General features: G+C 42.8%; 1 protein-coding gene and 1 gene segment (V, D, J or C); one reads left to right on the top strand and one right to left on the bottom strand.

Moving 5' to 3' along the window:
• The window catches only part of LOC125403929 (Ig kappa chain V-III region MOPC 321-like), a 456,525-nt gene extending 448,031 nt beyond the window's left edge, over nt 1–8,494 (top strand). The window contains 2 exon segments of the V gene segment in view: nt 4,369–4,406; nt 7,968–8,494. Of these exon segments, the coding sequence occupies nt 4,369–4,406; nt 7,968–8,287 (358 nt within the window).
• A 36,487-nt stretch (nt 8,495–44,981) lies between these two features.
• Rpia (ribose 5-phosphate isomerase A) lies at nt 44,982–66,357 on the bottom strand. The gene is made up of 9 exons (XM_048433295.3): nt 66,063–66,357; nt 60,406–60,466; nt 58,742–58,797; nt 55,441–55,500; nt 54,283–54,347; nt 53,440–53,508; nt 52,656–52,797; nt 50,250–50,349; nt 44,982–45,917 (listed from the first exon to the last, which is right to left on the bottom strand). The coding sequence occupies exons 1-9, from the start codon at nt 66,324–66,326 to the stop codon at nt 45,823–45,825; spliced, it is 912 nt and encodes a 303-aa protein (XP_048289252.1). The 5' UTR covers nt 66,327–66,357; the 3' UTR covers nt 44,982–45,822.
• Between the last annotated feature and the right edge of the window lie 5,732 nt (nt 66,358–72,089).

Raw genomic sequence — 72,089 nt, 5'->3', positions numbered from 1 at the left:
GCTCACCTTCCTAGACCTGGAGGGAGGGGGGAGTAACTTGAACTTCCCATAGGGCAGGAAACACTGACTGACTGCTCTTAGGGCTGGAGAAGGAGGAGGAGAGGGAGTGGGGGGAATGGGAGGGTATTGGGAGGAGGGGCGGAAGTGGAAACTTTTATAAATTAATAAAAAAAAAAACTAGAATGGCAAAAACAACCACACACAATATGCCAGTGGCAGACACATGGGGAAGGCAGAAAGCTCAGAGTTCAGCTTACCCCACCTATAAAATGAGCTGAAACCCGCAGCAGCCAATATGTAAATTTCAGTGGCCTAGCCCCTCTGAGGTTAGTAAACCCTGCCCCAGTTGCTGTTTTCTCTTTCATGAGAAGAAAAATGGCTGTAGCCATTCTATAGGACTTCTGAAAAGAAAAGACGCATCTGCATTGTCCAGACCGAGACCAGAGTTTTGGGTCATGTTGATGGCAAGCCTAGATGTGCATGGCAGGAAAAGACTTGACTTGTGCCCACATGCCTCTCTCCAGGGGCAGGCAGAGACGGGCTCCTCATTCTCAAGTGACCTCTTTTGTCTCCCTCTTTCCTGGCCAAGGGGACCAGTTCGCCTCTTATGCTGTGAATTTACTATCTAAAGTCAAGTCCACCTGGAGCATGAAGAATTGCCTATCTAGGACTCTATCATGACTGATAAACTTAAAAGGAAATAGTGAACCAGAGACTTCAGGATGGATATTCCGAGCCAGGTAGGGAAGCCAACACCCCCAAACCTGCAGAGAACAAAATTGTTTGTTTCTGACATGTTGAGCAATCTTCTGTGTTACTAATATGAAAAGAACCTCCCTTAAATGACTGATTAAGGGTGGGGAAACTATAACAGCAAAAACAAAACACGTTTCTGAATTGTTTTATCTAAGGAATGTCGCTGACATAGCTTATGAACTGTGTTTAGGATGATTTGTAGATGTGGTTTTGTGCTTGCTGGCTCCCTTTTCCTCTCCCCTTTCTCCCAGCTCCCTTTCTTTCCACAAATGGGTTCAAAATTATTCTGAGAGGTTTTTGAGGGTTTTTTTGGTATTTTGTTTGTTTGGTTGGTTTGGTTTTTTGGCTTTCCTGAAGGTGAAATGGGAAGCAGCTTTAAGGATGAGTTTATTGGAAGACTCCCCCAGAATTCAGTTCCCATACTCTCATGCATTAAATCCAGGAACCACCTAGGTTGTCTTATGAATGCTTAACCTTTCCTCAATAGATCAACTAACACCCAACATGGACACTTTATAGAATCACAGATCCCGGCAGAGCCTCGTAAATGCACCTGAGACATTCTCTGCCTGCAAATAATCCATATTAAACATTTCAGCCACTTCTCAGCGATCCATTTTTACTAGAACGGAGATCCCAGCCTCATACCCATCAGTTACCACTGTGTGGCCAAATACAGCCTCATAATGATTATCTGTTGCCGCAGCCGTGTACTGTTCAAACTAAATCTGGTCTCCTCAGAACTGTGTCTCTTCTACTGCCAGCTCGTCTAGTACTCTGTGTTACAGTCTCCAATCCTATATTTGGTAAAAATTATCTCCTACACAGAACTAGAAAGACTCTTACCATTTTTGAACTCTGTTTAAGGATATTTTTAAAAATTAATTGAGAAAAAGAACAAAGGCAATCTCAGAATTTACATTCCCCCACATGCTCTGGCACAGTCTTCGCTGTTTCTGATAACTATAAAATGAATGCGGGAAATGAACTACGATAAAATGAGAGACTGTCACAGTCAAATAGCATGCACTACAGATGCACCTATACAGCAGACAGGAGAATAGAATGTGTCGTTAGTTCTCCTAAGTGGACCCAGGAGAAACTGCTGACCGCAGCTTGTGTAGCCTTCTAGAAGCCTGTACTTCGGGGTCCATTTTGAAAGGGTCATGGTGTCATAGCATACAGAGTATCCACTGCCCCATATTTTCATGAAAATATCCAGAAAACTTATTTTTCCTTTTATCAGCTGATTTGTGTTCATTGTGCTCTACAAAATTAGCTTAACCAAATTCCTATTGATGGATATTTAGTATTTGCGATTTTTTTTCATATTTTAAATGACAATACAATCTGTATAGATATCTGGACACTTAGTCACTCATTTCCTGGCCCAGGATGGCCTGAGGAGTTTTCCTTCCTCCACTCTGACCTCTCACACACGAGCTGCTTCTCTCGGGTGATTGTGTTACTGGTGTCCACCCTGCAGTGAAAGCACTAAGAACATGAGCAGCAGACTTAGGTCCAAGCTCTGACCTGTAATGCCATAAGACTGACCATATCAACTTCTAGTTCAGAGAGTTGTATGGATATCCACATATAATGAGCCACATATGGCACCTGGCAATTTATAAGTTCTCAACAAAAGTCAGCCTTTAAGCGAATATCGCTTCTGTAACTGCAGAGAAAATCGCTCTCCGTTCTCTTTAGGCTGCATGTTGGTGGACATCATCAGCTGTTTTACACACTTGATTTCTAGTGACAATTTCTATTCTCTCTCTACTTCCAAAGTGACTCTTCTCTTTCTCCAGCTTCTGGTGAAACACATTGTAGAATCTGCCATTCCAGATTAGCAAAACTCTCAGTAACAGAACCAACCTGGCCTCTCTAATCTGGTTACAGTTACAATTTCTCTAGGAAAGTCGACTGTTGTGGTAGTCAGTACTAACCTTTCATCTATATTGTAGATTACTATCACTGATTGTATTATTAACTTTTCAATTGCTGTTATTTCATTTGTTCTGCAAATGTCTGATGAGTGCTTGTCAATTAAATATAGTAGACCATAGCTCCCAAATATCTGGCTAATACAACAGCAAACAGCTTACCATCTAGTAGGGAGGAGAGAATCCAACAGCAGTAAAGAGCACTTAGGTTCCATAAGCCTAACGACCTGTCTGTAGAGCCATCTCACTAATAGAAAGAGTCTCTTGAGCTGCCTCTTGAAGGACAGCTGTTCCTGGGCTAGGCTAGGGAGAGTGCTCAGAAGCAAAGAAGATGTTTTCACATTGCGGGAGGCCATGGGAGAACTATAAGGAGTTTAGAGTGATAGGAAGAGTATGGGAATGGATGGTTACCAGAGACACACGACTGTACTAAATGAAAGTGGTACTCAAAGCAAGTTCTTTAGTGTCCTTAACTAGTTGCTATGGAGACACTAACTTCAAAGGCAGTATAAACTTGGTTGATCTCAGTGACACCTGAGTTCTACCTGCCCTGTAACAACAGATCAATCCATGAGTAAAAGTTTTTCTCCTTTATTGATGGTTGCTGCTGCCTCATATGTCACCCATAACTCAATTCCAAAGTGCATTTCAAAATATGAACCTTGATCTATATGTGTGTGTGTGTGTGTGTAGTGAACCTTTTATGAAATAGCATTAAAGCAAAGAAGTTCACATAAAAAGTCAGTCTTAATTATTTTTAACTGAGGGATGCTACTGAGTTCTAACTTAATAACCAAGTTTATTATTCACAGAAATCCCCATACCCACTCGCCCCTGGAAACGTTATAAAGAAATGGTTATTCTTTAATTGGTTTTTTCTTTTTTAATTATTTTATTTGTGTGTGAGTGAGTGCCCTGTGTTTGTGGTACAGTGGCCAAAAGCTAGTATCAGATTCCTTGGAGCTGGAGTTACAGGCAGTTGTGAGTTGCTTCATATGGGTGCTGGGAACCAAGGTCCTACGGAAGAACAGCGAGTGCTGTTATCTGTGGGGCATCTCTCCAGCTCCTGTTTTTCTTTATTTTTAACTGAATGAATAATAAGCAGTCCTGTGTGGTAGGCTGCTAAAGAGAAATATTAAAGTATAATATTATATATATATAATAAAATAAATTATCTCCTACAAATTCAAGTCTATCCTATGAAAATAAGCATTTCTCTGAGAGAAGGGCGAGAGCTTCCACGCATGCTTGGAGAAGGGGTTAAGCTTTAGCAGCTGCCTTACAGCTCTGTTCCTCTTCGGTGCGGAGGGTTTTTGTACAGCCAGACAATGAAGCTCTAGCACTGTGGTGGACGTTCGGAGCCGGCACCAAGCTGGAAATCAAACGTAAGTAGAATCCAAACTCTCTTTCCTCCGTTGTCTGTGTCTCATGGTCTCTATGTCTAAAAGTAATGTCCAAAATCTGACCTAGAAACCGATTCTGGCATTCTCCAGGGCAAAGATAAATAATTCTGTAAGCAAAGCTGAGAATAGATTGTGCATGTTCTCTGAAGAGCAAGTGTCAGTGTAGTAATTAAGACAACAGATAGTTCCAGGCGAGGCCCTGCTCAGTAGTCAGAAGGCAATACTCAGTTTTTGTATGGGGGGAAAGGGAAGGGGAACCAGTGTGTATACACGTTCGGAGCTGGGACCAAGCTGGAAATCAAACGTAAGTATTTTTCTCAACTGCTTTTTCTCTGTCTAACCAGGTTACTCTGTTCTTCTTTGTGTGTTTTCCTTAATGGGATTTCGGGGATGTAACAAACTCCATTCTCAGATTAGGTGTTAAAGAGGGAAAATAGCTCCACAGGAGGCTGGCTAGTGACTAAATGCTGGCTTTCTAAACCAAAATAATTAAACCAGGGAAAGAGGGATACTTACTTGTCCATCAGGGAGGTTTTTGTAGAGGGAGAAGTTAAAGTCAGTCACTGTGAAACACGTTCGGTGGAGGGACCAAATTAGAAATCAAACGTAAGTACATTTTTGCTCAACTGTTTGTGAACTTTGGGTCTCATTGTGTCTTTTGTGTAAGTTGTGATGTTTTTGGTTAAATGAACTGTTCCTGGTAACCCAAAAGTTAAATAGAATAGCGCCAGAATTCAGTCAGTGTAGAAGCTAGACAGACAGACTGACTTCATGTCAGATTTGTGAAGAAAAAGTAGGATTTGTGAAAGAGATGGGAAAGAAATAGTGTTTCTCTGAATCTGGCAATCCTAACTGGACTGACTTCAGAGGCAGATTTTGGCAGAGGGGGGCATTGACGTGAATCACTGTGATTCACGTTCGGCGGAGGGACCAAGCTGGAAATCAAACGTAAGTAGATTTTTGCTCAATTAGTTGTGGCATTTTAGTTCTGTTGCATCATTTCTGTTAGTTTGTGATACTTTGGCTAAATGAATCCTTCCTGGTGACCCATGTACATCCATAGAAGAGTCCCAGAAAATAGCCAGTGTGACAGCTGAGCAAAGAAATCATGTTAGATGTGTGAGAGTAGCTATGTGAGGGGAATGGAGAAGAGTGAGCCGGGATTTTCCTCTGAATTGGCCAGTCTAGCTGGACTGGCTTCAGAGGCAGGTTTTTGTTGAGGGGAACATGTCAGAGTCCTCACTGTGGCTCACGTTCGGTGGCGGCACCAAGCTGGAAATCAAACGTAAGTGCATTTTTCTCTTCTTTCTTCTATGTGTAAAATCTTCGTGTTAGGAGTTAAAGTCTGTTCTAGAAATTAGTTGAGCGGCAGAAAATCTGTTGATCTTAAGAAAGTGGAAAGTAGTTGGCATGGCATACAATGTCAGATTTTCTGTTTATCAGCTATTGAGATTAGGGGCAAAGAGAAAAGAGGCTTTAGTTGGGGAGAAATTAGTTAATACTGTGGTCACTGTCCGGAGACTAGATGGAGTTTAAGTAAGTATTGTCTATTGCCGTCTGAGATCGGGATCTAACTAAGTGTTGACTTCTAGAAGCTTAAGTGGGAGATTTGGGGAGAGGGGAATGAGGGCACCTCAGGATGGACAAGGGCTAAAGTAGTTCAGCTCTAACGATGAACATGGAAGCCAAGCTTCTCACTGAGATAAGCTGAATGACTCAAGGGACAAAACTGCAGGAGAAAAGGGGACTTGGAGCTCTGAGAACAGACATAACTTCGTTTGTGTTGAGTTCTCTCAAAATTGTGTTGAGTTTTACATTAAATGTGGTATAGCGCAGTTGAGTGAGGGGCCTTAGGCTGCTTTCCCTCTTTTGTCTCATATTTTTTTGTAACTACAAAAATCAGTACCATGCCCTGAAGTAAAAATCAGTAAAATGTTTAAAAGTATGCCTGATTGGCAGGTGGAAAAGATGGCTTGCTGAATAATCAGAGGAAATGTGATTCTTAGAGTCTAAAATGTGTCACAAACTGTCAAAATGAGAGACTATAGGAACAAGGTCTTGGCAGATAGCTCTTTTTTTGTCTCATTTCTACATGAATGTAAATTATAATAGTAGAAATAAAATTTTGTCCAAATGTTTAAAAAGTAAATTAGGCTTTTTTTAAATGGCCAAGATTTTGCAAGATATATGGCCCTTTGTTTTCCCCCATTATTACTTGATCGTATTATTCTACCGCCAACAATGGCCTCTTTGCCACTGAATGACTTCGCGGCCATGCCAACCATTCAGAGTGGCCGCTAAGAGCCACACAAACCCCGCGGTAGCGACCTTCGCTCCATGCGGTTCGTTTTCCTGAGGCACAGTGATAAGAGCAGTGCCATTAATGGAAAGAGAATACAGATGTGATAGACAGTTCACTAACGAGGGGAAAAGGTAACTAATTGGAGATATCAGAAATAAAATACATTTATCATTACATTCCCTTATTTTCCCACTAGGGGATTGTAAAAGGCCGAAAAATTTCCCATGTTATATTAAGATCTTAATGCATATAATTCTTTACAGGTAAAATCAATACCAGGGAAATTAAATTAACACTCATATGTCATGATAAATCTACTTTGACTGAACTCTCATTAAATTTCATTAAAACTATATGGCATATTCCTAGTTAAAATAAGTTAAGTTTGTGACACAAATTTTAACTGGTTAGGTAGGCTAATTTTCTTTGTACAAAAATATGACTAATAAAAATTTAGAATAAACATATTTTCCAGTACTTTCATTCAGTGATAGAAAAATGTTCAACCTGGTTATTTTAATTCCATAACCTCTAGAATTGTTTACTAATTTGTTTTTGTGGTTGACCCTTCTGCAGTGAACCACAACTATTTAAGGATCTTTGGAAACTCTTAAAACTGTTTTAGAGTCATTTAAGTTACTTAGCCAATTTTAATTACTTTAAAATGATGTCAACTCCTTTTAAAACTACAGTTTATTTGAAGGGGAAGCAAAGCTGCTCATAATTCTGTTGTTTTTCTTGGCAAAAGGGCTCTCGGTTTGTGTTTTTACTATTACTCTGTCACCTAAGGGTTGGCATCCCCACAGAGGGGGATTTCCGAGAAGCCATCTGGCAGCTGCTGAAGGTCAAAAATGAAGCCAGTCAGTTTCTCCGAGGCAGGTGGCCAAGATTACAGTTGACCTCTTCTGGTGTGGCTAAAAATTCCCCCATGTGGTTTCAGGCCCTCAGACAAGGGCCCAGGTCTCACCTGGAGGCCTTGGTGAGGCCTGACAGAGAGTTGGTAGACATCCACCCAAACACAGACCCTGGCTCAAGGCCCCATTCTTAGGGTGGGTCTCTAGTTTGGCCACACCAAAAGAAGCCATAGGGTGGTTGTAATCTGAGTATTCTTGAAAGACGCAGGAGAAAATTAAAGCCAAACTTCTGCTCCTACCTTAGGCACTTGTGTGTTCAGACTCCCAAACACCAGGGATGTCCAATGAACTGGCCTGTTTTCTCTCTCTCTCTCTCTCTCTCTCTCTCTCTCTCTCTCTCTCTCTCTCTCTCTCTCTCTCTCTGAAACATGGAACCACTGCAGCTGATGGGGAACAGTCTCAGGAAAGACAGGTATAGAAGAAAGTCTGGGAATAGTATCAAGGGGTCAGACGCAATTAACTTTCCAAAAAAGTAGCCAGGAGCTAGGGAATAACTCAAATCCAACAAGATTTCTGGCCTCATTCTCCTACTCTGAAGAATAAATGTGCTTTTCTGTGTGTCTGTCTACAATGTGACTGTCCACATACAATGCACACAAAGAGAGACCTTCCCTGTTGCTTCATACATGCTGTGTGTTTCCTTCCTCAGGGGCTGATGCTAAGCCAACTGTCTCCATCTTCTCACCATCCACTGATCAGTTAAAGACTGGAAGCGCCTCACTCGTGTGCTTCGTGAACAACTTCTACCCCAAAGACATCAATGTCAAGTGGAAAGCAGATGGCAGTGAGAAGCAAGGCGCTGTGGACAGTTTGTCTGAGCAGGACAGCAAAGACAACACCTACAGCCTGAGCAGCACCCTGACGTTGAGCAAAACAGAGTATGAGAGCCATAGCGTGTATACCTGTGAGGTTGTTCATAAGACGTCATCTACACCCATCACCTCAAGTTTCAACAAGAACGACTGTTAGAGCCAGAGGTCCTGACGCACCACCACCTGCTCCCGAGGGCCATCCTCAATCTTCCCACCTAAGGTCTCAGAGCTGTCCCCACAGCTGACCTACCGATGTTGCAGTACTCCAAACCCTCTCCCCATCTCATCCCCCTCCCTTTCCCTGGCTTTTATCATGCTGATATTTGGGGAAGATATTGAATAAAGTGAATCTTTGCACTTGAAATCTCTGTCTCCTTTCTTACTAAGAGGTTGTTAAGCATTGTTTTTGCTGTTACCTGGTTTCTCTTCTAAAGAAGTTAAATATTTCGTTGCCCTGAAATCCATGACACTTAAAAAGAGAAAAATCCTCCTTCTGCCCTCTGTGGCTGTCCCCTACATGGGAGCCCTCTCTAGGGTTCACATCTCACCCCTTGCCACGGTGGGTTGGAGGAGGCTTGCTTCCTAGTTTTCCTTTCCTAAGTCCTCAAAGTTCAGAAGGGAACAATTCAGCCCACCCTGAAAACTGGGCAAAGCAGTGGAGAGTTTTTACCATGGGAAGCGGAGAGAACCTAAATGAATAAGCAATAGGGAGAGGTTTATGCCCATCATAGCACCTGAACTTCATCAGATCTTACGTCTTCATTGTCTTTTTTAACATGGATTGACTCCTATCTGCCATCAGCAATGCTGGACACTGTCCACAAGATTAAACGTATTCATCAAAATTATGGAAATGTTCCATAAAGCTGAGAGGCAATCTTTGTTATTTCTAACCATAATCCACTTTTACATGCCTGTCTCTGTACACCAGAAACCTTAAGCAGCAACCAATGCTTAAGGAGTAAATGAGTTCAGAGACTCATTTATGAAAGCCTAAAACTTGAACAACCAAAATGTCCACCAACAGTTAAATTTTGGTATGTTCACAATTGAGCTTCTACTCAATAAAGAAAATTAATGAAGTACAGCTAAAGCAACAACACAGATTAGTCTCATAAACATGTTAGTGAGTCAAAAAAGAAAGTGCATTTGGGTATTTTTCATCCCTATAAGTTTAAAACTAGGTAAAAACAAAATCTAAAATGGGAGTCACATTACTGGAGGTGGGATAAGTTATGACACAGCGAGAAGGGAACCCTTCAGATGAGGGGGATGCTCTGTTTCTCAGTGTGGGCTGTCACGTTGTGAAAATTTATATTATAGTACTGGATCTATTTCTTTCTGTATGTTCCATATTTCATAATAATTTCACATAAATAATCACCTAATACCCAGTGCATAGATAAGAGAGTATAGAAGGTATGGATCACAGGTCAAGGTCAGAAAGACAGTAATGGGGGATCCAGGATCAAATGACCACATTCCTAGCTCTGCTCTCTTGTGTCCTCTATTATTATACCTTTCAGAGCTCAGACTACAAAATATGAGTCAAACACATGATACCTGCTTGTTGTCTCCTCATCCATCCATCAAACTAGGAGCATCCGTGTATAAAAATGGGATGAAGGAGACCTTCAGCAGTGGGCCAAGGAATATCAATAACTTTGTCCAGGTGTGAAGAGGCCAGTATCAAAGGTTGTATTTGGGAAGGAAGAGGATATAACACTTACTTTCCCCCTCCCCCTCTTCCTGGAAACCCCTAGGTTTAGTCCCCTCGTGGGATAATCCCCTCAGTATGCATTTACTAAGCACCTTCTCAGCCTACACTCTGAAAGAGGTAGAGAAATAATTAAGATAGTATCTCTTCCCTCAGTTGATACACAATCCAGTTTTCCTACTCCTTCCCTTTCTCAATCAGCACTAGAATGGGGGGAAAGGACAGTCACCAAATTAGACAGGAAACACTTTGCCCTTCTACCTCTTGAAAATATTTATTACTATCCACTTTTTGAAACTTTAGAGGTTTTGTTTTTTGGGGGATTTGTTTTGTTTGTTTGTTTAATTTGTCTTTTCAAATAACACGGACTTATTCACTGGGAACCAAATTTAGCAATCAACAACACCTCTCATCTGGCCATGAATGCAAAGCAAACCTCTTCTGAGAGGCAAGATTCTGAAGCCAGACCCATCAAGACCCAAACAAGAGAAAAATAGATGTTGTGTGTTTAATCATGCTCCTCAATAACATATATGTTGAAGTCTTAAATACAACAGTACAGTGCCTTCAACAAAAAGGAAGGAAGGATATAGATATAGATATATATATGTTCTGAAATAATTCTGAGCATCCTGTGCTTAGTGAAAAAAAAACTAATCTAAAGTCATATGATGTATTCTTTTTGTTTAACAATCTTGAAATTACACCATTAGAGAGAAGGAGAACAGATCACAAATTCTTAGGAGCTAGGGATAGTAGAGACAAGCAAACAGGTGTAACTGTCAAGAGAATGTCACAAAGAGAGTCTTTGTGTTCGTGCAATCACTCTCTTGCTTGCAGTGGTGATTATAGACATCTAGATATGTGATAAAATGGTTTAAAGATATATACACACATTGCATCAATATCAAATGTTTCATTATGATATTATATTGTAATTATGCAATAAATATTTGGACAAAGCAGGTAGAGGTCACATCAAAGATGAGACCATACTTGTTAGGAACTTAACTTAAAAACCATTTGAAAAACCATTTGTGTAACTCAAAGCCATTTTCTGTGACTTGAAATAATATGATACCTGAGGTTGCCACTAAGTAGATCAAGTAAAACCTAAGCCTCAGAAGCAATCCCCTGGCAGGTCACTGGGTAGCTCAGATAAGAGCTAAGCCTAGAACAGGACTATTGAACTACCCCCAAGATGCTGTTGATCCTAGAGAACCAGCCTCAAACTGTAAGTCATGACAGCACAAAGCTACTGCCCAATAAAATGAAAGGAAAACTGGAACTTTGGGAAAGGTCTCTAGGATTGCTATGTAATGCTCCTGAGATGTGGCTTCTCTAGCCTTTGTGTTGAGACAGTGCAGCCATGGCTTTGGTGGCTGTTGAACTTTCCACACTGTCACTAGGCCCACATTGGTCCTTCTGTCAGTGTTAGCCATTGGCTTACATTCTCAAGGACCTCCTGGACCTCCATCAGTGCCACTCTCCCAGCCTGCCACAGCTGAAGACAGTCACAACAGACACAGTTGAGCCTGAAAGCTTCTGAAGCGTTCTCACCAAAGAAGACTCCCCTGCAGCAACAGTCTGCCCAAACAACTGTTCCCTGCTTGGTGAGATGTCTGCTTAACATTTATATTAGCATGATACTAAAAGGAAGGTTTGTGTGGATAAACCAAGCATATTAAAAAGACAAATCTTATGTGGACTTCCTAACTGAGGAAAGCCTTACAGTCCACAAACCCATGCTTTCCACAATATTGAATCCAAATGAGGCCTAAATCCAATGTTTGGCTTCTTTATTTAGAGAAGGAGCTTAATGATTGGAGACACTCAGAGGGTGCACCATATCACTGTGGAGACAGACTGGAGTGACACAGTGGTTGACAAGGAAGATTTAGATTGTCTGAAGCAACCAAAGGCTGGGAAAGAGGTATGAAATTGCTTCTCCCTCTAAGCATCCAGAGGAAACCAAGCCAACCAATGCTTTTTACCTAAGACTTCCAGGCTCAGAACTGTGAGAGGCTAACTTCCTACTGTTTTAAGCCCCAGGGTATGGCAACTTGTTAGGATATATCCAGGAAACCAAAACAATGCAGGGACCTTCCTTCTAAATTTATGAGTTGGCCCTCAGGTGTTCATGTGCCCAGAGTTGGCTGTGTCCACTCACATGCCTCTACAGCCCCTCAAATTTGGACAGTTCGACTCAACATGGGCTAAAGATCAAATGCACAAGAAATCCAGACTGCTTCTCTTGGTAAGCGGCATGCACACCTTCTGCTCTAAAACAGAAACTACAGAACCAGCCTTCAACTGTGTCAGGTACCGACTGTGTAAGTTCGTTACCTTGCATGAGACTCAATTTCTTCTGTGTGTGATACATGTAACGATGGCAGTCACTGGGCAGGCAAGAAATTAATTGTAAAGGTTAAAAGGAGCAGCAAATGTGTGGCATTAGACACACTGTAGGCCTCCTATTCAGAGTGCAGTGAGCCTGGCCAGTGAATGGCACACTGTGCTTTCAGCAATGTGCCAAGTCCCATGAGTCTCATGGTAGGAATTAGGTGGGGAAAGATGCAGCAGGGAAAGAAAACAATGGAAGGTGAATTAAAGATGGAAAACCAGAAAAAAAAAAAAAAGATGAGAGAAATGAAAACAAAAATCCCCGCTCTCAGGAGGTAGAGCCAGGCCGGTCTCTGTGAATTCCAGACCATCTTGGTCTACGTAATGAATTTCAGGCCAGCCAGAGCTACATAGTGAGTGGGAGGAGGGAGAGGAAAGAAGGAGGAGAAGGAGAACTGCTAAGGAAAGCTAGGAAGGGCCTACCATGGCATTCCCCACTCATAGCAAGCTAAGTGTCCCATCTCCAGGTCAGATAGATTCTTAGCACACTGCAGGGCTTGCTTGCCAACGAGAGAGAAGAAACAGGCCCACACTCATGGTGCAGAAGGGGATGTCAACCACTAGATAATAAAAAAAGCCTAGACATCTTAGGAGCAGTGTGTAGATTTTACTGAGACAGAAACACAGACGGAAAAATTAGAACTTCCTGATAGTGAGCAGTGGAGCTTAGTGTCACAGACTGGGACAAGAGCTAACGCACCACCTCCTCCTGTTATTCCTGTCGAGGCACCCATGCTCCTCTACCCCTATCCTGGTTCCTTAGGTGTGTGACTTCCCTCTCTGAAAACAAAGAGCTGCCTCAGGGATCTTGAAGCAGCTTTCCAGCTTTAATGTCTGCATCTCAGAGTCGGGTCCTCTGTGACTGTGAATGAGCAGTAATTTTCCATTTGTAACTTTTTTGTCTATAAATGAAAGAATTTCGAGGTGGGGAAGGGTGCATGAGCCCCCAGAACTAATGAGGAGCTATGGACAGTTAATAGCTTCTGGGGAAGGGAGAGTCAGTTTGCTTTAAAATCTGGCTTCTGATCGATCCAACACATTCTAGTGGATGGTCTCACAGCCAGGAGAGTGCAGATGGCAGAAATTAGAATCCATGGGTCATTTTAACAATAGAAAGGGGGCACGAAGTAGGGGTAGAAAGGGAGGGGTAGATTTGGGAGGAGTTAGTGAAGGAGAAGGGTGAGTACAATTAAATGCAGGAAATTCTCAAAGAATTAGTTAAAACATTTCCTTTTAAAGGCAAGAATTTCCAGAATCAGTTGGGCTTCCTAAAATTTGCTTCTGCAGAAGTTAACAAGTTAACTAAATTGTTTTGAAGAAAAGGTAAAGGGAGAGAGGAGAATAGTGGAAGAGGGAGATAAGGAAATTAAGAAAGGAGTGGAGGAAGCTAGGGGAAAAAAAAGAGGCGGAAAAGTGGATCGATGCAAGATAAGAAATGAAACAGGAAGGAGAAAAGGGAAGCCAAGATGGATACATTTGTCTATGAGTTGTACTCAGCCTTGGCAAAGTTATTGATGAGTCTAAGACATAACTCTTCTCTTGTGTCAACCCAGCAGCATCTGGTTCTTTCTTACAACCAGGCCCCCAGGAAGCTGGTGTCTGTACCAAGCCCTGTTATCTTCTCATAGAAGTGCTGTTTCTACTGGGCACCCTTGTGAAGGGAGAGGCATTCATACTGAGATGTGATACAACATTTTAACACCAAATTTGAAGAGTTTATACAATATATGTTTAACTAATAATTGCTATGATACAATTTGCATTTTTATTACATGTCAAGTTGGTAATACTATGGTTATGTTAGGTTAAACCAATATATTAATAAGTTTAATTTCACAAGCTTATTTTTATAATGGGACTATTAGAAATGTTTAAATTTTATATGTGTTTTATATTCTGTTTCCATTAGATAGTACTGTCTAGATTATGCTAAACTACTAAATGTGCCCTCGAAAGTGATCCCAAGTTGTTTGTTTGTTGGGGGTTTTTTGTTTTATTTTGGTTTTTTGTTTGTTTGTTTGTTTGTTTTTGGATACAGCTGTCATGGAACTCACTCCGTAGACCAGGCTGGACTTGTACTCACAGAGATCCACCTGCCTCTGCCTCCTGAGTGTCGGCATTAAGGGTGTGTGCCACTCTACCTGGGTAGTTATACCAAGGTTTTTTTGTTTTTATTTGTTTTGTACGTTTTTTTTGTTGGTTGGTTGGTTGGTTTTTCAAGACAGAGTTTTTCTGTGGCTTTGGAGCCTGTCCTGGAGATATTAAGCATGAAGAACTAAGGTGAAGTTTTCCTGAACCACACTCTATACCTTACCAGATATTAAATAAACATTAACAGAAGGATCCAGCCCCAGGCTAGAGACACCGCCCAATGGTAGTGTTTGCCAAGCATGCATTAGCTCCATTTTCAGTCTGCAGTGCTGATTGGGGTTGGGGACAATAGATGAGAAACTGGCAAAGATTTGCCTCCAATTCTCCAATTACTGAAAGGCTCAGTTTGACTTCCAGCCATTCACTCTTTTTTTAGCATTCTATCTCACGGTTGTCAGTTGCTCTGCAGAAAATATCATCAATGTTTTTGCTTGCAATTGTGATCAGAGTAGTTATGAAAGTATAAGTCATAATTGCATCACTGTCCCAGAGCATACGTTCACTAAGACTCAAATGTAAGTGAACCTCAAACACTCATATGTTGACATGATATGACACAAGGCAGGAGACTCGAAAAAGCTAAGTCACTTCCATGTGTCCTTCTGATGCTGCAATAGTGCCAATAGAGGAGAATATAAAGTCATGTGAGAAATGATCCATAGTTCCTGACATTAATGCTCTTATAATCCATCAAACAGTCTAGCCATATACAGGGAATTTGAACAAATCCTATCAAATACGATAAGACAATGTTTGGGGGACTTGTAAATGTAATGGCCTGAACTCAGTTTATGCTTTTATTCAACAAACATCTATTAATATACCAGGCTCTATCTCAGATGCTGATGAACAGCAATGGAAAGTCCTAAGGTATATCTGTGCCTGAGGTGTGCACAGCTCAGAATTATAGGGATGAAAAGAAGGTGAAGTAGACCCTGCAGAATCACAGGAAGAATCAATTTACTTTGAATGAATGAAAATTGGTAGTTTCAAACTTAAAAATGGGGAAAAGGGTGCTAGGAATAAAGGTTAGTGACAGAGAGAGTACTGGAAAAAAAGAATAAATTTCAACTGACATATATTATCTCTCTGGGTAACATGCTGATAAATTCTCTAGAATGGATGTGGGGCAAGAGTCCAAGCAAGACATGGTTCTACTTAGAAACTCAAACTGCCAGGACGCACTGACAGGGCATCTGTTGAGCTTCAAAAGTGAACTGAGAGTCTTCGGTTTGTACTTAGAAGGACCCAGTTGTTTTAACTAGAAATGCTATGCCCATAGAAGGCACAGGTTTGGGAGAAAAGCCAGGACTCACTGGAATTTATTTTGTGCATACTGTGAAGTAAGACTCAAAGTTCCTTCTTTCCCATATAGGTATGCGCTATTTGCTTAGAAAGATGTCTCTCCGCCATTGGATTCATTTGGAATACTTTATGAAACTCTGCTGGTCATGTAAGTTGAGTCTATAGCTAAGCTTCCTATTTCATCTAATTGTCCATCCTTATGCCAAAAGACAGTGAGTTGATTGCTGAAGCCTTAGGAGATCTTTCTCAAACATGTTGATTCTGAGACAATTGTTTGATAACCAGAGATGTCAGGTGGACAACTGGATACTATGTCCAAAATCCAGACTAAGCGGCAAAGGCTGGAGACAGAGATGCCATGATGATCAGCTAGAGAGCATGGCTAAAGAAACCCAAGTCCTGAACTGGGATGTACGCCAGCATTAACAAGCTGACAAAATGAGGAGAATGACCACAAAAGAGGACAAAAAGGATTTGCCAGAAGATAAGGGATACAAGGAGGAGAGAGCTATACTAGAGTTCAAGATAATCCAGGAAAAATGCTACAAAGAGGATAAACATTTCAACTGTGTTGATGGATGATGACAGGTGGCCTAAGATGAGGAGTAGAAGTGGGCTGACAGACTCTGTGATGGGGGATCGTTGGTGAACTAAAGGAGAGAAGTTCTATAAAAGCAAAGGCAAGAATTGGATCAGAAAGGATTCAAGAGAAAATGGGAGGGGAAAAACGTTGGATACAGAATGCGTGGGAAACTATTTGAAGGAAAGAAGTAGAAAATGGAGAGAAAGAATGAGACGGTAACTAGAGAGAGAATAGAAAAGTTATCTACAGAGGATATATGTGAAATTCAGAGAAATGGCATCCTTGCTAATGCTGATGAGAAGGATCAAGTAGAGGCAAAAAAAATGCAGTGCAGCACAAAAGGAGAAATCTCTGAAACCATGTCCCTGTATAGGTGAGGCAGTAGTCAGGCACAGGTGGGAGTATGACCCTTGAATAGGCACAGACCATTCACCACAACAGCAAGGAAAGAGGGAGTGTGCCTGACATAGCTGCAGAGAGGCCCAGACATCAGTAAATATGTATTCCTTAGATGTTGTAGCTTCAGACATTTGAGAAGACCCTGTAGATTGATGTAAGTCACTCAAGGTTGTAGGCAGGATGTAGCTAAGAGAGAATAGTATGGGGAAGGAGAGAGATCATACTAGATTGTGTCCTTGCTACCTGTCATGAGCCTTCCCTTGGCTTATCTTGATGTCTTCTCCCCTGAAACATTCCTTACAGACACTCCAACATATAGTCTCTGCATCCCTAAGAAACCTCGTTTCATCTGTCTCCTTTTTTCTCCTTGCTCTGTCCTTCCATCTGCCTACACTCCTATCTCAGGATTGAGTATTCTGCTGGGTGGTGGTGGCGCACGCCTTTAATCCCAGCACTTGGGAGGCAGAGGCAAGCGGGTCTCTGTGAGTGTGAAGCCAACCTGGTCTACAGAGCAAACTCTAGGACAGGCTCCAAAGCTACACAGAGAAACCCTGTCTTGAAAAATCAAAAGAAAAAGAAAAAAATGATTGAGTAGTCCTTATCATATCTCCTGTGCAGCTGAGTATCTTATGAAAGGTTCCATCTCCCAAATCTGGAGGGCCCCTTTTGTATTCCTGGAGCTATAAGACTCTGTGCATAGACTCAAAAAAGAAAAACACAGAGAGGCGAGATAGCAAAGTAGGGAAGGCTAAACTGGCACTGTCTGCTGTGTGGCACTTTAATTTCTGGTACCCCACACCGAGGTGTTATTAGCTGTGACTCAGATGAAGAAACCAGTGCTAAAGTTCTCATATCTGAGTGTTACAGAGCTAAGAAAGAATAAGGCTTAAGGCAGGGCTATAAAGCTCAACGGCCCATGCCTTTTCCAAATTTTCCACATGGTAAACTCCATATAGATTCTTTTTACGAACATTGGTGTATAAGCTCGAATGGATAATGAATAAAGGTTGCTACTCTCTACCAGCCATCAACATAAATACACAAGTTTTGAGTCCACCATGGGTTCAAGGGCAAATGAGAAATAGACCCCAACCTAAGATAAAGCTGTAAAACATTGATGACCACATAGCCTATGGTGGCTCCACAGATACCAACTTGCGACAGAGTTTTTCTCTGTAAACAGTAACAGACAGTGTCTCAGCTCATGTCATTGAGTCTTCAAGAAGTCCCTAAAGCAACTTACATTACCCCCTTTCTTAAAGATAGGGAAGTAAGATTTAGAGGGAATAAATTCCATGCCTAAGATCACACAATCAGTTAAGTCCAATGTGGCCTGATCAAGAGACCCAATTCAAACCCAATGCTGTTCCTTCACTAATTCTTGTGTACAGGTGCTGGTTCCAGAAGCAAAGGATCAGTGAATTTCCCAGTGAGGGGAAAAACTTAGAAATCAAATGACTCATTTAACAAGCAAGGAAATGAAAAGGTGGAGATGGAATGGTAGACTTGGGTAGCTGTACACTCTTGTAACCCTAACACTGGGAAGACTGAGGCAGGAACTCCTCGATCTCAAACCATCTTAGGCTGCATGGAGAAACTCTCTCAAAAATAATTACTGATTACTTAATTAATAGGAGATTGAATGATAAAATCTAGTCACTAAGAGACAGAATTGAGATTAGAGGCCAGTGTTTTCTACCTGCTATGTTTTTAAATGGCAATAATGATCTAAGTGTAGATGAATAGTGAGAAGATTCTACTGATCTCTACAACAACCGAGAATGTTAGATTCGTTTAGAAAAATACTACCAGTCCACATCTTCCACCATTTTGGTGCAGTACTGAGGACCCACACATTACCTCCCCACCCATCCCCCGACCCCAGGTTGGTTATTGAGTTTCATGGTGACTGGTCTGAAAAGATTAAAAAAAGTAATGCTACCTTATGAGGGAGTGTCCCATGGACCAAGATAGCAACTGTCATAGCAACCGTCACACTGCTTTGATCAAGAAGACCTTTTGCAGAACTGAAAACAGAACCTTAGGCACATCTGTTGCTTTCACTCCCATCCTCCTTCAATAGGCTGGGTGGTGCACTCCACACCCTTTCAAGTTTCCAAAGCCTCACACACCTGCCCCCACCCCAGCACCTGGTCAAGGCTGTGTCCAGCACTGGGATGAAAATGATACCAACCCCCATCTTGTTTGATATTACTCTATCTCAAGCCCCAGGCTGGTCTTCATTCCTAATGTTCTTCCACTATCAAAGCTCAGCTTGGGGTAACCAGTGTCCTTGAAGGGTTCTGATGTAGTCACTGGGCCCATATACAATGTAAAACCTGTGAAAAGGATGTTTATGAGACCCAGACAGTTTCTCAAAGTACCCGAGAGCAGCAAGAAATAGTTGTGCTAAAGAGTTTGGTCATCTCGAGGCTGAGAGACTTGGGAGGATAGGGATGGACTGTATCAGCATTTCAGGATAGATGTCAGTAAATGCCAAACAGCACACAACAGAAGTATCTTCTTCTTGCTGTATCCCTTTTCCATCCACGCATATGGCCATCCTCATATCCATTCACCCAGATGTTGGCCCTTCACCAAGAAAACCTAGCATCCAGGAGAGAAAATTGTGTGTTTGTATATGTGAGTAGTCACTTACATTCATTTTGTGGATTTTGCTTTTTCTTTTGATTTTGTTTTTGTTGTTGTTGTTTGTTTTGTTTTGTTTGAGACAGGGCTTCTCTCTGTAGCCCTTTCTGTCCTAGAACTAGCTCTGTAGATCAGACTGACCTTGAACTCAAAGAGATCTTCCTGCCTCTGCTTCCCAAATTCTGGGATTAAAGGCATGCACCACCACCGCCTGGTTTGAGGAAGGTTTTTGAGGCAGAATCTCACTATGAATCCTAAATTGGTCTCAAACCCATAATTCTCTTATCTAACATGGTTACAGATACATACAACCATGCTGGTCCAATCACTGGCATCTCCATGCACCTCCCTCTGGATTTTGTTCTACAAATAACATAAACAAAAGAAGTCCCAGTGCCAAGGAGTTCCCAGCCTATAGCCGAAACAGTCAACCAGAAGTTGCATCATGAAGTAGGTGGGTATGGGTGAATTATCGAGCCAGTTCTGCAGAACCAAACTACAAGATGTCCATGTAACACATGTTGAAGGTCAGAGAAGGTATATACCCTCATCCACCTGCCAAATGCTATCCAACCTGGGAATTCCCACATACCAAGGGCATTTTTACGAATCATTCTAATGCTTCAGCCCTCTGATTGGAAATGGGTCATATGCGAGTCCATCAGTCACACACTTATTTGCTCTTGCTTAGTTATCTTACTATATTAAAGCAATTTCTATAAAATCTCTATCTCTAGGTCATTGTGAGCAACCAATGAAGCACTATATACAATCTGCTTAGCGTAGACATAGTGTGGCATATATGCTCAAACCTTTCATCGTCCCTTTCTTATTGATCTGTTTGATGATTTTATTTTGCTGCTGCTGCTGTGTTTATTTGGTTTTTGAGATAAAGTCTCCTTCTGTATAGCTCTGGTTGACCTAAAACTCTCTAAAGAACAAGGTAGCCTCAAATTTACAATGGTCCTCCTGCCTTCACCTCCCAGTGCTTTGAGATGGGGTTTCTCTGTGTAGTCCTAGCTGTTCTGGAGCTCACTCTGTAAAACAGGCTGGTCTCAAACTCACTGAGATCCACCTGTTTCTGCCTCCCAAGTGCTGGGATTAGAGGTGTGTGCCACTACCACCCAGTTCATATTCTTAATTATTAATAGTTCTTGGGTTCCATAGTTAATGTCAGTAGACATTCTCCCTGCAGTAATCCCACAAGAAATGCTCCAATTTAGACTGAAATATCTGTTTCTTCCAATATGCAATAACACATTTACCAATTTAATAGAAAAGGGTGATAAAAATCTGACAATTGAGAAGATAGAGAAAATGAGACAGAAGGTGAAGATATTGTTTTCAAATCCTGTGTCTCATCCCCAGACTCAGGGAGCTTGGTCAGATCCACATATTTCCCCCATCCACACCAAGCAGTGCCATAATAGGAGCTTAGGAAATGTTGCAGGGTTAAGGTACAGCATGCATTTCCCAAAAGACTAATGCTGAAGGAAAAAAAAATAGAGTTTCAAGAAATCTAAACATCCAGCTGTCTTCCCCACCAGACCATGAGTTGAGGATGTGTTCTTCATCCTTGTGGGAAAAGAGACCCTGGACATTAAAATATCACAAACACTTGTTGGCCTACAAATCAAGAGCTGACTTCCTACCCACTCAGTTCACAGTAACAGAGTGACGGTATGTTTACTGAAAATCTTTCATCCCTAAGAATTTTAAATTTGGGGGGGGCCTTTCATTTTATTTTTTTAAGGGAACAAACATTGTAAATAGAGGAGAATGAAAAAAAGAAGAAGAAGAAAGAAAAAAGAAAAGAAACCACCTTGGGGAATTTTGACATATTTGACTCAGAAGTTATGGGAAATTATAACTTTTTACCCTGAATTGTTTCGTCTATAGATGTAACTTGCACATGAGAATCAGCAGAAGATTGGGAAAGCCACCCAAGGGCCAGGAGGAAGTGGCAAGTCCTGCCCTTCCAGCGCTGGAGCAGGACCCACACTCAGCACTCACTCCCTTCCACTCGGAGCCTGTCTCCCGACAAAAGCCCAGATGTGTTGCCTAGGGAGGAGGAAGAGAAGGAGAGGGAGAAGGACCTCTGACCTACTTCTATTCGGTTCACAATCTTCTCTCACAGACTTAAGGATCCACGTATGGCTTCTCCTTACATAATTTCTTTGTCATATGCCAAAAACAACAATCTAGACATCAGGAAATTCTGAACTGAGGTTCACCACCCAAACACTAAATCTGACACCCTCGACAGCTGTCCAGTCTCTTCCCTCTCCCTCTTCCTCTCCCTGTCCTTCCCACTGCCCCCTATGTGGGGGGTGTGGGTGGGGTGAGAATGGTCTGGTTTAGTTTTTGTTTATTTGGCTTTACTGATTTATTGATCTATAGAATTTCACAATGTACCCAAGCTGGCCTCAATTTCATAATCCTCCTGCCTCAGCCTCCTAATTGCTAAGATTACAAGTATGTGTGTGCCACAATCTCCTTTCTTTCTTTCTTTCTTTCTTTCTTTCTTTCTTTCTTTCTTTCTTTATGAGGAGATTGAGAACGCTCCTAGGGTGAGGTAAGAGTATCCATGAAATATTTTATTTAACACATTAATGTTTATGCTTTAGTTCTATACATGCACAATTTAAAAAAATTTTAAATGACTACATGGAAAATGTTTTTAAAAGAACAGGGGAAACGATAAAAGAGATGAAAATAATGAAGGAAAACAGTGGAAGGTTGTAATGACTGAAGATCTTGGCTGTGTGCATCTGTCTGTGTATTGCAATGCTTGCCACCTGGTCTGCCACTCCGTATACCGGAATCCATCTTTAAATGGCATGCTTTTGGAGGCTCCAATGGTGATGTTAACCAAAGCAGCTCACACCAATATAGAAAGATTCCTTTGGAGTATTGCAATAAGGATATGACCCACTGCAGCCAAAAGACTGGAAAAGCTCATGTTTAACAGCCCTGCCATGGTTTGCCTTTGACTTTTTTGCGCCTGCCCTCCATTCCACGCATTCTTTTAGGGTTGTAAATAGACACAGACAGGATATTCTAAGGGTAACTATTTAAAAAATATCAAAGTCCTAGAGCTGTAGAAACAAAATAGGCATATGTGAAAAATAGCAGTGTCCAAGCCTCTCAGCACAAGTACATACAAGCATGAATACATGCCTTTGTGCAGACTGCTTGTCGGTCTGCTGCTGGCTCTGTGCACTCTCAGCCTCACTGTGGTTTTCTGGCACACTGTTGTTCAGAAACACAGTAAGTCCTAATTATCACATAAGAAAAAGGAACTCCTTCTTCTTTCCAGTCCTATACTCTGTTACGATAGATGTTAAGTGGCATTAAACAAATTCCTAACATTTGTCACTGGCCTACTTGATATGACCATGGCAAATAACATTGTCACCAATATTGTTATATGTAATGGGGCTAGAGAAATGACTCAGCATTTAAGGCATGCACTCCTCATTCAGAAGACTTGAGTTTGCTTCAGATTCATGTAATGCCCCAAAATAATAAGACATAAATGACTTCACTATAACACCACCAAATCTGTTAACTTCGAAACTCCTATGAGCTGTTTATCTTCAGGGATGTCTGAACAATGAAAACTTGGTTCTCTTTCCATCTGACCTGAAGAAGTTCCATATTACCTAGAGCATTGGTCATGAAAACCTCATACTGTCCACCCCATTCTCACTCTCTCCTTGATTTTCCGTGTCACACCATTTATTAAATAAATCATTTATGTGTTTGACTTGTGAAAGTTCCAAGTATTTCCTGTTAAAATGAAAATCTGCTGGGCCTGGTAGCACAAAATTGAAATCCCAGGTACTTGGGAAATTGAGGCAGAAGAATCTAACATTTAAGACTTGCCAGGCGGCTGGGCAAGTTTGAAGCTAGCCTGGTCAAGTTAGTGAAACCCTGTCTCAAAGTCATATGTGTGTGTGTGTGTGTATACGTGTGTGTGTGTGTGTGTGTGTGTGTGTGTGTGTGTGTGTGTGTGGCTGGGAATATGGTTTCATGGCAGAATACTTGCCTAGCATGTATAAGGTACTAGATATGATCCCAATTACCACAAAATAGCAACGTACATAATAATAATAAATTTTACATAGCAAACTTTTACAAATACATTTCATAATCTCCTAAGGGACAGAATCTATAGTCTCTAAAGCAGAAACTGATACTGTTCCCCAGAAAACTGTGCACCAAAGCATTTACTGTAATTATAATTGTAATCACAGAGGACTTATAAAAATCATTCTTGATTTCCACACTTCAGCTTATAATTTATCTACCACTTTTTGGAAACCTGAACTAGAATCCTTTCACACCTTGAAGCTTATGTGATTTTATGGCTGTTCAACACTTTGTATAGAGCAGAGCACCTGGGTCAGACAAGCGCTTGCTGAATAAGTGAACAGATGAGCAAAGAACTGTTGATGACTGTAGGGTCATGTTTTTCAGGGTTTATAGAGTTGTTTTTCTGTACGCATGGGTGTATTTATTTATTTTCTGGGTACATTGACTGACAGAGTGTGACATTATTACCCTCTGTTTACAGGTGAAGGAGCAGAACCGTCTAGAGACTCACTCAAGTGGAAGTCACCTCTCGCACCTGCCCTGTGTAAGTAGACCTTCTGTACACAGAATCAATGTCGCCAGCTTCTGAAGAGTCCTGCGGCACAAACAATCCACTCTTTGCTTATTTTTCTATTGTCCTTGTGTCACATCTGTGCATTGTTGCCTAAAGCTCCAGAGACACTTCCTGTAAGGACAGCAGACTGTACCTACTGCAGCCAGACAGCCAGAAATGATTTTTCGCCTCTCCTGACTCTGGGTAATCCAAACCTATTCCACAACCCAACTCTCTATCCAGTACCATGGCCACAATCACCACCTCTGAGGACACATGGAAATTTGCTGTTAGAGTCAAGAGGGCAAGACAACACTGGGGTTGAGTGATTTGGTCCCATATAAGAGTTCATTAAGTTGGTAAACAGGTTTGTGTGTGTGGGGTGTGTGTGTGTGTGTGTGTGTGTGTGTGTGTGTGTGTGTGTCCGGACAAATTTCTCAAACAACCTCATTTAATTATAAAAATAAATCTTTTTAAACTTTTCAACCTTTATTACAACATATACATATATAAATATGACCTGCAAACAAGCCAGACTTATGGGAAAGTGACTACTGCTCACTTGAGTTACAATTGTGACCATTTTCCACTTGAGTTACAGCTGTTTTACAGACACAGAAAGAGTGTAGGATAGAGGCCAAGCATGGTCGTGCATGCCCTACAGCCTGGCCTGGCTTATTTGGCCTTGCAAGAAGCTAACTTTAAAACAATATTTAAAAACTAGGGCTCAGAACTTTCCATCTTGTTCTTTCTCTCCACTCTTAATCTAACTTAGGCCAGGAGACAGGAGACCTTGAGGAGCTGTCAATGATATTTGAAATGTCCTTGAGCATCTCCATGGTGACAAGAAGGCAGAGTATGTCAGCCATTCAGTTGGGATTTGATCAGTGCACTTACTTGCACAAATGCTCATGGATTTAGGGGATGATTGCATTGAACAACTTCCCCGGGTTTGGCTTGGGTTAGATTGGTGTGACTTCAATCAAACCAACAGTTAGAAGACTGGCAAATGTCACAGTTGTGTTGTGTGATCTCAGGTTCCTGTCCTTGGCAAGAACCCAAGCTGTTCAAGTCCCAGAAGCTGAAGCCCTAAGAAAGCACTGCTAGCTGCAGTGTAAAGTGCTGCCTGGAATCAGCACATTGCTGAAAAACCAAACTTAAGCTTGTAAGTCCTTTTGTAAATGAAACTTCCACGAGCCAAAACAGATGTGCAGATAGGGAGATGTCCCAGCAGTTAAAACACTTGCCACGTATGCAAGCATGAAGACCTGAGTTCAGGTCCGCAGGACTCACAAAAGACACAGAAGCACACATCTGTAATGGCAGCACTCCTACAGCGGTCAAAGAAGGTGGAAACAAAACCAGACCTGGAAGTACACAGGCCAACCAGCCTGCTGTATCTAATGGCAAACAAGAGACCCTTTCTCAAAGTGAAAGTGAGGACCAGCGCCCAAGATTGTCCTCTGACTTCCACATAAAGTAGCATGTGTCTGAACTCACATCCAAAAACACAAATTATATACATAGAACACACATGCTTCAAAAAGAAGACATAAATCTTCTCCCTTCTGTCTACTTGGTAAATTGAGAGTTACCATACTGCTTTTTCTCTTTCTTTCTTTCTTTCTTTCTTTCTTTCTTTCTTTCTTTCTTTCTTTCTTTCTTCTAAGGAATTTATACCTCCATAGAAACTGACTGGTTCTTAGAAGAACTGGACATTTTTCCAAAGGAGTAGTAGGACAAGTTCCTGAAGCCTGACATCAGAACTATCAGAGCCTCCCCTTCCTTTGGACTCAATGCTGAATTTATAACCAATATTATAGAAAATCTGGGAAAGCAGATCCACCGCAAGACAAGCAGGACAGAGTCCCATCACCCACTGTATGTGTTGCATCCCACACTCTTTAAGAAAACCATCCATCTGAGGCTAAAACACAATGAAAACCAGAAAGGAAGTTCTGTCCCAGAGGTGGATGGAGCCCTCAGGCAGGGTCTGCTTGATAATTCAACCTAGTCATTATTCAATATTTTTTAAAAATTATTAAAATAATTGCCAATTATTAAAGAGAAAGCCTTTTAAATTAACCTATAAATTTCTGAACCTGGCATCTATTACTTTCAGTTCTCACATGGTGTTCTTTTCCAATATTTATCTGCACATCCCACCATAGCCCCTGGATCAGTCATGACATCACAATTTCATGCCCAACTCTGTGCACAGAGCACTTGTTCCTATCAAGGCGCCGCATTGACCACTGTGAATGCTGCGTTATTCTAACAGTCCATAGCTGACATGGCTTTCTCTCTGTTGTTACAGCTCACAACTTCGGTCTCGACTTTTCCTAGAATGATCAGCTATGCTGGCTCTCCACAGTCTCCATCAGTGTGAGAATTCACCTGCTCTGCCTGGGTATGTTTTATCTAATCTATCAATTGCTCATTTCCTAACAATCTATGTTGTGATAGTTTAATCTGTACTCATTTGATCTCACAAAAACATTGATAACTTATTTGATAATGGACTGGAAGTGTGGCCCAGTGGTAGAGAGATGGCTGGCATATCCAAAGCCCTGAACTTGATCACCACCACAACAATAAGCAAACACATAAGTAAGATTGAAAGCAGAAGACTCGTCCTAAACATTGTCTAACTTTTAGTTAATCACTAGCTGGTGCTCATAGCAGAGGAAATGGAGCTAACCATTTGACCCAGAGTGACATTTTCTTGATGCTTAGCCAGACATTTGTTAAAGAGTACTGTGCCTTTCTTCTCATTAAATTCCCATCTGGTATTGTTAGTAGATCCGGAGCCTCACTGTCTTTTCTGTAAATTAGTAACAATACCCTTTTCTTGGAGTTGTTGTAGAAATTAGTAAATGTTAATAAATGTCAACTTTGTAATACTATAATCTCTCAAGATATTGAGCTTCTGAGAAGGATCTTAAATGTTTAAGCTAAAAAGTGAGAACAGTTATCATGGAAATGTCCATCCCAAACTTTAAATTAAACCACCTCTCATTTTCTGTGATTCTAAGCATACAGATGAGCACTTAATTAAACTTTTTAGTTTATCTAACCATGTTAGGGTGACTACAATTACACATGAGCACTTAATTAAACTTTTGAGTATATCTAACCATGTTAGGTGACTACAACAGGGTAAACGTGATGTCAAAATGGTGAGACAAGGAATTTTAAACATTAAGAACCACTGTTAGCCCCAGCTAGCCAGAACAGCATGGCTGGGAGAATCAAATGAGAAAAAGAGAATTTCCAAATCAGAGTCCTAATCAGAAGCACAAGCCCAGGAAATCAAAGGTAGGAAGGACCATACCACCACCCAGAGCAGGTGCTGCTTTACAAATGGAGAAACTAGAGAAGTCGACTGAGAAATGAAAGACCTCACAGAAGCCATGAAAATGCCACAAAGAAGGGACAGATCATCATTTCATTAATCTGAACATGAGGTCAGGAAGCCAGGGGTTTTCCACCAAGCCACATCACACAGAAAGCTTCTATTTTAAGAGCCCAGCCCTGCAGCTGTGCAGTGCAGATGGACTGTGCAAAAGAAGAAATGAAAATAGACTTTTCTCACTGCCAGGCTGGCATGAACGTGCTGGACGCAGGCTGGACGTGTGACGCGGAAGGAGCCAAGTGTTGCTGGCATGCAGGCCTTCCAGATGGGAAGTCCTTTGCCTTAAGATTCCCAGGGTTTTTTTTTTCTCCACTAATTTTTCCCCCAACACCAAGGGGGAAAACAAGACAAAGTCAGAGGGAAGAACTCTTAGTAACGTGGCTCTTGTGTAGTCCCAATGTTTGTTGATTGAGCAGAAATGATGAGAAATCAAATTCAAGAGGGTACAGCACTTCCATTGGCCAGAAGCGAGGGCCTAGGACTCTGTGCTCCCTGCTCAGCAGCCCAGGGAAAGGAAACTGTTAGGCCTTAGAATGATTTGTCAATAAAGGCAGGAAAACACCTTAGCCATCATGTCTTCAGTATAATAGCAAAGCTGTAGTGGGAAAATGGCCAATTATAAAGCCAGCAAACCTTATTATGACCTTAGCTTTTCTGAAACCCAGTTGACTGGTCTTGACCTAATTGCTAACATTACCTATACCTCCGTTTCTCCACATGTAATGTTTTAAGATAATAACAAAGCACACCTCTGAATGTGATTATATGTATAGTGACAATAGCACAGCACTAGGGCAGGACTAAGGGGAAGGTAAATGTTTTTTGCTATTTTTTATATGATTTGTTTATGCACACACATACACACACACACACATAAGAATTCATACACATGTGGTATGATAAACACAGACACACACACATTTATCCATAATTGTTTTTTATCTCAGTGCAGAGCTTGGAATATAGCTCAATAAGTAGAGTGCTTGCCTTGTAAGTTGATTCCCAAATCCCTTGTAAAAATATCCAGGAACAGTGAGTGGCACAAACTTGCAATCCCACAACTGGAAAGGCTAGATTCTTAGGACTTACTGGCTAGCCAGGCTGGCCTTCTTGGTGAGCTCCAAGCCCATGAAAGTACTTGTCTCAAAAACATAAAGGTGAATGGCACCTGAGGCTGTTCTCTGGTGTCCACACACATACATACACATATGCACATGCACACACACACACATACACACACACACACACACACACACGTATATACATCACAAAAAAACCTCAGAAATAAGGAAATGTCCAGAGTTTGCTAAGTAACCTCAGAAATTTCCGCATATGTTGTCTTACTTAAGGAATGAGTGCTTAGAGTTAAAATTAATAATTTTTAAGGATCATAACTAAAGTAAAATAAAAACAGTATATATAGCTTCCTTTCATTAATGACTTTTTTCCTTTGATAATTCATAAATCACAAGAAAGTACTATTTAAAAGCTAATGGATTAAGACTATTTCACGAAATGTTAAGTAAGCCTTCTTCTACACGTCAATGCCTCTGTGTGCTTAAGAGTTTATTGACTACTTCACAGCATCTCCCAGTGCCACGAAGGCAAGTGAAGAGGTGATAGAGAAGTGGGAAGATGGAGAAGTGAAGTGTTTGTTTGCTTTTGGGTGGTGGCGGTAGAAGTTTGTATATCTTGGGATTTTTTGTTTTCTTTCTTTTTGTTGTTTGTTTTTAATTAATATTCTTATTTGTAATTTTTATTTCTTCTTTTTATTATTTCTTTTTAAGTTTTCGTTTGCAAAGGGATACTACAAGGGTAAAGGGCAGATAAGGAAGGACTGGGAAATGGGTGGTTTAGGGTGTGTGTGATGTGAAATTCCCAAATAACCAATTTAAAAAATGTTTTTAAAAAAGAATTTATTAGCCAGGCGATGGTGGTGCACACCTTTAATCCCAGCACTCAGGAGGCAGAGGCAGGTGGATCTCTGTGAGTTCGAGGTCAGCATGGTATCCAAGAGCTAGTTCCAGGACAGGACAGGCTCCAAAGCCATAGAGAAACCCTGGTTTGGGCTGGAGAGGTGGCTCAGAGGTTAAGAGCACTGCCTGCTCTTCCAAAGGTCCTCAGTTCAATTCCCAGCAACCACATGGTGGCTCACAACTATCTGTAAAGAGATCTGTGCCTGCAGGCACATATGCAGACAGAATACTGAAAATACTGTATACATAATAAATAAATAAATAAATAAATCTTTAAAAAAAAAGAAACCCTGGCTTGAAAAACCAAAAGAAAAAAAAGAATTTATTAACTATAAAGGTTTCCATAATTATAAAAAGCTCCCAGGCTCACCAAGGCCAGCTGGACTGGGAGTTATGGAGCATGTGATCAAAATGGACTCTCTGAATGAGGCTGTCAATGAAGGCTGACTGAGAAGCCAAAGACAATGGCACTGGATTTTGATTCTCCTGCATGGACTGACTTTGTGGGAGCCTAGATGTGAGTTTGGATGCTCACCTTCTAATACCTGGATGGAGTGGGGAGAACCTTGGACTTCCCACAGGGCAGGGAACCCTGACTGCTCTTAGGACTGGAGAGGGAAAGGGAGGAGGAGAGAGGGAGGGAAAAGGGAGGTGAGGAGGAGGTGGAAATTTTTAACAAATAAATAAATTTTTAAAAAAATAATAATAACTCAAGAAAAAGCTCCCAGTCATGATTGACACTTGTTGGGTCTGTTTGCAGTCATAAACTAAGCTTTATAAACAAGCATCAAATGGTCACAGTGCGGTTCTAGAGAACAGACTGGAGCCCATGGCTGACTCCACTTTGTTCACAATCTTGAACAACTACTAGGCCCTTGTTTTCCTGTCTGTAACATGAGGCAATGAGTTGGATGTGACTTGTCCCTTCATATCTAATGAGTGGTTGTCTCTGCAAGGCAGGGGGAAGAACTTGCACGATTCTTTCTTTGAGCATAATGTGGAAACAATCACCTCAACATGAAAAGGGATCATGCTTAGCCAGACACTTGCTATTCTCTTTTAAACTGATTTTTAATATGAAAGAAGGCCATGCAATATTCCCTTTGGATCTGATTGTTTAAGTTTTACCAAATGGCATTTAGGGAAATACATCTCTAAGAAGGAAAACTGACAAAGAGAAACTAAAGCAGCAAACAGACAGAATCTGTGATACAGCTTGATCCATGACCCCTCAGTACTCCTGGCCTCCACAGACCGTGAGGAATATCTGAACCAAATCACGCCTAGATTTCCAGACATCTCTAGAACAATAATAGGAGATAGTCCTGATTGTTTAAATAATGTAGTTGTTAGGAAACACACAGTAAGTCTAGAAATGTCGGAATATTCTGGTTTGAGTCTCAACAATTGGATAAAATTGCTAAAGCAATCAGTCTATTTTTCTTTCTCTGTGCTGTGGATGCTGGCATGGACATTTTAAACATTTAGATGTTTTAAAATAGTTAAGTGATAGAAATAAAGCTTTTTTTAAAAAAAAATGACTGGATTTGAGGACCCTTGTACCTGATTCTGATCCTCCCCAATGTAACACTGGGCCATGTTCTTCATCTAAAAGCACCTGCCTACATTTTGTACAACATTGAGTAATGATCAAAAAAATAGCTATTTGCAATTGTATACAGTCTTCTGAAAATTTTTCAGAGGGATGGTGAGGATTCATTCCAAGAAAGGCAGCATGGTGGGCCATTCCATGTGTGATGGGCCAGGGTCTGCTCGCCGTGTTGGAACTCCATATTGATTTGTATGTGCTTATCCCATACATATTAGGACAACAGGCCCATCTTGCCTCAGCTCCCTTTCTGTACAGACACCTGCAATCACAGAAACAGAAAGTCAGAGTTTCTACTTCACAGATGGAAAAAAAAGCCTTACGGAATCACGATTTCAAGAACTCAGTCCATATGTGAGGCCTGGAGCTAAATTGGTCATTTTTGCAATTCTCGGTAAGAGAACATCTGTAGAATTCAGTACCTGGAACTCAACGTTCACAGTAAACATCAAAACACATGCAAATTCACTGTATTCACCTCCAGGCTCTTTTCTTTCTTTCTTTCTTTCTTTCTTTCTTTCTTTCTTTTTTTTTTGAGAAGAGATACAGATATGTAAAACTAAACCGCAAAATAATCTTCACATGGTTGGAAGATAACATTTACAAAATACTTAATTGGTTCTATGAATCAGTATAATGTTTTGGAAGAGAATTAGGTTAACATATATCAAAATCCATGAAAATTTCATCCCCCTTTAAAGTTCAAGAAGTCTAAACACTGAACATTAAAAAGTAGGGGATGTAGATTCATGACTAAACTCTTGTCTGGCAAGCTCCAGACTCCAGGTCCAAACTCTAGCATCACGAAAGTATTAACAATAAAATAAAAAAGCAAACATCAGTAGAAGGCTAAATGACCAACAATAGGAGGAATGGTCAAGGAAATAAGGGAAATTATCTCATTGAACTTACTATGACTTGAAAGGAAGTTTCAAAGGCCTGTGTAACAATATGGACAGCTACTTGTTAGTGAGATAATTGTAGCATTGAATTCTATTACATTCAGCCCTATGTAAAAATGCATGTATTTAGAAATAAGGGTTAGAAACAAACCTCAGACAAAATGTTGCACATATGTTCCATTTTAATATAAAGTTGTAAAGTTCAAAATGTTTGTTTATTGCAACAATGTTCACAGAGGCCAAGCTATGGATTAGCTTAGATGTCCATCAATGGATGAATGGACAAAGAAAATATAGCATATATACCCAAGGAGATTTTTTTCTCATTACAGTATGCATGTGTGTGTGCGTGCGTGCATGTGTGTGATCTCTGTGGAGGCCAGGAGATAACTTGCAGGAGTTAATTCTCTCCGATCATGTAGATCCTAGGATCCAACGCAGGTCATCAGATCTGATGACAAGTACCTTAACCCACTCCAGTGGAATTTTATTCAGCTATTTGTAGGAAAATATGTGGAACTGGAAATCATTGTGTCAAGCAAATAAACCATATTAGGACAAATATGTGTTCTCTCTCATATATGGGGAATCTAGATATTTACTTAAAGGAGGACCATTTGGAAAGAGAAAGGGGGCGGGGGAGGATAAAGAAGACAAGAGCAAGAAGTGGGTGGCTATGACCCAATCATGTTACACACATGTATAAAATATCATAATGAAAGTCAGTATTTTATACAATTAATATACACTAACATCCTTGATGTTGGATACTGTTTTATAATAGGGAGTATCCAGGAACTAGAAAAAGCAAAAAAAACTTGTCACTGTTCACAGTGGAAGCACAACTTCAACCTCTCTGTCTTGTTTTCAGAGATGGAGCCAATGCCTCAGGTGCCAGGCCCCCTGTGGATCATCTCACATCTTGGAGAGTGTGCTCCAGGCCCTGAAGTGGAAAGCAGCTACTTAACCAAACATGCAGGTTAGCAGCTTCACAATGGCTAGAATTAAATGATCAGAAAGGTAAAATCTCACTGTCTACAGCAGACAGAACCACCAATTACACTTTGTTGTCAAGCGATGTAAAAGCTATTAAAATAGGTTAAGCCACTCTGAGAATACGCTATGCTTACATGACTGTCTAGGCTGAATAAATTAATGAGGGCATTCTGGGGAAAGGTGCATGTTTTAATTAAGTCATTTCTCTCTAACTCGCACATATATGTGTCTACTTGTATTCTTGAGTATTTCAAAACATGTTAAAGAAAAAGGAACTAAAGATAAATCCATGTTCTTACTGACTTGCCTGCTGGAGATGTCTTCATTTAATCTATGGAGAGTAGTGCATTGGCAAAGCATCCTGACAATACAAAGGAGCAGCCATGGAGAAAACCCTCCCTACCACTCATCCCCCAGGATAAAACACTTTTAATGAAGCATTTTAGCTCTCACAGTAACTTCTTAAAGTCAGGTTAAGATCAAAAGCCAGTGAGTCAGAAAAGCAACTGGATTTTTAAAAATGGGGCCTGTGTGAGCTGTCCTCAAACGGCAAAAGTCTCTCTTAAATTATCAGCATCAGAGCTGCAGAACCAGGTGACTCATGCCTCCAACATGGTCACAGAGTAAGACCCTGTCTCAAAAACACACAACAAAAAAAGACTTTTAAAATTAGAATTAGAATTCCTTTAGAATTATTCTTACTTATAAAATTACAGTTATAAAAGATATGATTATTGTAAGTACAAAAAAAATTCAGAAAAAAAATGTGTTCTAGAAAACAACCCTGTATTTAAGTAACTATTTTGGGTCATTTCTCCATTGTCATTAATTATACTTATGTACAAACTGAGGACTAGAAGTGATCTTGTGGGGTGCCTCCTAAAGGGTGCCCATGAATGGAATTTACAGTCATTGAATGTTGCATACATTCAATCAGAAACACAGTCGAGATTACTCAGAGAAAAGATTCCTCTCTTCTCGAAACTTTTAAACATATAGAACTTATTTATTTTATTGATTTTTATTGTGCTCTACATTTTCTGTGCACTGTCTTTCCCCTCCCCTTCAACCCTCTCCCAAGGTCCCCAGGATCCCAATTTACTCAGGAGATCTTGTCTTTTTCTACTTCCCATGTAGATTAGATCTATGTATGTCTCTCTTAGGGTCCTCATTGTTGTCTAGGGTCTCTGGGAAAACGTATAGAACTTTACATTCAGACACAGTATATGCAGCAGCCTATTTTAGAAATCAGAATGTGCCCTGTGGGTTTTATTGCATGCAAACTATATCTCAATAAAAAATAAGAATGCATTTTAAAAGAAAACAAGAATTTGTTCTTGGGACCTGATGTTTGGGCACTAGCCTAGAAATGCAAACCCCAGCTCCGCAAAATCCCAAGAATTGCCCATGACAGCCTCTGCCAACAGTGGCAGCCAGGATAGCACCTGTTCGGTGGCAATCTTCACACCTAATGAATCCAGGCTTGTTTTTAACAATTTGAACTACAGGCATACCTTTATTTTGTTTTTGTTTTTTCTTTTGATTGGGGTTTTTTGTTATTTATTGAGGTTTTTTGTTGGGTTTTGTTTATTTATTTATTTTTGCTGTGGCTCAAACTCAGAGCCTTGGGCATAAAAAGAAAACACATTTTACTACTCAGTTGGTACCAACTGAATGTTATTTAAAATTCTATTTTGCTTACAAAAACTTTTTGTGCTTCAGCAAAACAATCTTTTTCTGTACATGGTTTTAATTCATTTTCCAAAACACACGTTTAACAATACAACAAACTGCAGGAACAAAGTTGGTAGGGAAGCCAGAGAAGCTAAGGCAGACTCTCTCCGCTGGGAAAAATGTGCCGGGGAGAATGTTGGGAAAAGCAAAGCTATGAAAAGCTACAAAAGATTATCCTTCAGTCTCCTTAGCCTCCCTTGAATTTTCCAACAGTTCCTCCTGCACCAAACCCACACACAAAGAGGGCAACCTGTGAGGGGTACATAGCCTCAGCCCTTGCCCAGTTTCTGCACAAGCAGCCGGTTGGCAGCCCTCACTGTGTGGGCCCTAAGGGCAGCCCATGATGGCTCCCCTAGGACTGCAGCTGTGCTCAGATTAGAGCCCTGGTATAGCTTTAGAATATCCAGTATTTGAAGTTTGATCCATTTTCCTACAGAAAAATCATGTTCCCTAAAACAACCTCCTCTGACCCCTGATGTCCTATCGGTAGATGTCCGTGGGAAAACCATTTGCCTGAATGGCTTGTGGGGGTGATTGCACCCCAATCCAGCCAACACGTTCAGCTATGGGTAGCTTCGTGCTCTTCGGAGAACAAAACTAAGGGCTTGGCAGTGAGCTGATGTAGCAAACACTCAAAATAGCACATCTTCACAGAGAGAAATTGTCCTCTGACCATTTCATAACAAGACTCTATCTAACTACACTTTTGCAGCTTTGCTGGTTAACTGACCCCAGCTCTTCTCCCAGAATCAAATGGTAAAGAAACACTAGAAATGCAAACATCGAGAGATCGAAGGGATTTACTAGGGGAACACCACAATGGGTTTTATGGGAGGTGTATATCCCCCGCTAGGAACTCTAAGCACCTTAGTCTCTTTAGGCCAAGCATAACCAGTACGGTGAGGCTCTCCTGTCAATTTGCACATCAATGAGCATGAGCCAGACACCCCAAAGGGACTAGGAAGAATCCGTGAGTTCCGGTGATATTCAATTTAGCTTTCTGAGGAACCACGGCAATAACTTTCCCAAGGAGGAAGGGTTGCTTTGAAATGAAGACAGAGATAATGAGTCTTTAGGGACAGGGACCCACAAGGCCACACACATTTCCCCAAGATCCCACTCTACGGTGGCCACAGAAAGCCCAGCCCAGCTTGGCCAGGAGGCCTTGACAGCTGGGCTGGAGCGCCCCCTTCTGGCCACTGCCTTGGGGTACACCAAGCTCTGAGGCCACTGAATCCCTTGAAAGAGACTAAAATGTCACCACTTAACTCTATCATAGTCATCATTACATTGGCATTAACCTCTTTACAATGTTACTTGGCATTTCACACTTACACAACCTTCCATTTCTAATGTTAATAATATTGTTTAGGTTCTTCAAAGAAAACAGGGGAAAAAAAAGAGGCAGCTATCAACCCACCAGCAAAGACATCACTTAATATGTCTCGTTTTTACATAGTTGAGATCATGCTCTGCACTTGTCATTTTCCATCTACTTCCGGTTTCATTCCCCTCCCCTTATCCCCATTCCCACTAGATTGGGCCAAGGAAGGCACTGGCAAGTTGAAAGAGTGGAAGGGAGACTTGCTCACTCCCTCTGCCTGAAGGAGGAATTTTCCAGTAGCCTGACTCTTGCTCCCATCAAGTGAGACAGCTTCTTGCATCCCTGATGGTGCTTAGCTCTGGGTCTCTTCAGCTTAATGATGGGTTCTCAATGATGGGTGGCCTTGTCACCTAGGAAGCAGGTCCCACAGTGACATTGTTTGAAATGCTCCAAGTGGTTTATTTACCTGATCACATCAAGACCAAACTATATGTTCTCCCAAATTTATCCCATATGGGTCATCAAATATAGCTCTTTACAGATTCTTTTGTTGTTGTTTTGATTGAGACAAAGTCTTACATCGCCCAGATTGATCAAGGATGACCTTCAACTTCTGATCCTCCTGCCCCCACCTTCTGAGTGCTGGAATTACAGGCATACAGTGCTGGAGGTCAAATCTAGGGGCACTTTAGGTAGAAACCCTACCAACTGAGCTACATCCCCAGTGAACAAATTCCATCTTTAAAACTGACTAATATAACATCATGTCTTGATTCATATCATCTAGATCCCCATATTTGCTAAAACATAACACTGGTATGAATGTCTTCATACCTTAGTTTCTATCCACCTTCAATGCAATGTATTAGCACAGGCTGTTACAAGTAACTAAAAGGAGTGGGATATTTTCTGTTCTTTGACACTTATTGCCAAAAATCTCCAGCAAGAAAGGCTAGAAGAGCTTGTAACCCCAGCGAGCTGGGGAAGGTCCTCTTGACATGCCCTCCACAGCTCAGATTAGATTATTGATGTTGAGATAGTTAGGGCACCCTATGTTGCTGCTGCTGCTGCTGCTGCTGCTGCTACTGCTATTTAATTTAGGTGTTTTGTCTTCATTGTTAGTGAGGCAGAACATTTTTCAGGTGTTTCCTCTTTGATAAACTATCCTGCTTCTTACTATTGAGTTCTCACTAGCTCTCTTAGAGATTAAGGTATCAAATTCTTAGGTACCTAGACACTGGCTGTGGTGGCATTAAGTAAAGAGGAGTTGTTAAAAGGATAGCACAGAATTCTAAGTGCCAGAAAAGTGGGTTAAAAAATTAGGAAGAATAAATAGAGCCTGGAAAATGACAACAGCCGGGCTCCCGCCCTAAAACAGTCTTTAAAAGATGGTACAGTTGACTGTGCTGTCCTGGATGGGGTAATTCTCATCCCTGCCCCTTCCAGCAGTCAAATGCACAGTAAAGCATCCTTATGCCTTTGTCATTTCCTGTGACAACATGGAAATTGCATTAATGCCTTCTCTCGTGGGCAAATTGAGTCTATTTCTTCAGCTCCTTTACTGTGAGATGTACAATAAGTAGGTGTACACTGTATACTTTCTGAGAAAGGCCGTGACTTCCATAAGAGCTTTCCTGCTATGGATTGGATGAGTGTCCCTCAAAGGTCAATGTGTTAGATTTGGTCATTAGCCTGTAGTACTGTTGAAGGGTGGGAAGCACTTTGGGAACTGAAGCCTAGTGGGGCATGCTCTTGGAAGGATACTGGGACATGAGCCCTCTCCTCTCTCTACTTTCGGTCTTGTGTTCCTTCCAGGACATACTCTTTTGGCACAGGCCCCAAAACAACCAGGCCCAAATGACCAAGAACTGAATCCTCTGAACCCTCCCAACAGAACAAAGCTTTTCTTCTCTGTTGACTATCTGAGGGGATTTGTCACCATGGTAGAAAGCTGACATAAATCCTTGGAGTCCATCCACTCCATGTTGTGAGGAGGCCCAACAAGGCCCTTGGAGAGCAGGGAGTCCAGATGACCCCCAGAGTTCAGTATTAGTTCAAGTTGCTCCAGGGTTGAAACCACACATGCCACCGTTCCGTTTGCAGGACTGTGAGCAAACCACAGTTGGCAATGCTCTCAGCTACTGCATTTGCGGTGCTCTTCAGCATTGAGGTAGAGCTGAGATATCCCTTAGGATTCAAGCCCTGAGCAGGAGCCGCTAAGCAGCCAAGCCTCGGCCTAAGACTGATACTACCAGCAAGCAGGGAGGATGGGTATATCAGTTGCAGCAGAGAGAGGAGACCTTATCCTTCCAAGAGGGAGCTCCCACAGCATGGAAACCCCTAAATAGAAGGTGGGGTTCCAACACTAAAATGACAAAACAATCCAAAGTTTCTGTCCTAGTGACGCTGTGTGACATCTCTAGAGGAAAGACCCATACATAAAAAGGGTCCCTAGAAGTAGGGCACCTTTCTCAGTCCAGAATTTTGTGTAATGTACATTTCCTTATCTATTCTTCGGTCGAGAAGCATTAAGGTTGTTTCCAGGTTCTGATTATGACAAACAATGCTGCTATGAACATAGTTGAGCACATGTACTTGTGATATGATTGAGCATCCTTTGGGTATATAAACAAAAGTGGTATTGCTGGGTCTTGAGGAAGGTTGTTTCTTAATTTTCTGAGAAATCACCACACTGACATCCAAAGGAGCTATACCAGCTTGCACTCCCACCAGCAATACAGGTGTGTTCCCTTTACCCCACAACCTCTCCAGCATAAGTTGTCATCAGTGTTTTTTATCTTGGCCATTCTTATAGGTGTAAGATTTGGAATCTCAGAGTTGTTTTTGATTTGCATTTCTCTGATAACTAAGAATGTTGAACATTTCCTTAAGTATCTTTCAGCCATTTTAGATTCCTCTGTGGAGAGTTCTCTGTTTAAGTCTATACTCCATTTTTATTGCATTATTTGTTCTTTTGATGACAAATTTCTTGAGTTCTTTGTATATTTTGGTGATCAGTCCTCTGTCTGATGTGGGGTTGGTGAAGATCTTTGCCCATTCTGTAGGCTGCCATTTTGTCTAGTTGTCCGTGTCCTTTGCTTTACAGCAGCTTTTCCATTTCAGGAGATCCCACTTATTGTTTCTCTCAGTGTCTGTGCTACTGGGGTTATATTTAGGAAGTGGTCTCCTGTACCAATGCATTCAAGTCTACTTCACACTTTCTGTTCTATAAGGTTCAGTATGGCTGGCTTTACACTGAGGTCTTTGATCCATTGTGCTTGAGTTTTGTGCATGACGATAGATATGGATCTATTTTCATTCTTCTACATGTTGATACCCAGTTATGCCAGCACCATATGTTAAATATGCTTTCTTCTTTCTATATTATATATTTTTGCTTCTTTGTGAAAAATAAGGTATTCGTAGGTGTTTAGACTGGGTCTTTGATGTGGTTTAATTGGTCCTCCTGTCTGTTCTTATGCCAATACCAGGCTGTTTTCAGTACTGCTGCTCTGTAGTAGAGCTTGAAGTCAGGGATTGGGATGCCTCCAGAAGTGATGAAGTCTTTCCTAACCTAGACACTATAGCAATGCAACGTTTTCATTTGGATTTGGCAGATCTTTGGGACTAATTCTGTGGGCATACCTTAGCCCTGGATGATGACATCAGCATCCTTTTTGTTAGTTTCCATGCCAGATGCAAAGCTGCTGTTAAAGTGTAAACCTGCCCGCAAGTTTTCTGTACATGTTAAAGAACTCGATTGTTCAGTTTTCATGACGATTGTTTAAAGACATCGGATAGAGATGGCTGTCTCTCCCAGACCAAGTCAATGACCTTTCAATGTACTTGGGTTCCACATCACAGGTAATTTGTTCCCACAACCCTTTGACCCTTTTCAGGTACTTTGTGTGTGTATGTGTGTGTTTGCAGTTTTTCCCCTTTACATTCCATTGCTTTGGCAGCTGTAATTTCAATTAGGCCTGAAAGGTGTCCAGAATAAAATATATTTTGATATTAAGAAAGCAAAAAATATGCTAACAGAAATATGCAAGAGGTTATTACATCTCTAGAAAATGTCCAAAGGAGGCAAGTCTGCAGATAGGTGAATTCAAGCTTTCTAGGGCTTGGATGCTGGGCAAATAACTGAGGGAAATAGGGAGAAACCGCTAATAGACACAGGGTCTCTTTGGAGTAATAAAAATACTCCATTACTAGCTAAGGTGATAGTTAACAAACTTTGTGACTATATTTTTAACTTATTAAATTGTATAGCTTAAATAGGTGAATTATACTGTATTTAATTTTTATCACTAAAGATATAGTTCTGTTTTTTCCAAAAACAGAGATTCAGGGCTCAGTGATAAACTGCTTACCCAGTATGCACAAGTCTCTGGATGTAATCCCCAGTACTTGCCCCCAAAAGATTATATAAAGACTCAGCTAGTAGGCTTTCCTTGACTTCTCCAAGCAGCATACACACACACACACACACACACACACACACACACACACACACACACACACACACAGCTGAAGAGCAGGCTCAGTAGTTAAGAGCACATTCTACTCTTTCAGAGGACCTGAGTTTGGTTCGCAGCACGTACATCCCAGTAGCTCACAGCTTCTGCAAAGCCAGACCAGGGGATCTAACACCCTCTTTTGGTTCCTCGGGTATCAGAATACACATGCACATACCCACTAACAAACACACACACACACATCAATAAATAATATTTTCAGGTAGTGATAGCACATGCCTCTAATCCCAACACTTAAGAGGCAGAAGCAGGTGGATCTCTGAGTTCAAGGCCAGCCTGGTCTTTAGAGCTAGTTCCAGAACAGCCAAGACTATACAGGAAAACCCTGTCTGAATTAATTAATTAAATAATTTGGGCAGAGAGCAGAGGACTACCATGTACAACTCAGCTCCAAGTTTCCCCTGCCACTGTCCAACCTTGTACATTGCCATGCTCTTAATCCCCAGCCCCAGCCATTCAGGATTAAATGGTTTAATAACTGACACTCACTCAGAACTCTGTGTGTCATTAGCTGTCATAACAAAAGGGGTTTCAACCTGAACTTATTTAATTCATCCACCTGTATAACACACCATCCAGGAAACAATGGAGTCACCTCTGAAAGGAAGACCTGTCCTTCCTTCCCTGGGCTGTGCCTCCACCCACGTCCAGCTAATCATTGTTTTGTCTCTCAAAGCATGACTGCATGTCTACCTGCTGAGACCCACTTGTGACCAATTCATTGCTAAGCTATACTGGAGTGTTTTGCAATTCTGTGATTCAACCCAGTTACTAAAAGACACAGTGACAGTGGACCTGTCCAAACATCATCTGATTGCTGGGTGAGTGAAGGCTGATGCAATCCTAAACCTCGCTACATCAGCTGCTACGTGGACAGGAAGCAAGCAGCCAGGCATCTCAGGGCACAAGAAATTGTTGTGGTCCCATTGAAGTCTGGAGGCTGAAGTCATAAGATAGGGTTTCTGAGACCCAAGTCATCCACACCAGTGCTCAGTTCATGACAAGCACATGATGCCAGTTAATCACAGGCATGAATTGCTAACCCAAGGTTCAGGCCCTCTGGATCTCAAGGAAGAGGAAAGCTGTCTGAACTAGCACAACTGGTCAGACCCTGGGGTGGCTACCAGGGAGCAGGACACTCACTCCTAAGCCCTGGAGCCCCTTCGGTGAGCATAAACAATTCCAGTGGTCATTAGGTAAGGTCACCCACTCTTCAATCGTAACAAGAAAAGCAAGAGCCCTCCACAATCATATCTGAACACAGGTAAAACGGGACCACAACCAAAGTCACAGAAAGAACCAGACAGCCCTGATCCTGGTTAATTGTGGCTGCTTTCCTACAAGGCCCACAACTCTAACCTCTCTCTATTCTTTTTCCCATGTAGGAAAGAATGTTGAGATCCCTGCCCAAAGCATCACTCCTGCTTTCTACCAGCACGTGATCTGGGGCAAAGCGTCTATCTTCACTAACTGTGACCAAGCACAAGCATAGACCCTCTGAGACTTAAGACCAAGACATCCCAAAAGCTACCCACAGCAAGCTACCCTTCATGCAATGAGTCAATTGATGTGGGATTCCCCTCTGTATTCTGTGACTACCACTGGTTAATAAAGAAACTGCTTTGGCCTATAACAAGGCAGAACAGAACAAGAATAAAACTAAACTGAATTCTGGGAGAAAGAAGGCAGAGTCTGGGAGACGCCATGGAGCCGCCAAAAGAGAAAGACGCAAGCCACTGGCCAGAACCTTGCCAGTAGGCCACAAGTCCTATGGTAAAATATAAATGAACAGAAATGGGTTAAGAGGTAAGAGTGAGCTAGAAATATGCATAAGCTAATAGGCCAAGCAGTGTTGTAATTAATACAGCTTCTATGTGATTATTTTGGTTCTGGGCAGCCAGGAATGAACAAGCAGCCTTCTCACAACAATGACCTGACTATGGCTAAAAGAAACTCACAATCCTGGGGCTGGAGAGATGGCTCAGTGGTTAAGAGCATTGTCTCCTCTTCCAAAGGTCCTGAGTTCAACTCCTGTCAACCACACGGTGGCTCACAACCACCTGTAATGAGGTCTGGTGCCCTCTTCTGGCCTGCAGACATACACACTGACAGAATATTGTATGCATAATAAATAAATATATACATAATAAATAAAAAAAGAAACTCACAATCCCCTTTCCCGAGTTGTGCCTACAGAGGCCAATGCCCCATTTCACACAGAGAACTCAGAAGAGAGGAACACAGAGAAGATGGGGAGAAAACAGTAGTTGTTAAGTGTTACTTCTGTGACAGACTAGACAAGTGGTACTCTCCAACGAGGTTACACACAATGTTCTATTCCCTGTCTTCCAAAGAAAGTTCAGCAATACAGAAATAAACAGTATTAGTCATGTGCCACACAAGCACACACATGTGCACACACCATTCACTAACTTCAGGCCCGAACAACTCATTACAACTGATAGGTACAACCAACGGTCGTAACTTAGGCAAAAACCTACAACTACCCAGAAGTACAATCCAGCCAGCAGCCAGAGAAGTCTGCTCAGCTTTCCAGGCTGTGACCTGAACCAGGTACTTACACTGAGCTTTCTCACCCTGAAAATTTAGAAACACTAAAGGATGGCAGGTCAAAGTTCCAGAACAGTGCCTGGCACACAGGACAAGTTCCAGGAGAAAATCCCCACTTTCCTTCGAGTTCTAGTTGAAGCCAAAACTGTGTCAATTCTACCCAAGTCACCATGATTTTCCTTTCATACCTCCCTGCCTTGATTACAAACCTTTCCCAGAAGCCAAACTCAAGGTCTGATGACTCCAGGATTCGAGTATGCACTACTCTTCAATTGGAGAGGACCAAAGTTCTGTTCCCAACACCACGTCAGGCAGCTCACAGCTACCTATAACTCCAGGTCAGTTTCCAAAACCTTCTCACCTCTGTGGGAACCTACATTCATGTGTACATACTCACACATCAAAACACTCACACAAACACCAATATAACCTTTATTTTGTTTTTTTGACAGGGTCTATGTAGCTCGAGCTGTCCTAGAACTCACTATATAGACCAGAGTGGTCTCAAACTCAAAAAATTTTTTTGTTTGTTTGTTTTACTGTAGCTTTGGAGCCTATCCTGGAACTAGCTCTTGTAGACCAGGCTGGTCTCGAACTCACAAGAGATCCACCCGCCTCTGCCTCCCTCCCGAGTGCTGGAATTAAAGGCATGCACCACCACCACCTGACAAAACATATGTATTTCTTATTCCAAACTTCAACTTGCCCTACATGTCCAAGACAGAGCACACAGTATCAACAGATGCTGGCTTAGCTTCTTTAGTAAACCACTTGCAAAATCATATTTAATAATTTAGTGGAAATGTTTTCATTTTAATTGGATCTTTTATCAAAATTTACCTCTAAATTGCCCTATTATGCATACCAGCTGTTCTGCTTTTCTCTAAGAGAAAACCTCACATTAACATTCAAAAGCCCATATCTGGTCACATGTGCCAAAGCCTGTGAAGCCAACAGGAAATTTACATGTGATACGGGGCACACAGGTGTTTCTGAAACCCGATTAATCTTGTTTATCTTTATCCATGAGTTAAGTCCACACTACACAAACTGGTTTGTTTTGAAAACTTACTCTATCAACTTCTCAGCTCTTCCTGCACAAAGGTTACTGACAAACCAATGAAAACAAATGCACTCCTAGAGCCGACAGCACGTCGGCAACTATCTTCAGACAGTACGTTCAGAGTGAAAAATGAACTTCAGCAAGAAGGAAATGCCTTTGTTTATGGAGACATGGTCTCCCTGTGTAGCCCTGGCTATCCTGGAACTCACTCTGTAGACAAGGCTAGATCCACCTGCTCTGCCGGGATTAAAGGTTTGTGCACACTGGGATGGAAAATGTCCATTTAAGGGTCAGTCCTGATTAACTTTTATTCTGAGACTTGATTCAGCAGGAATTTGGATGTCAACACATATATCAGAGTTCAAACTTCAAAACAGAGGAAGACTGAGGCAATGACTGCTAAATATCATGGAGAGTTAGCCTGAGGGGAACCAGGGCTCACTGCACAGCGATGTTTAACAGAATGGACCTAGGCCACTGGGCTGATCACGGCCTACCTTTCTCTAAAGTTTTTTCTAAGCGGTCTGCTACTTACTAGGCAGTTTATCTGAACACTAGACTAAGGGAAACAAAAAATTCCAGTCTCCTTTATTCTTTGACTAAAGGTTGAATACAGCAGCTGAGAATGAGCAGACGTGTGCTCAACTATGCTGCCCTCACTCGGACAGAGAAAATTAACACTGTGCAGCAAAGGTCTCCACCCCTTACAGGTCCTTGTCAAGGAGAGGATAATCTGTCAGAAACAATGGAAGCATTTACCTGGCCTGTCTCAGATCCCTGAGTGGCTCCCACTCTTATCTGACATAAACTAGGTGAGCAGAATTGATTCCCATTTCAGGGAAAAATCTGTAGTAAAGACAAAGGGTCAAAATGGCACAACAATGTTTATTTCAGTCTTCCAACAGCACAAAGAAGTGATGGCTTCTGATGCCAAATCATACACGTGTTATTAGAGAACAAAACATTAACATAAAGAAAATCATTCAACAACAAAAAGTTAAGTGCTTCACATGTCACGCCGTGCTGTGCACTGCCAGCAGGCGAAAGCTTCCCACCACATGCTTCCAACAGCAGGACCCAGGCAGAGCCAGCGTCCCAGAAGGTGCGTTCTCACCTGGGAGTGTACCCCAAGTCACTACAAAGCCCACTGTTTCACTCAGATTTCTGTAACCTGATCTTAAAATGTAGGTAGGATTTGGGAGTGGTACAATAAAAACAATCTCAAAACAGAACAAGGTATGGCAAGAAAGTAAACAAGGTTTCCATAAGGCATCAGGAGATGCTGCTGGCTGGCTTAAGGAAATGCCAGGTTGTTTTTTCTCAGCAAAGCCAAAACCTCAGAAGCTTAACCAACAGGTCAAGTCAAAGCATTCAGAGACAGTCCTGATCTCCTGTTTTTATTTACACATTTTTTTTGTTTTGGTAAATGTTTCATATAAAACATAAAATCAAGTTCTATTTTTATAAAAAAAAAACTGAATATTTTAATAGTAAAAATATATATTTAAATTTCTTTTTAAAAAGACATATAGCAATACTTCATAAGACTGGATTTGATCACTGCCCCCTACCCACCCACGGGCCAGCTGTCCACTCTGGCACTGGGGACAGCTACATTAAGGTACATTAAGGCAAAGGCTCCTGGAGAGGCAGGTCCACAGTGCCTGGGCTGGAGATTCAAGGTGAGCACTCTGCTCCTCACAGGGTCAGAAGGGCTTCTCCCTCACATTCACTGAGCCATCCTGCATCCCAAAGTAGACTCTCTCTGCCATGTTGATGAACAGGCCGGTGTCCACCACACCTGCAGAATGAAGAATAGGGGCATTAAGGTCCAGGTTCTCAAGATAAGACGAGCATACAGGGTCCCTAGGAGTAAACATCATAAACAGCACTAGACAAAAAAAAACTAAAACCTGCTCTCTCACACACAGCAACTGAAAGAAACTAGGGTTATCTTTGTTCCTTCCCGGCACCTCTTCCTTCTATTACACCATGGCTTGCTCTGTGCACCCAAATGTGCCGGCTTCATCCCACCTTGGAGCCTCTGCTCATGCTGCTCCCTTGCCTGACTGGTCATCCTTAACAGAGTCAAGGTTGGCTGCTCCTCTTCAATCTCCCATGTGGCTTCTACAGAGACCCTCCAAGACGATGCTATGTAGACCCCACTCCTCCCAGGCATTCAACCACACTACCAGTCCTGAAGTCTTCCTCAGTGTAGGAGATAGTCACAAAGCACACACCTGACAAATGAGTCATATCAGAATACAATCCCTCAAGTTACTAAGTAAAAGACAACCCAAAAGAAAAGACTTAAGCAAGTACTTCTTAAAAGAGAGAGGGGGGAGGAAGCAGTCCCCAATAGCCAGTGTTTATTTAAAAAGGCATTCAAGCTCACTAGTGACAGGGCATGAAAGACTACTCAATCACATGACAGGGGGCCAGAATGTGAAAACACAGACAGCACTGCTGAGAATTGCTGGCCATCGTCCAGCTCTAGGTTTAGTGAGAAACCTGACTCAAAGGAAGACAGGACACACAACATCATCCTCTGGCTTCTGCACACAAGCATATATGTGGGTGTACATGCATGTGCTTGTGGGTGTACATGCATGTGCTCGTGCATGCACGCACACACATACACACACAACACACACACACATGCACAGAGTGGCATGAATATATCAACATGTGCATTTGCACATGCACACTGACAGAGGAATAGTACTCAGCAATGAGAATTAACTAACTATATATGGCCTTCATCAAAAATGTTTATAAACACACATATCCTATAGTGAGATAACACTGGCCAACTATCAAAGGAAAGAGTAATGAACCTAGTGTAGGGAAACAGGGACCTGCACTGGTTCCCTGTACAGTAAACTGGTACTCTTAATGCCATTTTGTAAAATGAGACTAATCCTTTGCTCTGGATTCCATGCTAGCACAAGGCTGGAAATGCAAATGACCGCTAGCAGGGATCTAGTTAAGTAAACCATGCTACATGGCCACAAAATTGGAATATCACCTGTTTTGTGAGTTAATATGTAAGAAGCTGAGATGAGAGAGGGCAGAACACAATTGAGCGGGGTAGGTCATTTCTTGGGTTAAAGGGGGATGCAGGGAAGTCTCTACTTGTTCTGTGGACAATCATCGCGGAATGGACCATACAGTTCTTTCAGTAACGCTGGCTGTCTCCAGACAGGGTAACTAGCTGCCTGAAGAAGGGGGTGGGGCACTTGCCACTGTCTACTCATAAATTTGTTTGGGGGCTATTTTTTTTTGCTTTGTTTTTGTTTTTTGTTTGTTTGTTTCAAGACAGGGTCTCTCTATGTAGTTGTGGAGCCTGTCCTGGAACTTGCTCTGTAGTCCTAGCTGGCCTCGAACTCACAAAGACCCGCCTCCCACATGCTGGGATTAAAGGTGTGAGCCACCATCACCCGGCTACTCATAATTTTGAACCAGGTAATTCCCAAAGGATAAGTAAAATGAAAACATCCGTGGATAGCCTCAATACACAAGCACAGTGAGGTTGAGTTACTGAGGCGTGACAGTTCTGGCACAAACTGCCTGCACAACTAGAGCCTTCTGAAAAGGAACACAGCAGTGTCCCACACTCATTCTGATCAAAACCACTGTAGCACAGCAGAGCAGCTCCAAACCCACTTCACAGGCTACAGAGAAAGGTCACGGCAGCAGTCTATGGCATGACTCTGGAGCTGTGACCCCCCAATAAAGTGCTGGAACTGACTTATTCCCTTACCCCAAACAAAATCAAGGAAAGGGAAAGCACACTGAATGGGGGCAGAGGACAGACCCAATGAAACACAGAGAGGGACTGCGTTCTGAGTGTCTCACTTGCGCAAATGCACCTGAAAATAAGCAGAAAGCTTGCCCTGTTCCTCTTCCCTGAATATTTCCAACAACAAATCTAATGGGCCAAAAGGAAGAGAAAAGGAGAACCAGCGACAAACCATGGAAGGACTTGTGGTGACATGCCATCATCCTCACTTAAGTTGTAACTCTGAAGTCTAAAGACATAGATTCTTCATGCTAAGTAAAGGGCAACATGGACAAAACTTCCTGACATACAACACTTTAAAGTTGCAGAAGCCAAGAAAGGCCTGAGGAAGAGCAAGAGCGCCCCCAAGTGGGCATAGGAGGACCCCAACTTCCCAGTCCACCCTGGGTCAGTCTGCATTACCAGGAAGAAGTGCACTCTGCCTACCTGCCTGCATTGCACATCACCTTCCTCCTGCCTTCTGGGTCTTTAAGAGAGGTAACACTAAGTAACACAATAATTCATCTGTTTTACTTAGTAAAGGAGGGAAAGACTGTCAGAAGACTAAAGACTGACAGAGGCTGGACTTAGAAGAAGTAGTTGCCTTATTACACAGTATATAGTCACAGGTTTCATTCCCAACTAGCACAAATAACTTACAATATAGGGAAAAAAATAAAGAAAAGAAACAACGGGTGAGTGGCAATGGTGGCACAGTGCACACCTTTAATCCCAGCACTCGGGGGCAGAGGCAGGTGGATCTCTGAGTTTGAGGTCAGTCTGATCTACAGTGACTTTCAGGACAGCCAGGGCTACAGAGAGAAACCCTGTTTTGGGGGGGGAGGGGTGTCAGTGGGAATTGTGACAAGGCCTCATGTAGCCCAGGCTGGCCATATCCCTACATGGGCACTAATGTAGCAGTTAATTAATGACAATAGTGCATCCTTTCTCCCTAGGAACTTAGTCATTCAACATTATTTTAGGTGGTGATCTAACTCATTTAATCTTCACAATAACCCTATGGGATAGGTACTAATATTGACCCTTTTGTAGAGGAGAAACTGAGGCACACAGGTGTTACCTAGAGGCTCCAAGCTCACTGGTAAACTATGTGTGGGTTAGAATCTCTATCCAGGAGCCACTCGGTCACTACACTGACAAACTGATGCTATCTACCTCACTACCCAGATAGGATTTAGCTGCTCCTCAGCACTGCGAGAATGACACCTTTCAAATCACCTCCTCCCTAAATCCCCTCCTACAAGCTCTGACTCTCCAGATTTCTTAAGCCTGGACTCCAATTTATCTCTATCCAGCTCACCCAATCTTCACTCAGGTAGGTCCTCGACTCCTATTTGACTATCCCTTGGCATGAAGTCTGTGCTTACATCAAACGGCTTCACTTTAGCAGGGCACTTGACTAAGTGAGCATTCAAGTTCAGAATGTAAGGGCTGGAGAGATGGCTCAGTGCTTAAGAGAGCATACTGCTCTTGTAGAGGACCCAAGTTTAATTCCCAGCACCCACATCATGCCAGAAGGCTCACAACTACCTCTAACTCCAGCTCTAGGACAGCAAATGCCCTCTTCTGGCTTCTATGGGCACCTGCACCAGAATATACACACTCACATACAGACACACAATTAAAAATAACATAAATCTTAAAAGTTTAAGGTCAAGAGGCAGACAGCCTAGGACTCCCACCTTGATGCAACAGTTATTAAGCAAACCACTTAGCTTTGGACACTAAGCGGTGTCTAGATAATGTGACACTAACACCCAGATCAACACCACTTCTGTGAAACAGCCCCACACCTTTTAAAGAAATCTTGAAGAACTAAACTTTAGCTGTTTCTCCAGCAGAATCTGCACTGTCAGTATTTGAGGCACGGCTTCACACAGCCTTCCCCAGGTTTACGTCAGCTCTAATCTAGGACCAATTCCATGCATTATACAGGCATAGCACCTTGCCTATGATATGTAACCAGTGAATGTGGATGAACTGAGTCACTTTTCCCTTAAAAAAAAAAAAAAAAAGGGTAGGACTGCGGTCAAACTCCTGGGGTGGGGGGAAGGATCTCTGACCTTATTTCAAAGCAAGCACCTTCTGACTTGCCATCAGCTCCATGGCTATCCCAATTCAAACAGACTAAAAAAATACATACACATCAGCACTATTACATAAGCTAAGGGGAAGGAGGTGATTCAAGTGGAAAACCCCAGACATGGTATAAGGTGAGCTCTTTGAAAGGAAGTCCTAAAAAGCACATGTCCATCATGCCTTCTGTGGTCAGAAGAGCGGGTAGTTATGAAAGCACGGGCAACTATGTCCAGCGAATGCCACTCAGGTTACCTGGAGTCATTTTGATAGCTGTGTTCACTTCACTCCATTTGTGTACCCGGTCAAACTTCCAGTCCAGGATAAAATTCCCATTATCTGTCACCACAGGCCCCTAGAAGATAATTTTCCATAGTAACCAAGGATGGAAATACAGGTAGGCAAAGTACAGAGGACGACCAGACAGGTGTCCTAACTGAGGGACTCTGATCCTGCCTTGTACTCCTAGAGGGTGGTGATGTAGAGCAGCAGTGAGCATGCACTTTGGAGTCCTGGAGACTTAAGTCTTAATGCCACACAGGTAGATAATTAAGAGGAGCCATTTGGTTTCTCTGAACCGTACTTCAAATGGCAAAAAGGGAGACACAGATGCAAAAAGGAAGGGCTCAACAGAGTGACAAGAGTGAAAACCTCCAACATAATGACTGCCAACATCACTACATCTCAAAGTTTAGCATAAGCACCACCAATAACACAAAATAAGGCAGCACCAACTTCACACATCACATCTTCCCCATCAGTGTCTCATTAGAAAGGGGCAGTCAAGCAGTGGTGGCACACGCCTTTAATCCCAGCACTTGGGAGGCAGAGGCAGCTGGATCTCTGAGTTCAAGGCCAGCCTGGTCTACAGAGCGAGTTCCAGGACAACCAGGGTGACAGAGAAATCCTATCTCAAAAAAAAAAAAGAAAGAAAGAAAGAAAGAAAAAAGCTGGGATAGTCAAATAGGTAAGGAGGCAGATGAATCCAGAATTTCTCAACACCACTGTACACTAGAAAATAGTATTGTTTAGCAACATAAATGTTGACAAGCATAAGCACAGGCAAGAAAGTAAGACTCCTCTGCAGCCTGGAGTGGAGCCCAGTTAAAACTATATGGAGGTAGCCCAGGTGTGGTGATTTATGTCCAGAACCCCAACACTTGGTTAAGTAGAGGCAGGAGGATCAGGAGTTCAAAGTCAAACCTGGACATAGGTACGACCCTCTTCAAACAAACAAAAATTCAAAGGGGGGGGGGCTATAGCCTCTGGGAAGGCATCTTATAACCAGCTCCTGGAGCTCCTTTTGAAGGAAGTCAAGAAAGCATGCCAGGGCACAATTAATAATCATTGACTTTTCTCTATCTCCCAACGTGTTCTCATAGCTACATACACTTCAATTTGGGATCATTACTTTTGGTTGCTTATTTAAATACAAAAGAAAAAGTTCTTTGAAACCCACAACTAGAAGCTGAAGAGAAACATCTCCACTGGGGTGCCATGTGTACCCTTCCCCCCAAGAAATTCTACTTCCTGCTCCATTTAGACTAGAAGGGGAATGCAGGGAGTGAAGCTCAGTGGTAGAGTACTTGCCTAATATTTCAGAAAACCCTGGGCCCAATTCCTAACATTGCAACATATTGGGGGGGGGGGGGCGCTGCTGCCTTGTGCATAAGCTCCTGGAAAGATCAGCATCTTCCTCCAGCCGTCTGCAGGAGCATTAACCAACTTCAATGACTGTGGAGTCTAAACTGTCAATCATCCAGAGGCAGATTATCTTGGGCCATGTACACCTTTTGAAAGGTAAACCCTTTGAAAATGTGGACACACCCATAGTTCCCACCAATCAAAAGGCTAAAATAAGAACACTACCAGAGTTGGGCTGATAGTGGTCCATGTCTTTAATCCCAGCACTCAGGAGGCAGAGGGAAGAGGATCTCTGTGAGAATTTGAGTCCAGCCTATTCTACAGAATAAGTTCCAGGACAGCCAGGGCTACACAGAGAAACCCTATCTCAAAAAATAAAATAAAATAAAACAAAACAAAAAAAATGCTCCCAAATAGCACTAAAGCCCAGGGCTAAGATAAGATTTCACATTTTTCTGTGACCTCCCTACCTAGTGTTTCCAATGTATTTGAAGTGTTATTTGTGGCCTTCTTTGTTTTGTCTCTGTACAAACTTAAAAACTGTTACCTCACTGGACTGCAGAATTTGGGATAAACTAAATCGGTATTCCCATACCACAGTTGCTCATATTTGGCTCTAAAGTAAACTACCTGTTATGCTCTTTGAGATGAGAGTTGTACTCTTACAGGGATAGTCTCAAAAAAGATGAAAGAAAAGAAGAAAATATCACACTAGGGAACCTAAAAAGCCTTCTGCCCCTCAGAGCTTCCAAAGGACAGCAATTGGAGGCTGCTCACTGGGCAGTTCAAACCAAGTGTCCCCCAGGAACATCAGGGAGAACCACACCCCCTTCTATATGGGGTGGAGCGGGTAAGGGGTGAACACACGCATGCCACACACACACACACACACACACACACACACACTCATGCGTGCGCACACGCACACCCCAAAGGTTTCAGAGGCCTAACTACCACAGAAAGGACAGTGAACAGCACACTGAACCAGCATGCTCGGAAACCTCCCTGGCCACTTACTGCCTTGTTGACAGCCATTCGAAGTTCCACCTCGCCCCCAAACTTCTGAGTCACAGCTCGGCTCACTGGGACATAGGCCATTGGGATGACCTCAATAGGGATCCCCTTGTGCCACCGATCTCCAAGGTTCTTTGAATCTTTCCTGGAAAGAACATCAATCAAATTAATAAGTTCAACATACAACCAATTCAAGCAAGAGGCTAGCTAGACAACTGGAGGGGCTTGATCAGGAACAGTATAGCGGGCTTCCGAAGTATGGGCTGCTTTTCACTAAAGAGAAACTTGAATAATGAAGGTGGCAAAAATGTTACAATCTGCTCTGCTGGCTCCTTGACTAACCAGGTTTTCCTTGCAGTTAGGTATTTCTTGAGTACACATGCAGGTATCTCTTCTAACATGCTCAGCACAAGTGGTTCCTCTCAGGCCAAGACTGAGCACAGCAAGTCACGTGTGGCAAAGCCTGAGCCAGATAAAGCAGGATGTGATGAGTCACTGCCTGTGACAGGCCTGTCCTGCTTCCTGAGGTTCCCTCTGAAAACCTAATGAGTGACACATGCAGATGAGCTCTGCCTACAGAGTGACACTGTCTCTTCCTTGTCCCCACACATCAAGTCTCAGTTCCATGCAAGAATGCTATGATAATTAGCAGGAGTCACTGCCTGGAATCCTAGAAAGCAGGCAGTCCTTCCTAAATTCCTCTACAAGCTTCCTTCCCTGTGCATGGGGACAAGACCTGGGAACCCACAAACCTTCTCAGCTGGAGCGCAGAACGCTGGAACAGTACCTGAAATCAGCAATCACAATGAAGCGACTGGCATAACCAGCCACAATCTTCTCCTGGGTCAGGCAGCCTCTAACGGGGGGAAGAAGAAAGTGGACGTTAGAGTGAGATCATCTTAATTTGGGCACTAGGGTCAGCCACAGAAATCTAAATGTACTCAATCCTGACACTTAAAGAAAAAATTTCATTTTTAAATAATCACCCTCAATCCTACAATGCTACTTTCTAGTAAATGGAATACAGAAACATTAGCATGTGTCTGATAAAAACCTAGAAGTAGACAATGGTGCCATTCAGGCCAGGCACATTCCCTCTGAGAGACATCTCTGAACATGTCCTGAGAAGACACCTGAGAAGTCTGGAACACCTGCCCTGTGGATTATGTGGCAGCACAAGGCCCAGACACTGAGTCGTCAGGCCTATCCCTACTGCTCCCTAGCTAAACTGCTTCACACCTTCAAACAGGATTGCATAAGACATAACAATTCATGAATACCATGTCATTCTAATGTTTCCAAATAAAGGAAGAGTACCCCTAGATGTTCACAGACGTCACAGTTTTAACACAAAAGCCACAGGCCTAAGAGTCTAACCTAAGAATGTGCTGTGTGTGTACACAGAGCCCAGCAAGATAAAACATCTCACTGGAAGGCCCAGGTTACCTGTCTGCAGATAGACACTAGTGATCAGAAATTCCAGGCTGGCTCAGAGGCAGATGGTATCAGTGTGCTGACAGGAAGACAAACTCACATGTATCTGGACAACTGTTTACTCTGTACTCCATTTTGCTTGCTAAGGATTGATTAGCTGACAGTCTCTTTAGCAACCAAGTCCTACAACACTCACCCACCACCCTTGATGAGATTGAGCTCAGCATCCACTTCATCAGCACCATCGATGGCAAGGTCAATCTGTGAGGGAGGAAGGAGTCTCTTGAGCTGAGTTGTGCCAAATCTGATCAAGCAGTAAGAGCTCATCGGGTTTTCAGTAGCTCTATTAGCTAGGCCCAGTATTTCCACTCAATCATTTCAAGAGACTAAAAGGTGTTTTGCCAGTGTCACAAGAGGAAGGAGCTGAGAGTCTGAGACATATACACTGCCCAGCTCTTACCCACTACATTGCTTCCTTTGCTCTCCAGAACAAAGAATTGTGAGCATGCATTCCCAAAGAAGGTAAAATACTGACACTGGGGGTGACAAGTAAGGACAAAACATTTAAGATACTGTAGTTTGAAGCCCTCCAAATGACCATATGCAGAAATACAACTGCTACCCTGTCAAATCCCCACCACATACCTGCCCCTCTATGCCCAAATCACTCCAGAAAGTCTGGGCAACACCCACCCACAAGTGCTACATACCCATGGCTATTATCTTCCCCTCCAAAGATCCTCTTGGCCCTGCGATGGAGCCTCTGCAGCTAAGCACAAACCTAGCCTCGTGCTACAACACTGCTCTAGAGCCTGAAGAGTACAAATTACAATTCTGCGTCTGCCACTTAAGCAAATGGCATACCCTTTCCACATCCATCCACTGGGATTAAACAGAAGCGCTGCTCACTCTCCATAGCCTCAGCCTTGAATTTAAGAGCCTTTACCACAAATATTAACTTGCATTTTCAATTGGCCACAGCTGCCTCAGATATGACTTCTTTCTTCTGCTGAGGTGTGAGCTATGCAGGCTGGCTCGCTTATGAGAAAGAACTCTCAGGAAAACATGGACAAGTCCAGGGGCTGTCATCATCCCATTTACTGTACCTGTACTGAGCCCTAGAGGTTCAATCTCAGGGAAGCTAACCTGTACTATGCCTACACTGGAAATTAACTACCACTTTGCTTGTGATTTTGGTGAGAGTTGACACTCAAGGTACTAGAACAAAAGTGAATGTAATTTAACTAATGTTTTCTGGGCCTGCCACAATATCTGGAGCACATGAACAACTAGGAGCCACGAAGAAAAAAAAGACAAAAAGACACAGTCTTTTGTCAGTAAATTTCTCTCTTACCTCTGGGTGTTGATCCAGGTCACTGAGGGTTAAGCCATACTGCAAAATAAGCTGCCTGGCCTGGGGAGGGCAGGAAAAAAACAGTCATAATCATTTACTCTGAAAATGTGGCAAGGGTCTGCAGGATTCTTTTGATGTTTCAAACTTTAAAAACTGAACTAGGTTCTCTCTCATATCACAAACGCACCTACCAACAGACAGAAGAGCTGCCCCACAAAGAGCAACGCTGATTGCTACTTCATTCCAGTAACTGGAACCATGCAGCACAGGGGAGAGTTTCAAGGGTGAGCTGAGAGCTTTCCCTCCCTAATGAGAGAAACAATGTTGGGGGCTCCTAAAACTTCTAACAACACATCTGGGAGGCTGAGTTACACAGCCAATTCAAACCTAACCTGAGCTAAAATGATGCCCTGTCTCAAAAGACCAAGAACTGGGTGGGAATGGAGTGCAGTGGTGCAGCATTTTCCTGGCATGCCAAAGGCCAGAGGTTAGAACCCTAGCATGGGCGAGGTGGGAAGCTAAAATAAGACCCAAATGCACAAAATGTAAGTCCAGGGGGCTGAGTCAGGAGGACTTAAAAATGGAAAGTCAGGATCCCAGGGAACTAGGCAGATCCTCTCCTAGAGCTTCCTTCCTCACCCCACCAACACCCAAGTCACTCTCTGTCTGGAAACCACACAGGGAAGCAGATCCTTGGGGCGAACACAGCTTTCCTCCATCCTGTGGACCCCTCAGACTCCATCCTACCCTTCCACACTGTGGGGAGGGGGCTGTAACTCTACGGCCAGCAGGGAAAAGACCAGGGTGAAAGGTAAGGATGAAACTCGGCTCAACACAACTGGTTCAAACTCTCAGAGTCTGACACCAGGTTATTTATTTTAGCCATATTTAAACAGTTTAAACATAGCACCATTTTGTAAAAAAAAAAAAAAAGTTTTCTGTTAACAATTAACTCAGTCCTGTGAATATAACAGAATGTAAGATATGTTCACATTGAAATTCTTTACAAAGTACATCTGACTTCTTTCACAAAGATGGGGACTGTTGACTCAGACAGTGCCCAGGATTTAGGGTCTAGGGAGAACGGGTAAGATAAACATAAAGCCTGTGGGCGTCAGGATTGGCCTCGCCCTATAACACAGAAGACATGGCCCTAAGACAACACAGAAGTCACCTAGGTTGTTGTAAAGTACAAGTGACACCATACCACTCATAACGATGGATTTTATGGCCTAGAAGCAATGTTCAAGATTTAGGTGGAAAGCATCCTGTGGTGTGGGAGAATTGTCTGTATTCTGTCAGTCATGTATTTTAATAAAACGCTGATTGGCCAGGCAGGAAGTATAGGCGGGTCAACTAGACAGGAAGTAGAGGCAGGGCAGTGAGAATAGGAGAAGGCTAGGGAGGAGGAAGTTCCCTCAGCCATTCCTGCCCAGACCACCGAAGAAGCAACATGTGAGCTGACAGCTGGAAAAGGTACTGAGCCACATGGCTAACACAGACAAGAATTATGGGTTACCGAAAGATGTAAAGTTAGTTAATAAGAAGACTGAGCTAATGGGCCAATCAGTTTATAATCTTATGGAGTTCTGTGTGTGATTGGGGGGGGGGCTTGCCAGCTGTGGGGTATTGGGTGGGACAGAAACCCCAATAAGCCGGCCCCTCATGCTACAATCCTGGGTAAGTAAAACATAAACTTTGGGGGATGCAAACAAAGCTGGCTCTACAGATAGCAAAGGATCAGCAAGTTGTAAACCACATTCTTTCCCAGCTTTCTGGAGGAGCAGGCAAGCCTCTTCTTCCTTTGAAGAGATAAGCTTCTCCAGTGCTTATCTGTGTGCTCTCTACACTACCCCATCCCCATCCTGCATGTCAGCTCCTAATACCTTTAAACAAGTTCTACATGGACCCCCAGGGCCACATCTGGCAGAGACTCAGAAGCACTCCCTACCAGGCAATCCACAACCACCACACACTTCTAAGATCCAGAAAGGGAAACAGGAACCAAGGAATAGAAAACTTACTCAACAAAGACAAGACTGGATATCAACACCTAGAATTACAATAATCCCAAACCCAAATACCTAGGCACCAGAGTAAAAACACAGTAACAGCCAGGACAGCATGTCTCTTCTAGAGCCCAGCAACACTACGACAGCAGGCCCCGAGAAATCAGTACAGATGAAGCAGAGGATAAGGACTTCAAAATGGCTATTATAAATATGATTAGGGGGACCTTAAAGAGGATATGAATAAATCATTTAATAAACTCTGTGAAAACACAAACAAACTGTGGGATAAAATAAAATATTTCAAGATATGAAAGTAGAAACAGAATCAATAAAGAAAACCCAAACTGAAAGAAAACTAGAAACAAAAAATTTAGAAACTTGAACAGGAACGTCAGAGGTAAGCCTCACTAATAGGCTCAAGAGCAATTCAAACAGAACTATATTCCCTAGTGAAATGGAAGCAGGAAGACCTATATCCCCTAGTGAAATGGAAGCAGGAAGACCTATATCCCCAGCGAAATGGAAGCAGGAACAGACCTATTTTCCCGAGTGAAACAGAAGCAGGAACAGATCTATATTCCCTGGTAAAATAGAAGCAAGAACAGATCTATATCCCCTGGCAAAAGAGAAGCAGTAATTAAGTCTCTGACGCAAAAAAAAAAAAAAAAAAAAAAAAAAGAGCCCAAGGGTTAGACGATTTTAGAACAGAATTCTACCAGTCTTTCAAAGGAGAATGAACATCAATACTTCTCAAATTATTCCACAAAATAGAAACACAGGGAACACTGTCCAGTTCATTCTACAAGGCCAGTTATCCTGACGCCCAAACAACATAAAGACCCAACAAAGAAAGAGAATTAAATTATATCTGTGGGATGAAGCCTAGTTGATCAAGGTGGATGATCTTTATGTGTTCTTGGATTTGGTTTGCAAATATTTTATGGAGAATTTTCGCATTATGTTCACAAGGAGAATTGATCTGAATAAAATTAAACCAGGTGGACATGTGGCACACACCTTTAACTCCAGCACTCAAGAGGCAGAGGCAGGAAGATCTCTGAGTTCGAGGCCAGCCTGCTCTACAGGGAGTTCCAGGTCAGTCAAAGTTATACTGAGACCCTATCTCAAAAAAATTACACCACCCAAGAGCAGTGCTTGGTCAGCTCCTCTTCTGAGCCCACAGAAAATAACCCTGACGACAACACAAAGCCACGAGTCCACCTTCTCAGGGATCCAGAGACCTGGCAACAGCAGTGAAGACACGGAAGGGGACGCCGGAAATGACATACCTGGAAGGACGTGGGGATACAGATGAGGTCCAGATTCTCTTGCTTCACTCTCTCAGCTGTGGAGACAAGAGTCACACTAGTAGGGTTCTGTTCCCCACACTTGACTGTCCTTGTCGCATTTGCGTTTCCCAAATCCAACCCAAGGGGAAAGGCCTATCTCCCACTGACAGCTGCCTCTGTGTTCCCATCTTGGATGAAAAAGCTAGTGTCCTTCTTAGGGACACTAGGGAGTCTGAGACACAAGCACTGACCATGGAAAAAGCCATTTCAATGGTACTGCTGCTAAGTGTCTGCAGTTTGCTAACTGCTGTGTATACATCAGCCCTTTAAGAGCTGACAGCACAGGCGAGTTCTCACTCTCACTCCTACTTTACACACGAGGAAACTGAGTAACTAAGAAGCAAATACCTTGGTAGTTACATAGCTAAGGAGTGGCTGGAATATGGTCCTTGGTGGTCTTTCTTTCCTTTTCCTTTTTTTTCTGGGGGGGGGGGGGGTAGTGGGGTTGGGGTGGGGGTTTTCAAGACAGGGTTTCTATGTGACCCTGGCTGTCTTGGAACTCTGTAGACCAGACTGGCCTTGAACTCAGAGATCCACCTGCCCCTGTTTCCCCAATACTAGGATTAAAAGTGTGGTTGGTGGCCTACTTTTTAACCTGAACTACAATCCTACATTGTCTTTTCAGGAAAACATCAGAACTTCACTCTGCATTTAGTAAGATATAAGGATCTCTAGGCCCCAGAGGATGATTAAAGGTTGGGAGAGGTGCCTATTAATTTTAGATTTGTTTGATTATTCATTTTAAACTTTCAGGAAATCTTCATTTTAATGAGTCTTAAAGCTGCTTCTTAAAATACCAAATCTTTTAATCAAGTCTCTTGGGAGATTTAGATGCCACTCCTGTTAACCCACAGCAATGTCTGGGTCATTCACAGGGCTAAGGTAGATATGTACTGGTCACTAAGACCCTGTCAGCCATCACCTTTATAATACAGCCACTTACTGATCACAACAGGAACCTGGGTTTTGCCTCCTGGGCTCTGACCCTTGGCACCTGCCAAAGGTGGGCATATGAGCAAGCCTCTCCCAGGCTTTGTTTTGACCAACAAAGAGCAGGGCAGTAGAACCTGTTGAGCAGCCATATGAGCTGATAATGCCTGAGTCTTTTCTAAACACAGACAAGATCCAATCCGAATGAAGTCAGTACCTACAAAAACCGGTCACCAGCTACAGGAGTCTCACCCTTGCTAGGGTCATAGACTGGACACTCTGGTCTCAATTTGTTTGCTTGAGAAACGCACAGGCTTCAGAGGAAACCTGAGATCACATACAGGAACCCTGATGGGTGTGCACCAACAAATTCTGCTAGGGCCTCACCTAGCAGAATTCCTCTCCTCTAGGCTAAACGCAGCAAACATAGGCAGTCAATTCCTCTCCTCTAGGCTAAACGCAGCAAACATAGGCAGGGATCCCCCAAAGTCAGTTGAAGAGGGCCAAGAATCCCTCTTTCGTAAGAACAACAGAAATACTCAGCTAACCTCAGGTGAACAGCCCGCTCTTCCCAGATCTGCAAGGCAGAGTGGGAGCTAAGACAAGGGCCAAACCTTTACCCATTCCCTCCCCTTCCTCCACCTCCTACCCCCATGAACACACAGGAAACATACCTATTCGCTGCACAGCATGGACAATTGTAGAACCACTTCCAATGCCCAGCACTTGGTTATTCTGTCAAAAAGAGGGAAGGAAAAACAAAATTCATTACAGTCGTTTTACTCCTTGGCCTAGACTTCCATAGCACTGAACAGCAGTTCACGAGCACAGGTGCATTTTGGGTACAATGCCTAACATACAGATGTGTAATCACTGAACCTCGAAGCTATACTCTATACGTTGCTATCCAGTGGACAAAGCCCTCCTTCCTTTCTGACATTAATACCAACCCCATTCACCATTCCTCCCTACGTACACCAGATGAAAAACTGGCTCAGTTATTGACACCATACAGCAACTCTACATTAACTGAAGCTGGCCTCACAGAAATGGCCCACAAATAACAGTGATTAAAGATCCCTACCCAATCCAAGAAGGAGATGAGGAAGGGAGAGGGGAAACAGCCTGGGTAGAGGTGGAAAGCTGGGCTTCGACAAGCTCGAGTGTCTTAGAAGGCAGGACGACCATCTTCACACAGCAATCTCAAGAACACATCCTGCCTACCATTCAGAGCTCTGCTAAAGTCAGTAAAAGAAGGGAGAGTAGGAAGTGACTTCAGAAGTAAATCTTCCTTCTGTCCAGCTAACACCAAGGGGCCCTCCCTGCACGGGAAGAGAATGGAAGCCCAGGAAGTCTTCAGGGCAGAGCATTTCTCCGGACAGAATCCGGGCTGGAGGTTGACACTGTGAGGACTACCATGTCAGGCCCAGCCTCGGCCCACAGATGCAGACGTAATGGTGAAAAAGCAGGGGAGGATCTTACTCAGTCTAACTACACTGAGAATACACCTTCAGGGCCCTTACGTGAGCTTTGATTCTACATAGGGGAGGGAGAAGACAAGATGAACACATTATTCAGCAACGCTGGTCAAACTCCCATCTGTTTGATCACTGTCTCGGTTACGATTCTACAAGATGAAGGAAACAGCTATGAGTGACAGCTCCTACTTGAGGGTGACTCCATCACAGAGTGATCTGCCTCGCTTCCATCATCCTGAATTACAGGTCTAAGAAAACGACTGGAGTCTTCTGGGTGATTGAGGGTCTGAAATAGCACTGTAAGAGCTGATGGCGGTAAGCTGCTTCGTTACCTTCAACTGTGAAGCAGAAAGAGGCAGATACCACTGGTTTTTAGACTGACACTCCATGAATGATTAACACACCCATGTGCATAATTAAGCAGGTGTTTAACTCCAAGCAAAGGGTCAGATACAGATGGAGGCAGAAGACGATGGGCCTTTATCCTGCTTTTAGTCACCTTGTGTGCCCCTAGCAAGAAGTAGTCTTTTTAGTATCTGCTCTGCCTACCAATACAAAGGAAACACTAAGTCTGCCTTCCTAAGAGAGAGAAGATACCTATGATCAGATGGTAGAACCACAAAGAAAACAAAACAGGGACACTACCAAAACAAACATGGAGCTTGGTTCCTAAGCAACTTCCTAGGAATGCCTTCCTTCATGCTACGGCAAAACCAACCACAGCAGCAGCTAACACTGAACACCACCTAGAACAGTGGTTCTCAACCTGTGGATGGAAACCCTTTCAGACCCTTTCAGGGCGTCAAAGGGGGTCGAAAGGGTGATCACATATCAGATATTCACATTACAGTACAAAACAGCAACAAAATTACAGTTATGAAATAGCAATGCAAATAATTCTATGGGTGGGGGTCACAACATGAGGAACTGTCTTAAGGGGTCGCCACATTAGGTCGGCTGAGAACCACTGACCTAGAAGACCTACATTGCCTTCCACCAAGAAGCAATACCACCAGGGTGGTGGCACTCACCTTTAATCCCAGCACTTAGGAGGCAGAGGCAGGCAGATCTCTATGAGTTTGAGGTCAGTCTGGTCTACAAAGTGAGTTCCAGGACAGCCAGGGCTGTTTCAATAAAAAACAAGAAGCAATACCAAAAGAACCTGCATATATTAACATAAAGCCAAGTTTCACAATGACCCCTATGACCTAGAGACCCACTAGCCCACGCCACAGATTCATGCAACACTACAAGAAGAAACTGAAGACTCTGAAGGAGGCCAAAGATTAGTAGATCCCATCAACAGAATTCTGGCATCTGCCTGTACTATTCGATCCAACAAGAGTGTGTGCGATTTGACAGCTCCATAGATGCTGACTTCAACCTGTAGAAAACTGTTAGCAAATCTTATCTGTAAAACTCAATTCACTGTGTTCCATGAGATGCAACTGGTTATTATCCTATAATTATTATACAAGAAGTTCCAGCCTTTAAGAATTCATTTCATTTTATTCATGTAGCATTAATTTAATGAGCTGAATAAAATGTTGACATAAGAACAGTTAATATCCTTATCAACCCTATCAGTCACACACAGCCTCACTTTAAGCAGTTCAAGGAGTCCGACGGCTGGAAGAGCGCTGCATCTCAAATTTCTTAGAGTGGGGCAACTAGTAGCAGTTTACTTGGCAAGGGCAAGGCCATTGTGAAACTTCCTCCTAGGAAGAAACCAATGGCTGCAGCTAAAACGTCTCACCCCACAGTGCAAAAGCCACAGCAATGTGCAGGGCAGGCCCACAGCCGCACAGGCTCACAGCCCCGTGCCCCATTTGGTCCTTCTAAAGTTAGACTGTATCTAAAGCTAAAGGACAGAAAATGACCAACAAGTACAAAGAATTTAGCAAAACAAAACAAATCCTAATGGCAATCACACACTTAACACACTAAAAATGTTTCTCGCTGGGCCTCTCCTATCTATGTAAGACTTTATCCATCATTTTCTGTGGGAGTATTTTTAAATTATTGCATAAAGTTCACAAGCCAAAGGTAAAAGCACCTCAAATGGTAACACTGTACAAGCTGAGGGGTTTCTCAATAAGGGCCGGGGCAAACACTACTGCCATCAGGAAATCCTCACTTAAGCTTCAGGAAGACACAGGCACTTAAACCCAGGAAGCTGAGGCAGTCATTCTTGGCCAATCCAGTCTCTGTCCAAAACTGGGCTGTGTTCTTGCCTGCTCACCCCGTAGCTGAATTGTCTCTACATGCCAGATGCTTGTGACAGTATCATTGTAGACAATCTTCTAGCCCACCTTCACTAGCTTACCATGAACATCAGCAACCCCTGGGGCAGTACAGGTAGGACCTCCTGAGGTTTCTCTGCTGAATTCTTGTAGAGACTCCTGAATGCTTACAGGAAGCAGGCCATCACCCTTTCTTGTACCAGTCAGGGGTGGGAAGAGTGGAGGTTCTGGATAACATAACAGGATTCCTTTTCCTGGATGAGAACAGCCTGCAAAAGGCGGCTGCAGGAGGAGGGGTGAGCACTAGAAGGAAGGGGGGTTCAATTCCCGTGGGTTGCTTGCTAATTTATTGAGAGATGGCTGCCCTGGAACTAAGTAGACCAGGCTGGTCTCAAACTCACAGAGGTCTGCCTGTCTCTGCCTCTCAAGTGCTGAGATTAAAGGTGTGTACCACCATACCCAGCATTTCTGTTTCAAATCTGGTAAAAACCCAAATTAGCATACAATTCCAAACTCATCAAATATAACAAGAAGCTTACCCCAGGCCTCACAGAGAGCAAAGGGTGAAGCAACAGGCCATAAGTCAGCAGAGACATGTACTATAATCCATCCAAGATAACTACATTTTTAGAATCAGGCAGGTCTGGTCCTGGTGACAGATTCAACCGAGAACTCTTGAGTTCTCCACCTACCCTGAAGTAGAAACAGTCAGGAGATTGGGGGAACTGGAAACCCCAAACTCAGAGAGCCTAGGAAAGGGGCCACCATAATCCACAACCGCCATTATCAATGTTCACACTCTCCATTCTGAACATTGCCTAAGCAGGCCCAACACTGAATGTGTAGATAATGATAACTCTCCACCCAGAGCTCACAGGGAGGGAGTTAGGCAAGAGAAACGCACAGAGGACTAGAACATAGGTCACATAAAGTCTCTGAGAGGCATAAGCAACTGAAGGAAGCTGAGTGTGGTGCCACATACTTATAATGCCAGTACTGGGAGGCAGAATCAGGATTGGCTGTGCTGTGGTACACACTTTTAAGCCAGCATGGTCCACACAGCAGTTCCTGGCCAGCTGCTAGCCAGCTACATAGTAGTAGGGGAGATTTCAAAGCCAGCCTGAGTCTCCATATAGGAAGAGGAAATTGTTCTCTCCTGGTGTTCTTGGGAAGCCAAGGTAAAACTGGAAGTAGTAAAGTTCTTTGAATCAAACCCTCCAGGACAAACAACCCTATTTTAACAGATCGCCCCAAAACCCAATAGAGATCTACCAAAGATTCCCTGGCACCTTCTTTGAATATAGCTAGAATATATATAATCCAGTGTCTGGGAGCCTTAATGTGAGATAAAGGCTTGCAGATTTTAATTTAATCAAATACATAACTACAAAGCAAAGGCCAAGGAGACATATACCACTAAACATTAACAGGTTAACTCAGATAATGGGTTCTCCTAAGGTATAAATTTCATTTACCAATCTATTAAGTCACATCATGAAGGTATTTTGAAATTTCACTTTACTGTCCCAGTTTTACGAGCCAAATCACACATTCTACATTCATACTCATACCCTTAACACCCTCTTAATTCGAGTATAAAATCCTACGCTAACGAGAGGAGCAAGGAGCAAAAGGCTACACCAGAACAGAAGTGTGTACAAGGAGCCCCGCCTGCAAGAGTGGTGTGGCTGTCTTGCTGTCTTTCTGAACAACAGGCGGAGCCAGAGGTTATCAGACCCGGCCCCACCCACTCAGGCCGCCCTCATTCTTGGCTCGAAGATAGAAAAATCTCTAAGAACGTCATCTTTGCAAAGTAACTTTGTGCAGCGCAGCACTAACAAGTGGGGGGGGGGGTCTTCCTTTATGGAGAAATGTATTCTGCTAAGCCTATCTAAGAAGTAGAAAACGAAGACCAGGACACTCCACCACAGGGCAGCAGAAATGATACAACTAAGACAATCAACCTGCTAGGAGACAGCAAACCCACCTCCACTAAGAGTTCACTCAGCACCACATCTGCTACTTAACCAGCAAGCGGGGTCACAACCTTACTGACTGTTAAACGTCTGCACCCCACCTAAAGGGCAGCACCTCCCTCCAGGTGTCGAGTCCACCCAGCCCTTTCAACAGCAAGGCTTAACCTGACGGCTTCTTTGTAAAGACTGCGCTCAAGCTCCCAAGCAGGAGGAGCTGACGAGCTTGTTTGGAGTAAAATTTCAAAACTCTTTGCAAACCAGTTCTCCAGTGGCTTCCCCGTGAGGGAGAAGTGAAGAGCTAGAGGCAGCCTCGGGGCTCACCATTTTCAATGGGCTGATTAGGAGGCAGGCATTAACAACCCGAAAGAGTCTAAACAGGGCAAAGACAGGCTGTACACTCAGTTCCAGCCGGACAGGGAATCTTTGGGGGAAAGTCTCTATTGTGGGGAGAAGTGACACCCACCGATTCGACGTCTAAAAGGCCTTTCAGGGGCTGGGAAGAGCAGCGTAAATTCGGATACAAGGCTCACCCTCTCCCCTCTCTCGCAGCCCTCGCCCTTTCAGGCGTCAGGCGCACCCTGGTAGTGCCCCGGGCCCGCAGCACGAAGCCATCACGCCGCCACAAGCTGCCCACCTTCACGTGGTTCTCCACCGCCGTGTGGCTCGCCAGCTTCTTAGCCTCCTCGGCCTTGGACATCGTGAAGGGGGCTGGGCCGCCCGCGCTCGAGCCTCCCTTGTCGCCGCGGGTCTCCGACTGTGCACGCCCCGGCAGTTGCACGTGGGAGCCGGAGAGGCCCCAGTTGTTCCCGCCCCCGCCCGAGGCCGCGCCCCCGGCCCGCCCGGGCAGTGGGGCCAGGACCCGCCCGTAGAGGGTGCTGAAGGGCCCGGGGCGCTGCATCCCGCCACCTCGCTCCAGCCTCTGCGGCCGCCCCGCCCCCAACTCCTCCGGAAATCGGCTCTGTGGCGCAACCTGGTCCGCCCATATTGCTGAGCGTATGCTGCTGGGAAATGTAGTTCTGAGGAGTCGGCGGCCTCAAGTTCTGCCGCAGTCTGGACTACAAGCCCCACAATGCCCCGACCTGGATTGCAAATCACCCGTCTTGACTCCCGCCTTTCTGTCCGGAAGGTCGGGATTGCTACTCTCTAGGAAGCCAACAATTCCCTGCCCTAGGGTTAAGTGTTTACACCTTTAGGTGAACTCCAAGAACTTTCTGCCTGTACACGCATTCAAAACAGAGAGAAAAAAAAAAAAGACCTGTTAAAAACTTGATCTGTTTTCCCCAGAAAATGCTGTATTATGGGCAAGTCCACAGTCAAGTGGTTCTAACAACACAATGATCTTTTTTAAAATCTTTTAATTGCATTTTATTGTTTAAGATGTACTTGTGTGCGTGAGCGCACGCTTGTGAAAGTCAGAGGACAACTTGCAGGAGTCCGTTACTGACAACCTGGATGGTGGCAATTGAACACCTATGTCAGTACTTTACTGGCTGAGCCACCTCACCTCACAGCCTTAAAGGTGTCCACTCTTGATTCAGCCCTTGAGATACACAGTTGAGACTCCCAGGCCTTCTGAAGTCTGTGCTAGATCTTCTCTAACCCAAGATCACAAGTTCACTCAGTACTCCTGCCCTGGACATTGTTCTGCTGTTGGTATGGGATGGCATGGTGTCTGGATGGAGACTGCCCACGCATGCACAGGACAGTGTGTCCTCTGGAGGCCCTGCAATTCTTGGTGATTTGTAATTTTAAAACTAAAAGTTTTGGGCCTCTGTCTTGGTCTTTAGTTTGCTGCTTTGTAAGGGGTGAGGAATTCTTATTAGTCACTGGAAACTGGTGCTGACTAAGCCTTACTGGACACCTGGAAGTCCTCGGTCTCATTCCCCAGGCTCATAAGCCTGAACGCACTGTGTAGCCCAGGCTGGGTTGGAATTTAGAGCATTCTCCTGAGCTTGGATTACAGCAGGCCATCGAATAGGTTTTTTGTTTTGTTTTGTTTTGTTTTTTAGACAAGGTCTCTCCACGTGGCCCTGGCTGTTCTGGAACTACGAAGCTTAGTCTGGCCTTGAATTCACACGCGGCACCCTGCCTTTATCTCCTCAGTGTAGGGATTAAAGGTGTGTGCCGCCACACCCCCAAGAGCTAGAATTTTCCAAGAACGCCTAGTAGAAAGACAAGTTGCAACATCTTTTTGCAACTTTACAACCTGAGTTTTATCTTATCAGACTGTAATCCTACCCAACGCACTCAGGAGCCACTCAGAAAGGACGGCAAAGTTCCTCAGTCACCATTAGAAATTTAATTTCAGGAGCCACCAAAATGAGGTGTGCACTACTCTTGTTCAGACACCTAAATGTCACTCTCTCTCGAGGAGCCCACATCTACATTTGGGACCTTAGTTGTTCTAGCTGTGATGAAGCACCATGACCAAAAGTAACTTAGAGTGGAAAATGTTATTTAGATTACATATCCTGAATCACTGTCTCCTGAGGGAAGCCATGGCAGAAACCTGGAGGCAGGGGCTGATGTAGAGATCATAGGGGCTGGGGGTGCTTTTTACTGGATTCTCTTCCTGACTTTCTCAGTCTGTTTTTTGTTTGTTTGTTTAACAGGTTTTTCAAGACAGGGTTTCTCTATAGCTTTGGAGCCTGTCCTGGAACTAGGGCTTGTAGACCAGGCTGACCTCCAGCTTACAGAGATCCACCGGAGGCATTTTCTTAATTGTTCCCTCCACTCAAATGACTAACTTGTGTCAAGTTGACATAAAACTGTGCAAAACAGATAGTCTCTCTCTTCATGCTAACCCCATATTTAAATGTATGATAAAATCCCTTCGTAATAAACTGAACTATGATTTGAATTCTGACTTCACCAGAGTAGAAGTCTCCCGAGAGCTGGGATTGAAGGCGTGTAGTATCACTGACTGGCTATATTCTCTTTTCCTATCTTTATCCAGAAATGTCCCTTTTGTCTCTCTTGATGTTTTCCTTCTAACTCTATCTTTAGTCTTTCTTGTTCTCTCTCTTCTTTTTTTTTCTTCTCTACAGCTTATATACTCTAACAAAATCTTTCAGGCCATATAGAAATGACAATGTAGTTTCATTCTACTTTTCACGTGGATGAATGCAATGCATACAAGTTAAAAACAACATGTTTTCCATATCTCTTACATGATTAAACATTTTATGTGTTACATGTGAAAACAAATTATCCCCAACAACCTACATCCATTCATATACGCAACTTGTTATAGATTAGTAGAGTGTGAGCAAGCAGCGTATTTTCTCTCCATTTCTTTTGCTGGCAGGCTGCATTTTGCAGTACAAAGAAAGGACCACTCACTTTATTACTTATCTTGACAGATAATCAATAAGGAATCACAAACCTAAACTTTTATACATGGAAAAACAGGCAGTCAGTTCTACTTTAAATCTTTAGGGTACATACCCACTCATCAATAGATTTTTTTTTCTTTTTTTTTGTCAGAAGATTGAGGGCAGATATGGGTATAAGGAATTAATCATCATCTTTGCTCACCAACCAATCCTTACAAGGTAACTACATCAGCTAGCAATAATTGGGCTGCTTTGTTTTTTGATCTCTAACCTCAAAGCTGTTATCAAAATATTTTAATCTAACCTGAGGTCAGTCTAAGGTTTTGTTTCAGCTATGATGAACTCCAAAACCTAGATATGCATTCTTCAATATTAAGATTAAAAGAATTACAGCCAGTTTGGCTCCTGGGAATCAGTAGTTTTCCTTAATCATTAACTTGAACTGCAATCTATACAGCTTCTTAGATAAAACTCACAGGCCCTAACTGTATGACACTTCCTTGTATTTATTTTCAATCATCAAAAACTCTGTTTAAATAGAGTTTAAATATTATTATTATTATTATTATTATTATTATTATTATTTATTATATAGACAGTACAGCTTAGGAAGATATCATCCTCATAATAATCCACAGGAAAAAATGCCCAGTAGAATGGGATATTTTTATGAGACAAACATACTACATTGCAGGCAGTGGGGATCTCCCCACACCCATTCACACCATGCCAGATACCAGAGAAAGATGGCAGCAACAAACATGGAGAGGCACAGCAGAAGCAAAAGACATTCTGGAATCTATGGTCTCAGGGCCTTGTCTATCTGAGATTGACCCATCAGGGATTTGTCTCCTGATGGCTTGACACCTTGAACTTTGATTGCCACCTGCTGCTCTTCTAATATCACCACTGGCACCAAACCAAGATAGAAACCCAGCAGGGCAAACATCAAGTCCGATAGTTCCATGTTCAGCATATGGAGCTCTCATTGACACTATCCTGACTCCAAAATTCTTGGGCACCCCTGATCTTCTATTCCAGTTCTGCCACCTAAAGCACACATAGTTTCTCTCTTGGACCAGCTCCACTCCATGCCTGAATCTTTCTTTAGTGGACATCCAAGTCTTTGAATTTCAATATACCGGGGTATCTATCACACTTAACCTTACCGTCATAGCTTTATGCAGCAGCCTCTACAGTACATTGTACAGATAAGTTACCATATGCTTTAAGCGTGTTAAGATAGACTTAGAGAACAAGGAGGATCTCTTTTATCTACTTGATGTCACCATAAATCTGAGAAGTATGCTTATCTCAAATGTCCCCTAAAGCTCCCTGACCTCAATCAAACTGACCCCCTAATTCTGTGACAGGGAAAATGTAAAAGAACATACCCCCAAGGATATTAAAAACCTCGTGCCCTTGGGCACAGCTAGAGAGTGAACCTTGAGCAACAGAGTTTACTTTTGTTTATTTCTTGATATAAAAATGCCTGCAATGGGAACCAGAATGTCATCCATGGAGAGAAAACATTGAATTGGACTAACCACTTCAACAACATATTCCCAGCCTGTTTCTGCTGGGTGCTATAAGTCCCACTTCAGTGATTCTCTGACCCCAGCCATCTCTGCAGTATATTGTGAGCGCCCAATTTGATTATGGTTTGCGGTCTGTCTGCTGCCTCTCTATATGCAACACTTGGTATTAATTCTTTTATGTTTTTTGCTGTATACTTGACAAATGCACTTATTTGAAACCAAAAGTACAGCTATCATAGATCATTGACCAGACTATACAAAAGCATCTTTCAGGACCCTTGCATGGAATCCAGCCATGCAATATGTTGTCTGATATCAATGACTTCAAGGTAAGTCTCCATGACACCATAACTTTCATTTTGCATGCCTGCCAATCCACACAAATAACACCGTCAAGTTCTCCTGGCTGCTTGAGATATAGTCTGGCCCTTTTGTAACAGAACCATAGTGACCCCCATGTGCTGAACTTCTGGTGGTTGCTTTCAAGCAGAAGACACCTTCTGTTGTGTGTTTTTCACAAAAACCTCAATCGTTCGATTTTATCAATGCAGACTCGGGAGCCAGATACTGGGGTGAAAGCCTGCTAGCCTAGAAAGGCAGGGAGCACACAGCTGACCTTCCTCCTCCACTGACATTCCAGAAGCACCCCCCCTTCTCCTACGCCATCTCAAGCCAGCCTCCTCAAGCTCAGTGCATCTTCCTTCTACCTCCTGTGCATCTATCTGTCCTCCTGACTCCCTCACTACCTGTGGTTTTTCCTTAACAGTCCTAGGTTCATTTCCTGCCAACTGGTTGCTTGCTCTGCCTCTTGACCTATTGTAGACTTTATTTAGTCCAGTTTACAATACACGAGCAGAAAGCTCTTGGATTAAAGGTGTGTGTTTGCTAGGACTGAGCCACACCACAACTAGAAACTGGTTTCTCCAGTAAATAACACAATCCCAGGGTTCACACTGTGATCAACAGTTGTGTTCTATTTTTTCTTTTTTTTTTTTTTTCAAGACAGGGTTTCTCTGTAGCTTTGGAACCTGTCCTGGAACTAGCTCTTGTAGACCAGGCTGGCCTCGAACTCAGAGATCCACCTGCCTCTGCATCCCGAGTGCTGGGATTAAAGGCATGCGACACCACCACCACTCAGCAACAGTTGTGTTCTTTGCTCACTCTCTCCTTTTAAATGAATTTGCATTTTTACAGTGAGCTTTCCATGGATAAGAGCACGCCCTCAGACTACCGTTCCTATTGCCCCAATATAAAGCATAAGCTTTCTCTTTAATGGTACTAACCGTTTTTGATAATTGCAGTTGCTTTCCCCAGCTTGCCTTGTCTCCTACTTTAATCACACTCTGCCTTCCTCTTTTCATGTATTTCTACCAGGGGTCACTATAGAGCTGACAAAGAGCAGTTACCATGTTACACGTTGGACGTTATGCTCTGCCAAACAACGTATCTATTCTTTAATTCAGTGTCACTTATCTCCCCGGGAAACGGGCAGGATGCAGAAATTCTTTCCCAGAATGCAATGTGAATGACCTCTAACCCAATTCCCAATAGAGTTCCTAAGATTCCCTTGAAAATCTCCTGAGCTGGGTGTGGACTCTGCAATTTCTCCCAGCATTCTGGTCTTCTAGTTTCCTACCAGAAGGGCCCATGCGCTCTGCTTTCTGCATCCCAGGCCTTCTCTTGCTCACAGCTGCAAACTCTCCCACACCCATGTTGCAAATAGTTCCAGAAGTCCAGGTAGTCACAGTAGTAACCACGTCATGCTACTGGTTTTCTATAACATCACTG

The sequence above is a fragment of the Myodes glareolus genome, chromosome 6, assembly GCF_982192425.1.
Source record: "Myodes glareolus chromosome 6, mMyoGla1.1, whole genome shotgun sequence".
NCBI classification, from domain to species: Eukaryota; Metazoa; Chordata; class Mammalia; order Rodentia; family Cricetidae; genus Myodes; species Myodes glareolus.
This window is presented reverse-complemented; position numbering and strand designations above follow the sequence as displayed.

Bases quoted from the DNA above. Each gene is read 5' to 3' on its own strand.
- Rpia (XM_048433295.3), bottom strand. From the start codon at position 66,326: ATGCAGCGCCCCGGGCCCTTCAGCACCCTCTACGGGCGGGTCCTGGCC. The intron at 54,348-55,440 runs GTAAGAGAGAAA...CCTCCCTCACAG, and splicing joins ACCTGGATCAACACCCAGAG to ATTGACCTTGCCATCGATGG. The intron at 53,509-54,282 runs GTGAGTGTTGTA...TCCCCCCGTTAG, and splicing joins AATCTCATCAAGGGTGGTGG to AGGCTGCCTGACCCAGGAGA.